Here is a 72089-nt window from a genome sequence, read left to right as displayed (position 1 = left end):
TGATCATACATATTTTAACTCTTCACAATGATGTGGTGGGTTGGTCCTTGAAAAGTCTCCCTAATAGGTTTTTTATTTTTAATAAATGAAGAGTTGGGCAAAATGCCTTGCTCATTTATTCAGATGTATTTTAATTGGATGCTGTTTGCCTTAAGTGAACCAGCTTACCCATGGAGCTGGAAATGAACTAGATGCAATTTCTAGAGTCAACTGTAAATCTGAAAATTCATTTAAGCATATAACCCATAGTGGAAAACCCACGGCAGCTGTGTCAAAGTTAATGGTCCTGTCTTCCATAGTCCACCTCAGCTCTGGGAGGAGCTCAGGAACGGAGGTGGCAGTGGCTTGTGCCACCAGGTAGCCGTGTGACCTCTGGGAAACTTAACCTGATGCCTGGCTTCTTCACTTGTACACTGAGGTGACGATGCATGGAGGAGGCCTTGGAGGAAAGACGGGATGGGGGCTTGATGATGTGTCATTGCTCTGGCCAGTTGTCGGGTGGAAGACATGGAGGGGCCAAGGACTCATTTCTGGATATTGTTTTATCTCGGAGTGGTTTCCTTTAAAATAACCCATGTCACTGCAGCGTGGCCATTTTGAACTGGTCCATCAATATTGTCTATCTGTGCCCGTCTCTCCACAAGAAGACGAATTCCTCAAGGGCAGAGGTGCATCACGGAGCCCGGCACACAATAAACCCTGTGTGAATGTTTGCTGAACTGAATGGAATTGCATATTTGATCTGGAAGGGGGCAGAGACATGATCTAGCCCTGAAGCCCTGATTTTACACTCAAAGAGGGAGAATAAGTGACTTCCTCAAGTTCCAGTGCAGGCTAGGGAGGCGCAGGGATTATTATTATTATTTTAGAGACAAGGTCTTGCTCTGTTGCCCAGGCTGCAGTGCAGTGGCACAGTCATAGCTCAAATTCTTGGGCTCAAGTGATCTTTCTGTCTCAGCCTCCCAAGTAGCTGGGATTACAGGTGCACGGCATCATACCCAGTTAATTTTCTTTATTTTTTTAATCTTTTGTAGAGATGGGGTCTTACTGTGTTGCCCAGGCTGGTCTCCAACACCTGGCCACAAGTGATCCTGCTGCCTTGGCCTCCCAAAGTTCTGGGATTACAGGCATGAGCCACCATGCCTGGCCCAGGATCAGGGATTATTATCTCCCAGTTCAGTTTTCTACCTCTTCCCTGCACTGCTTCTCCATAAACTTCCTTCCTATGCCTCAATGTTCTCATCTTAAAATTGGAACAAGAGCATATTATCTGTGTCTGTTTAGATATCTTTATTCATTATGATACTCCTCTCTGAATAGCTACCATAGCACATGAGTGAGGAACCTGGGATCTAGAGCCAGACTTCTGGGGTTCTAACCTTGGTGTACTCAATTACTATTATACCAAATACATTGGTATAATTTTTAAACCTTTCTGTGCTTCAGTTTTCTCACCTATAAAATGGGGATAATTATAGTAGCTATCTTATAAGATTGTTGTGGGGATTAAACGAATTAATTTATGGAAAGTGTTTAGCAGAACACTTCAGTAAGTACTATTTAGTGACCCATAGTGTGCACTATGTGTGCTAGCCATTATCTATCTATTATCTATTTAGTGAGATCAGCCATTCGATGTTTTTTTGAGTACCTACTATGTGCAAAGTACATCTAGACTTAAGCAGATGACAAAGTGACTGGAGTGTCCTAGACCTCGAGGTCATGGTGGGAGAGCACAGGAGGTCATTATATTTATGGGACAACCACAAAATGCCGCACATATCATGGGAACACTGAGGAGCAGCCTTCATTCTGTCTCGAGGATTTCATGGAGGAGGTCATACCAGAGCTAATTTTTAAACCAAGTAAAGAAGTTAAGCCAGACAAAGAATGGAGAAGATTGTTCCAGGCCAGGAGCAAGAACATGTCAGAGATAGGAAAGAGAGTGATGCAAGAGTGTGTGTTAAGGAAGCAGCCAGTTGTCTTGTGGTACCAGCCACCAAGGGTGAGGCAGGAGTGTGGGAGATGGGTCCAAAGAGGTAGACAGGAGAGAGGTTCTGTGTAGTGAGACCAAACAGCTTCGACTGCAGTGGCTACAGGTGGCTTTAGGTGCCACCGTCTGAAAAGAGATTATTGGAGGACAACATGGTCTCTGAGCTCATGATGTGGTGGATGATAACTAACAAAACAGTGGTGAAGAGTTATAATAAATATGAGTTATATATAACATTTTATACTGGGGGGATAACAGAACCCCAGTCTATGAGAAGGTAATAACATCAGGAGTAGTTAAGGTTGACCAAGAGCTTACTCTGTGTGAAGAGCTGTTGGAAATACTTTCTTTATACTAAATCATTGAATCTTTGCCATCTCTGAATGAGGGGGATCCTAGTGGCATCCCCATTTTGTAGATGAGATGGTTTAAGGAGGGCAAGATCACTTAACTAGCATGTGGGACTGAGACCCAAGCAGCCCAGACCTGGAGCTTGTAGGATTATGTCCATCTACTTGCAGGAAGGAGGGCAGAGATAGTTTCATAGAGTAGATGGCATTTGATCCAGGCCTTTCAGGAGGAGGAGAACTTTGCAAGCAGGGGAATCCTAAGTCAGAATGCAGGCTCTCACTGACTGAGGCTATTCTCCACCCAGGACAGATAGAGTAGTCTCTTTTATACCAGGTCTCCCAAGATTATTGGACCAGCTGAGTTTCTCATGCCTGTGTAGACTAGACCAGCTCCACAGCTCCCAATAGAGGCAGAAAATGGTAAAGGAGGTTGCTAGTGAGGCTGGCCTGGTGCCCAGCAGGTTGTGTCCAGGTCAGGTGTACTAGAAATGGTCAACCTGTAAAGGAGAGGGCCTGGCTGGAGGTCTACCCGTCCTAGATGTGTGAGCTCAGGCAAGTCCCTTACCTCTCTGAGCTATTTCCTCCTCTGCATGATGGGAAGGAGAATACTAACCTCCCAGGTACAAATTCAGTGAAATAATGTGTTTGAAAGCACTTTGCATACTCAGTGGTCCCCAACTTTTTTGGCACCAGAGACTGGTTTCATGGAAGACAGTTTTTCCACACACCGATGTAGGGGATGGTTTTGGGATGATTCAAATGCATTACATTTATTGTGCAGTCAAACCTCTCTGCTAATGATAATCTGTATTTGCAGCAACTCCCCAGCGCTAGCATCACCGCCTCAGCTCCCCCTCAGATCATCAGGCATTAGATTCGCATAAGGAGCTCACAACTTAGATCCCTCGCATGCACAGTTTACAGTAGGGTTCGAGCTCCTATGAGAATCTAATGCCGCTGCTGATCTGACGCGAGGCGGGCGGAGGTTATGCGGTGATGGGAGGATGGAGAGTGGCTGTAAATACAGATGAGGCTTCCCTCTCCCGCCACTCGCCTCTTGCTGTGCCGCCTGGTTCCTAACAGGCCACACACTGGTACCCATCCACAGCCTGGAGGTCGGGAACTGCAACGGGAAGGCATTCTATGAGTGTAAGGTTTTATTTTTATTAACTGAAAATAAAGCAGAATCATATTTTTGAAATAATACCAGATGTAAAAATAGATTCGTGTACTCTCTACCTTCTCTGCCAATTCCATTACTATTTCCCGTTTCAGTTTTCATATAAGAAGAAAAATAAGTAAGTTTGGTGGTGCTTCCTGCTCTCGGGAGAGGATTTGTTTCTTCCTGTTTGAAACGCTTTACACTGGGCATCAATGGATTTATATTTTGAATTTACTGTATGTCTAGAGAAATATGCTTCAAGTGAATAAACGGTGATGATGGGTCAAAATCAGCACCTGAGGATGTGGATCGACCTTTTCTAACTTTATGTCAAGAGTAGGATGGACCCACAAGACATAGATTGAATGGAGAAACTACAGGAGTTTAGATTCATCAGAAAACAAGTTATGCTTTTCCTCTATTGTTACATTTCTAGCACAACAGTATGTGCTGAGAAGACCCCTTTTTATTGCTGGTTGCAATTTTTTATTGTTGCTTTTTAAATGTGGGACGCATACATTCATTTATTCATTTATAGGATCATTTGTTTATTTATGGGATCAAAGAATGTGAAGTATTTGATGTATTATTTTAGATTTGAATATCATAGATTCATAAGCCTGGGAGAGACGTTAGGATTGTTTGTTTTCATCCTACATGCTCCTTACTCTGAGCAGAAGCAAGTCCAAAAGGCTGAAGATGGATAACCTAATATAGCCTTTCTCCATAACTCATTCCTAGGTCTAACAAACAATTTTTAGGCTAAGGAAATTCTTCTTTGTAGCGGATTTAAACTCTGCTCATTGCAGCTTAGGCACAGTTCTGCTCCTTCATCCTCCCTGGAGGTGGGGAAAAACAGCTCAGTCACTGTCCTCAGCAATCAGCCTTCCTGGCCTTGAAGTTCCTCATGAAACCAGCCTTCAGCTTTTGCTTCTCAAGGCTAAGCAACCTGAATCCTTAGGTATAATTCTTCATTTCCATCTTCTTGAGTTTCTCTGAACCTTCTCCAAATCTGCTCATTACTCTTAACTTCTATAGATTAGAACTTTTCAGGAGGATCTAGCCAGGGCTGACCCATACTGCTCATCTGCTCATTCATTAATCAGCTAATACACATTTATTGAGCTCCACATTTTACATACTAGACCTCTGAGCCAAGCCTTGAGGGTATGAAAATATGTCAAAGACAGCATAATGGAGAGGGGAAGAGCCTGGTTCACATGATACATCACTAATCACCAGCTGTATGACTGTGAGCATGTTACTTAAACTCTCTAAGTCTCAATTCCCTCACAGGCAAAATAGGATAATGATAGTTTCTCTCTCATAGGGTTATTGTAGGGAGTAAATGAATAAATACATGGAATGCACTTGGCACAGTGCTTGGCATATAGTTATGGCCATGGAACTGATTGTTAAATGGGGTAAAATGAAATAAGATGAAGACCCTGCCCTTGAGTTGTGCCCATTCTACTTGGAAGGATAAACTAGTAAGTGGCTAATAAATGACTAATGGCAATGCAGTATGTTAAGTGCTCTAGTAGCAGAAACATGTGGGATGGAAGTGCAAAGGGCCAAGAGAAATTATGCCTCGTGGTGTCAGGAATGGCTTCATGGTTCAAGGAAGGCAAACTCTCTGATGTATTTGCATATCATTGACTCATAAGGCTGGGAAAGGCTTTGGGACGACATATCATTGTGCATTTGCAGTCTGAGTTGGGCCTTAGGGGAAAGAGTAAGGGCTTTCTAGGTTGGTGAAGGCAGCAGAGGGCATTCTAGGCAGAGGGAGCCTTGTCAGCAGAAGACCTAAGAGAGCAAATGTGTGGCCTGTTTGAAGAATGAAGAATGGCCAGTTGGGTTGTGGGATGTGACCGGCAGTGGGGAGGGGTCCTTCCACCTAGTGGGCATCAGATCGTGAGGGGACATGGAGGCCTTGCTGAGGTGTTTGCCTTTGCTTCAACCTAACCCGTGCTTGTGGGCTTTATGTGAAGGGTTGTAGCTCAGTTAGGGATGCTTCCAAAGCATTTGATGTTTCTCTTCTAGTAGTTTTCTTACTCTGTCTGAAATTAGAGCTATGGGTCAATCCCTGGAGGCCAGAACCTGAATCTTATGCGTTCGCCTATTTCTCTCAGGGGCTAGCACAGTTCCAGGCACACAGCAGGCTTAATTTATGTGTGTTGTAATCAGGTTTGCCATATATAACCAGTGACCTCATCTGCCTGTTCTAGTACAACTAGTTGTGCTGATGCATGAATGAACAAATGCAAATAAACAAATCCAGTGATTTTACAGTTTTCAAATCTGACTCAATTTCAAGTACCTCTTGGGAAGGGAAGAGTTTCATGTAATACCAAAACAGCCCATGTAATAAATTAATTCTCCTTGTATCTTTGCATTTTATGATCAGCTTCCTGTACTCCTGTGTGCCATATTTATGGCTGATTGGTCTGACTGGGGCCCGGTGAACCTTGAGTGGGTTTACAAGACTTATCCTCTTCCCTTCTCCAGCTCTTCCTTAAGCATTGACTTACATAGGTCACAATTTATGCTGACGATGGCTAAGGAACATTCAAGAGGTGGAGGACAGATTTTAAAAGAAGGTTGAGGGCAGAAAGCAGCTCTTGAGTATCTAAAGAGACAAATATGTTTTACATCAAGTTCCCCCATTGAAAAAATGTCAAAAGAAGTGAGAAATACTCAAGTCGTAGCAGCTGGTTGAATGCAGCAATTCTCTCACTTAGGGCGCAAAAGCCGCAATTTTCTATCTAATTCACTACTCAATCATTCCATGGCCCCTGTCTCAAGCTCAATTTAAGCTCGGTCCCCAATACACAGAGCCACTGTGCAGTGTATAAAGAAATGACTGGCTGAAGGGACTGAGGGAAAGAAGGAGGCACGTGCTGACCCAAAGCTTGAGTTACCAAATCGTCCTAGGATCATGTGGCATCACTCTCCAAAGCCTGTCATAATGTCCATGTAAAGTAGGTCATTTCTCCTTTAGCCTTAAATTTTGATTATCACTCCCAGATAGGAGAATGTGATCTGTTTAAATGCTCACCACATATATGGGGGAAAGAGACAAATTTACTCGAGAGACTGGGGTGGTGGCGGCAGTGCCTGGATTGAAACTTTGCTGCCTCAAGGGCTTTGAGCTGAAATGGAAACGGGCCGGCTCTCCGCAGAGCTCCATTACTGCTGATGATGGTTTGTCTTTTTCAGAGGAGTTCGGGTGAGCAATAAATATGACTACTCTTTAGGGAGAGTGTCCTGGAAACCGTTGGATCTTTCCTTACACACGTCAAGTGTGTTTCAATTTTCAAAGGCACTTTTCCATTTATACCTCTTTTTCAGTGTCACAGAAGCCATGCAAAGGAAATGGCAGCAATGTTATTATTATTACCAATGGTCAAAGGTATAGACCCACTGCTGATAGGTTAAGAGCCTTGCCCAGAAGGGCCAGGACTAGAACCTGGGTCTGAAGTGCAATCCTGTGCTTGTTTGCTTAGATCAATCAAGGTGCCTCTCTGTTCCCTGGTAAAGAGAAAGTTTTCCTAAAGCTTATGAAGGATACTTGATTAGCCCCAATCAATTATCCCATCCTTAAGAGTGTGGCATTTAAATCTAAAAACTTTTATGTAATTATTTCTAAGGAAGAGCTTCTCCTACCAACTCCAACAATGAAATTGTCCGGTGAAAAAGTAAGATGTTCATGTTTCCCGTGCGGATCATAATGGGCTTCTCACAGTGGTGAGAAGCCAGCAGGGCTACTACATAGTCAGTAATCCTGGGATATGCCACAGAAATACGTAATTTTGCGTAACACTCCAAAAGACTTTATTTTCAGCATTGCTCAATTCCTTTTTTTCACGTTGGAAAAGGAGGTACACCATCTTCCCCAACTCAGCTTCTTGCTAATAAGATGTGACTTAAATAGCACAAATCACCTTAAGTCCACATTTTGCTTAACTATTCTATTCATTGAATTAAAGTTCCAAATTAATGAGACCAAACTGTTTCTTTGTGAAATTTTTGGAAACTGAAATGGTCAAGGGGTTACATGATATAGTCCTTATTTGTGTGGGAATAATATTAAAACTCTTAGAGGCATTATTTTTTGAGCCTTTGAAATATATTCTTTTCCTTAGCAATTGATCTTAGTCTTCACACATAACTTGAGGAACTATGACAAAGCATCGTCTGTTGCTTTTCTTTTGTCATTAATGCACTCTTCGTGTTTGTGTTCTGTCTGCCTAGAATCAACCTGCTCTCGTCTCTCCCACCTAAATGCTCAACTCAGATATTCAATCAAAGAACAAAAAACCAAAAGAAATAAGAAAAACACAAAAAAACCTCAAAGTCATTCTTAAAAACTCATATCAGCAACTCGCACTTATCTGAAATACTAAAATATAATATATTATTTGTAAGCATGAGCTCAGGAGTCAAACCAATGTGGTGTTGAATCCTGCTTTGCTTTTAACTAGTTGGACAACCTTGGATATATTTTTACTTTAAAGCCTCAGTTTCATTGCCTTTAAAATGGATTGCAGTAGTAACTTTCTCCTGGAATGATTGAGGATGAAAAGAAATAGTACTTCTAAATCCCTTGGCAAAGTGACTAGCATACAGAAAGTGCGGAATGAAAGTTAGTAATTATTATTGTTATTCTTGTGAAAGTGTTTCCATTAAAGGCAGGATCATGACAATGTCATCCGCAAGTCCACTCATGCCAGCCTACTAATACCTGGTGCAAAGTAAGATACACAAAAGAGGAGACAAAAATTATATTGTAAGATAAAATTATTATTTACATAGTAAAGCAAAAATACTTAGAAAAACTGAAAAATTATTAGAAATGATGAGTTGAGTTAGCTGATCCAATATAAAATAAATATACAAAAATTAATAACTTTCTGATATAGATGTGATAACCATTTAGAAAATATGAAGATAAAACTTACTTAAAATAGCACCAACATAAAATATCTAGGAATAAACTTATTAATTACATAGACTCTGTATGAAGAAAACAATAACATTTTAAGAGGAGATGGAAGATTTGGATACATGGATATAGGTGTCATCTTTCTGGAAAGGGGGAATGCACACTGTCAGCACTTTGATTCTTCTCAAATGTGTGTACATATTTAATGCAATTTTAATCAAAATCATGTTGCCTCTGTTGTTTTCTGGAAAATTGACCAAGTATTCTAAAGGTCATCTTGAATAATAAATAGAATGAGAGCACTAAGAAAAAAATTAGAAAAAGAAGAGCAGTAAAGCAGGCTTTTCTCTGGTAGAGATTGCAAAGTACTGTAAAGTTAATGGTAATTAAAACAGGCTGTTCTGGAGTAAGAATCAGAAGACAAATGGGGTTGAATGAGCTCAGAAACAGACCCTATTAAAAATAAGAGTTTAAAATGTGGTAAAAATTACATTACACATCAGCTGAGGAACTAACAATTATGTAATCAAAGGTGTTGAGTCACGTGGTTAACTGGGAGCAAATACTACACATTAAATTCTGAAGGAAAAGAGAAAAATGTAAAAAATTCAAAACATGTTTTAAAAAGGAGAAAATATAGGGTAACATTTTTCTGATTGTGGGATGAAAAGGCTTCTGAGCATAAAGAAAAAAAAGTGAAAATTTTGATTATGTAAACATGTAAAAATTCTCTATGCCAGAAATGCAATAAATAAAAAACTCAATAAATAATAAGATGGAAAAATATTTTTGACAAATCTAGCTGAAAAGGCTTGATATCTTTAACAAATGAAGAGCTCAAACAAATAAGAAACAACCTAACATTCCAGTAGGAAAAAAAATGAGTTTGGTCCATAAGCAATTAACAGAAGATGTATGTTACCAATAAATATATGAAAAAAGTTGTAGTCACATTTATCAGTAGAGAAATGCATATTAAAACAATAATGGGGCACAGCTGATAAAAATTTTGAGACACAATGATGTTGGTGGTGATGGGATCAATCCCACGTAGCTGTTGCCTCTCCTTGGAGGAAGAAGAGTGATTTATTACCCTTTCTGGAAAACAATTAGATAGCATGTATCAATAGCTCAAAAATTTTTTAAAAACTTGACTTGAAATTATTCTAGAAATAGATCTTAAGGAAATTATCAGAGATAAAAACTTCATGTAAAAAGATGATTATTTTCATGTTGTTTATAATAATAAAATTTGATTCATTCTAAATTTCCAGTCATAGGTTAATGGATAGATATACTGTGAGATAGCCATCAAAAATGATGTTTTCAATATTTAGCATAAGGGAGAATGTTTTTGATGTACTCTTAAGCGCAAAGAGTAGAAACTATACATGGCACCTGAAATCCTACAGAAAGACAGCAAAGACATAAAAGAGGTTTAAACCTCAAAGGGCAAAGAGAATGAAAGAGGAGATGACATCAGTGAAGAAGTGCCAACTACGTTTTGAAAGCTCAAAAGAGAATAAACAAATGGTAACTGACTTGGCACAGCATTAAAATAATAGTGAAATTTAAGCTTGCTGGGGACAGGATCAACAGAAAGCAGGCTGTTTTGCTCTGCCAAATTCTGGAAATGCTCAGGAATTGGAGGTAACAGGTATCTTAGAAGGTGAGGTGTGGGTCAGGGTGGAAAATGAGTGAACGAGTCTACAGAAGGAGCAAATAGATGCCTTCTCCCACTGGGCCAAGACATAAAACAATTTGTATTCTAATGAAGTAGAGCCAGAGATCGGGACTAGGGGACAGTGAGGCACAGTAGAAGGACAGGGAATATGGAATAATGAAAATGAGGTTTCAAGTGAAATTTTGCATACTGAACACTGAGAATCAGTTTTCTTTCTTCTCTTCCAAAGTGCTGGCAACTTGCCTTATACCTTGCCAGAGGGGAGAGCAAAGGATTCCTTCCTGGGGAAACTGAACAGTCTAAAAAAGGCCTCTGATGCAAAGGCCGACTGTATTCCATGGCACACTGCAGTAAAGCCCACCACTTGTAACCGCCTACCATGCCCCTACCATGCTCAGCCTTGGATGTTCTGCTTTTAAACAGAGCAAATGACCAGACATTCCTGGAAGGCCTCTAATGAGGAAGTGAGACACCAAAACAGAAACAAAAATAATTGGAGGAAACTGAGGCAATGCAGGGCAGGGGAAAACATAAAGGCATTTCTAATTTATTTTGAGAGGTAAGGCAGTATGTTGCATCTACGATGTAAGAACAAGCCCTCATGGAAAGTAATATTCAGAAAACCAGAATGAACTCTTAGAAATTAAAAAATATGAAAGCAGAAATTAAAATTAATGGAAGAGTTGAAAAAAAATTTAAGAAAAAAATCTCTGAGAAAAATAGGAATGACAAAAAGAAAACAAGAATATATGAGGATCAGCCTAGGAAGTTCAACTCCTAAATCATAGGAGTTTCTGAAAGAGATATGAGATAAAAAGGGGGAAAGAGAACCATTAAAGAAATAATACAAGAAAATTCCCTTGAACCAAGAGACATGGGTTTGCAAATTACTACATAAGGTATCTTAAAACGTGTTCTAAGGTACCATTCAATGTCAGCATAATGAATGCAACACACATACACATACACACATACACACACACACATACACACACATGCACACACACACACACATAGCCCTAGATACATCATTGAAAAATTTCAGAACATTTGGAACAGAGAGAACATACTAAAAGATTTCAAGAAGGAAAAAACCCTACCAGGTCCCATGCAAAAGATTGAGGATCACATTGGAAAACCTTTACTTGAAGCTAGATATCTCATCAAATTAAATAAGGTAATGAAGATAAAGTTGATCAAATTTTGGAATGGAATAAAGCATTTTCAGGTATGCAAGTTCTTTGCAAATTTCTCAGAAAGCTACTAAAGGGTGTATGCCTTAAAAACAAGACAGTAAATCAGGAAAGACGAAGATTTAGGGAGGTGGGAACTAAGTCCAAACTGAAGGAGAGGACACAGATATTCCTAGGATGATGGCAGAAGGGAGCTCTAGAATGTCAGCTGTGCAGAATGCCTGGAGAGAAGCCAGTTCTAGTTTAGAACCCGAGGATTAAGCATTCCTGGGGGAGATGTCTTCCAGGGGGAAAAAAATGGAACTGTTCGATTGTCTGATGTGCTTGCACATATTGAGAGAAACTTTTCAGTTCTTGCAAGGAGTTTTGCATTGAGTCAAAAGTAAATAAATAAAAGGAAATAAGAAATAAGACAATTATTAACTCCAGGGAAAACAAAAAAGTATGTTATAAAGAAAGTTTAATTATGACACACTATATAGTTCAGCAGTGAACAAAATTTAGTTATAATAACATAAATATTGAATATTTATTTAACAAAAAAATATGAAGTAACTATATTGGGAAGATAAGGAGAGAGGAAATACATGTGTGAGTGAGGGTAGGTAAGACTTAATCCTTGTCTTCTGTATTCAAAAGTCAATAGATAATGTTTGATGCAACAGCCTGGTGAGATGGGCTATTATAACTTGAAAACAAGGAAATGAGACCAGGGTTGGATCATTTTTTCAAAGTTTCATGGCAAGCCTCGATGGAAGAGCCAGAACTAGAACCTAGCTGTCTGGCTTCCCCAGGCTTGGTGCTGAGGTATGGCAGAGAGGTTGGTCCAAATAGATCCTCTGCCTTGCTCTAGCTCTTTGCAAACCTCCAAGTTAGAGGACTCCATGGAAGTTCTCCCTTCAATAAACTTGCATTTGGGTTAAAATAGGTACCCATTAATTTTTATTGTGTTTCATGTGACTTTCATTCTAAGAGGCAGAAAATATGCTGTTAAGGACATTTTTTAAGAATAGGCAGAATGTATATGCAAACTGTGATTGGAGTGGGCTAGCATTGCTGTTATTCTGAGTCTGGGTTTGAGGAGTGACTCCTCCGCGGGTTAGCTGTCTGATCTCTCCCAAGCTTTGGTTTTCTCATCTGTAAAATGGAACTAAAAATGGTAGGCAATCACAGGATTAAATAAGATAATGAATGTAAAGGGATGAACACAATGCCTGGCTCACAGAAGAGCTTAAGGCATGTTAATGATTGTGGTAGCACGAGAAGCATAGCTGGCAGGTAGGAGACAGAGAACAGTTGATCCCAGGAAACCACTACAAATACATGCCTTTGAACATGTTTGTAGTGTTAAAATTATGTGATATGCTGTTGGGAACTATGACATAAAACTATGAGAGGAACATGAAGATATGCAGAGCCACTGGTCATGGTGGTATGGAACTGTTTTCAGGTTCCATGCTGTCACCAGCCACTGGCATGGGTCAGAGCCCAGCCCTTGCTCTGGTGGTCGTATTTAACAGCTGGGATAGAACTAGCAGTAGCAACATATTACAAAGTTTGTTATTTCTTCCAGGTATCCACCGGATCCTTCCCCATGGGACACCTCTGAGTATCAAAATAGGTTGGAGAATTATTTGAAGCTTTCATGGGTGATAGTTATGAGACGTTGCTAAGCAAAATTGAGATGTGTGAGCTTGATCTTTTCCCTCTGTCGAGATGACCCTGGTGGGCGTCAGCACCACCTCTGTTTCCACAAGGAGGCAGGATGGACCATTGGATTGCTTAGTATACTGTGTAAAACCCACGTGGCGACTTCCTTGTTTTTAGCTCCACTTTTGATACAGGGTACTTTCAAAACATTCGTATTATTCAGTGATAAGCCCTGTTCTCTGATCCACGAGGTAGAGATGGGCTCATATAAACCTGAAGGTTTCTGCGGAATGGGGGAGAAGTTGTCTTGCCCTCTAGGGAAATGATGCGTTTCTCTCTGTCACTCAGTGCTGTTACTTGACTTCTGAGGCTTGAAGCAAAGGAAGGAGATGCTTGGGGCTCGCCTAGGTATCTGCAGAGCAAAAAGCTGGAATCTGTGAGGGACAACAGGGGATCTTCTTTCTGCTGCCAGGCAAAGCATCCTCTGGCACTTAGGGTAGGTGGGAACATCTGTTTACTATACTCTGTTCATGCTGTGGTTCCCGAAATCCAAACTCCTCTCTCTGTGCAGCATTAGGTATGTAGGAAACACTTGGCCAGGTAGACAGTTTAGGGCCAAAACACCCAATTGTCTGCATCCCACTGCACAGAGCAAACGTTTTCAGTCAGGGGAGTCATCGAGGGGGGAACCTACTATCTACAATTTCAGAGAATTCCATGAGGGAATGAAAGGGCAAGGCTGATTTTGCTCTAGAAAGACCAGGGGAAGGAAGGGAAGGAAAAGGACTGTGTCAAGCAAATGACTTCCATGAAGAAAATTGATATAAATAAGGAAATAATATGTTCTGCTTATCAAATCATCACATTGGGCCCCTTAAATTACACAATTTCATTTGTCAATTATAGTTTAATAAAACTGGGGTTAAAAAAAAGAGTTAAACCTAAACAAAAAGCAATGTTGTGAACCAGGGGCAAGGCAACGTAGGTCATGGAGTGCTGATGTGTGTGTGGCGGTTTACATTTAATTCTCATGGCAAAATTGTAGGTATAATGATGTAATTATTCCCACTCACAGATGAGGAAACGGGGAAATCGGTTCCTGGAGGGTGTCCAAGCTCACACAGGTAGTGGGAGGTGGCATCTTCTCAGGTCTTTCTGGCCCAAAGCCCATCATGTCCATTCCTTCCTGTGAGAAAGGAGTTAATTTCTTTCTTTCCAGGCATTTTCTAATGCCTGGAAATCCTCTCCGCTGCGATCCTCCCTTACCGGTGTTTGCTGGGCCAATCTGCTTTTCCTCCCGGTGACTGTTTGCTTTTATTGAACCCTGTATGCAGGAGAGCGAGTGGACGCTGGGCGCCCAGACTAGCTGGTGCTTCCCTGTCCCTCAACCAGGGGTGGGGAACCTGCAGCCTTCTGATTTCAAGAGTGTTTCTTTTTAAGCACCAAAGGAGGCAAGAAAAGCTTCATCTTTCTCGGCTGCACTCTTTTTGGTAAAAAGATTTGTTCTGTAAAAGTTGGATTCAGTCAAAAGGCCACACTCAAGGATCCAGAAGACCAACAGGTAGCCACACAGCTAGACGTCCACCAGGGGCCGTCTGGTCCAGAGACATCGTAGTTCTCCCCCTGCTTTCATCCCTGCACCCCAACATGCTCACATTCCACACACCGAGACACACAGCTGGTTGACAGTTCCCCCGAACACCTGCAACGAGGAGAGGCCTGGTTTAATGCTAGTCGGTAGCACTAAATGGTCCAAATCCTGGTTCTACCACCTAGCAGCTGCGAGAACATGATAATTTACTTAACTTCTTATGTTAACTTCTGTGTTCTCCCCTCTGTAATAGTAACTGTAGCTGCCTCATAGGGCTGCCAAAAAGATTAAATAGGAAAATCACATCATAATCATAGTCGTCATCATCATCTCACCATCACTCCAAAGAGCCTGCACAGAGTTGGTGCTTATTATTGTTGGTCTTTTTCACCTGAATTTGGTTTTGGCTATTGGAAGTTTAGATTCACAGGAGTAGGTGCAAGGTAAGGGGTCAGAATTCAAGAGAAGGAAAAGCAGAAATAAGAAATATGCTTGTGCACACAAAGTTGCCTGGAAACGTTTGTATGTGTGTTTCAAGAAGGATGGTTCAGAAATCTTTGATCATTGGATGCACAGGGCCTGAAGGGATGGCAAAGTATTGGGGAAATGGCTAAGTCATTAAGAATCAAGTTTCTTTTTTTGTGTGTGTTGGAATTCCTAATTTTCAGATTTATAAGAGCAAGTAATTATATCACCAACTAAATGAGAGAAAAAAATCTATAAAACTAAAGAAACACTATTCTTGCTGAATAATATATGTACATAAAATTAGAGCAATTCACAAATGCAGAATTCTAATGTTATATTAGTTGGTTGCAACTGCAAAGCCTGCATTCGCATTTCCATTACAGCTCTGTTTCCCTTCAGTTTGAGGAAATGTTTCCCTTAACAAAAAACTCTAATACTTTATTTTAGCCTAAAAGGATAAATCTCTTGCAAGATCTGTTTTAAATGATTTTTGAGATTTTGAAGAAATAAAATGTTTTTATTTTAATCTCAGTTTTTTTTTTTTTTTTGGTTGTTGCTGTTCTTGGAGGACTCAAACATAAATGAACTTTAAAAGTTGAAACTTTCCAACTGCCTAGTTCTCAGTGAGGAGAGACTGCTCATGAACTGAAAATTGTTAAGAGAGCAAAATGAAAAAAAAAAATCAAGAGGAGGCAGAATTATAGAATCTGACATCAGAGGGACCTTAGGGTCATGTAGTTTCACTTGCTCACCTCAGTAACCCTGGGAAATCTGTGTAAAATCAATATGCATGTGTAAAATTCAATAGTATATCTAGCCTCATCAATCAAGATATGACTTGGAAGTAATCTGAAGTCTCTTAGCTTTAATTTAAAACAATTAAATAAGAATGTATGCTTATGATATATATATATATATATAATTTTAAATCAAGTTGTTCAAAAGGACTTGTAATGAAAAACAATAGTTCCCTGGCCTACCTGTGTCAACTTTAGCTCTATTTCTTAGAAGCAAATAGCATTACTCCTTCTTACTCTTCAGGCCATAATAAAACTAACCTTCAAATCTAATTCAAAGTGCTGTATAGTATTTTAAATTTTTATAAGATCCTAAATAACTAATTAGAATTGACGGGTAAGTTATTTTCCTAGAATTAGGGAATGTAAGAAGGGGAAAACTCCTTATGACCTAAACTCATGTTATATCATAAATGAAGAAACCGAAGTCCAGACAGGTGCTGGGTTGTCCAAAGTCAAACAGTTAGTTTGTGACACTATGGGGTAAAACTTGGATCTGATGCCCTTTCTCTTCTACCAAACGGCTTCTCAGCAGTCAGATCATTGTTCTGATACAATTCTGGCACAGTCTCAACAATGCTTTGATAAGCTAGGCCTCTTCTCTAGAAAGTTAGACTACTGAAAATGCTAGTTAATGTGAATGCAACAGGAGCAATGTGTTTTGCAGTGCAAAGTATGATGTACCTATGAAAATTATAATGCACCTATAAAATTGGCCCAATTTAGCAGGAAAAAAGAAACATACAATTTGGAATAGGAAAAATAAAGCATTATTGATAAAGGGAATCCTGTAATATTAGAAAGTATCATTGGTAGGCACTTTCCAGTGTTAATATTAAGTTCCAGTAAGTATGTTTCCATACGTGACAGCTCCTTTAGTTTGTCATTAGATGAGGAAATAGAGTGTTGATGGTTCAGAGGTTATGGAATAAATCTGAGAATTTGGGGTGTGTTTGAGTGTGCATGTGTGCGTGTGTATGAGTGTGTTATGTATATGGAAACAGTGACAGTAAATTAGAGGCAAGAGTCGGGAGAATGTCCTGGCATTCCAGGAACCATCTTTAACAGAGGTTGATACATTTGAAATCTAGTCTTAAGGTCAGAAAAAGTTTGATCGGTAGCGGCTGGGTCATGTTAGGTCGGTTTCACAAAGTGAAAGAAAACATAATTGGCCTAGACAAGGCATTGGCAAAATTATTCTGTAAAGGGCCAGGTAGTAAATATTTTCACCTTGCCAGCCATAAGGTCTCTGCTGCAATTACTCAGCTGTGCCACTGTAGCACAAAAGCAGCCACGGACAACACGTAAACCTGTGAACCTGGCTGTGGCTCAATACAACTTTATTCGTGGTCACAGAAATTTGAACTTCATATAATTTTCATCTGTCACTAAATATTATCCCTCTTTTAATGTCATCCCCCTTTTATATTTTTAAATTTTATAATTTTAAATGGTTCGAACCATTTAAAAATATACAAACCATTCTTAGTTCATGGACTGCAAAAGCAGATGGTCTGCTGAATTTGACCCATGGGTCATAGTTTGCCGACCATTGGCCTCCATTAATAAATGGTTAAGATCTATCATTTAAGAAATGATTCTTCTATCCAAGAAAACATATAGAGATGAGCTGCCACTTTCCTTTCTCTCTAATTTTGTGGTTTCTGGAAAGTACTTTCTGTTTTTGCTTTGTTCTTGATAGACTAGAGGTCTTGACAGAAGACAGAGCAAGGTCTGTGTGTGATCTTTTCACTTTAATACCCCATTTCCTGATCTACCAAGCACTCCAGTGGATAAAACAAAGAGTGTTCTTTACTGTATTGTACTGACCAGTTGCTGAATGTATTTGCCATCATGACTAAGATGTAGGCACTTCTAAAGATTTTTGTTGTGCTTAAGTGCATTCTGCATTCTGATGCAGTTTTTGTAGGGTGTACAATGGTGAGAAAACCTTTCCACGTGTCTTATGGGTTCTAACTTCCTCTTATATGTCAAAGGGACTCTACTTTGCTAGTAAACCCCAGAAATGCACTCAGTGAAAAGTGTATAGCTTCATTCCTCAAGGGTCACTGACACCCCTTGTTTGCATTTATAATAATTTTTATTTCTAATCCTTATACTTTTGATTGGTCTTGGCCCTTATTTTGATGTAATACCATATACTAATGACATGCTTTCAAGGTAGAAAGTATCTTCCATATAAAAACTCTGATGTAGATGGCAAAAGGACACTCAGGGAAGTCACACAGGTAGAAAGTGGTGGAAGTATAGCTTAAAGCCAAATTGGACTCCAGCTGCATTGCTCTTTCTGCTCAGCCATGCAGCTTGCCTCTAGTTTAGAATTTATAGGGCTTGGAATCTAAAGCCACTTGTAAACTTTGATGTGATAAGGTCAATTATTTTTAAAATTTATTGTCAGTAGAGAGTATTTATGCATTTTATTAATGTTTGCTTTCTCCTAAGCTAGAGTCATTGACTTGAGTGTAGGAGGGCATATCATGCCTTAGAGAATGAAAAATGAATACCCACTTTCAAATTTGTTGAGCAATTAGCTCCTCTTTCCCCCTGTTGACCTGGAGATTTTTGACTTTGGACTTTAAAAGAAAATAGGTACTTAAGCAAAAAAAAGAATTTAACTAGAAGTTTAGAACATAACTTGAAAATTAACTTCCTTAGAATCTTCAAAATGGGTGGAAACACATACAAATTCCCCCTCTCTCAACTAATTTACAAACTACTTGATTTTCTTTCCAACATATATTTATTCAACATATGGATGCCTATAATATTTACTCATTCTTTATTCTTCCAACCTGTTTTGAAAACCTATGCGCTTAATAGTGGCTCCTGGGGAAGGTACCAGGGGAAGATAAGACCTGATTAGTGGCCCAAGGAACACACAAGTTGTTGGAAAAACCACGACAGCTTGAAATAGTTCAAGAACAATGTGGAACAGTATGGCCAGTGCCACTATTAATGTTATGCTAAGCTGGAGGGGACTTCAATGAAAAAACCTGGCAATGTAGGCTCAATGTCTGGAAAAGTCTTCATGAAATAGCATAGATTTGACCTAGGCTCTAGAAGTGGGTAGGATTGGAAGAGACAGAGGAAATCAATATTTCTTGAATGCAAACTGTGCTAGGCATTAAAGTTACTCATTTAATTCTTACCAAATATCATTATTACTATATCCACTTTGAATTTGAAGAACAAGACACCCAAGAGAGATAGGATAGCTCAGTGGCTAAGAACATGCACTCTGGAGCCCAATGTCATGGGCACTACCTTTTTGTTAGCCATGTGACCATTGCAAGACCCTGAACTTATCTTTGCTTTGGTTTCTTTCTTTGTAAAATGGAGATCCTGATGATACCTACCTCATAGCTTTCTTGTGAAGTTTGAATGCGTTAATGCACATAAAGTGATTGGAACATATTAAATGCCCAATAAATCACATGTATGATTACTGCTGTCAATACCAAGCACCTTGTCCAGGAACAGGGCTGAGATTGGAATGTGAGGCTGACTGTAATTCCATGCTCATTTTACTACAGCCCAGTTGCAGAAGGTGGTACCAGTGGATCCAGGTCCAGCGCAAGGCTGGGGTGCAGAATGAGGTACCACTGTGGTACTTTGAGGGTCCATGGTGAGAGTGGCACAATGAAGTAGAGGATTTGGGATGGTGAGTGACATGAGAGAAAGCTGGATATGTAGGGGGAGGTACCAGCGTCAGGCTGATCTATGACTAGGTAAACATCATTACATACCTTTTTCCTTGACTTCAATCCAGGCCAGGTCTGTGCGAGTCCTGTTCTGATATCACACAACTTCCACAATATGCACACCTTTGCACACGTGCACACACACAAACCCTAAATGTGGCCTGGGCTAAGCCATGCATACTTCCTCAGCCTTGGCTCTTATCCCTTGTCCCCCACTGGGCTCCAGTCCTACAGAATGAATTTGCAATTCCCTGAAGTTCATTAGAATGTCCGTCATGCTCCTACTGTAACCCTATCACCTAGGGTCGCACCTAGTACACACTAGATGCTCAGTTGCCAATTGATGAAAGAGTGAGCCGATGAGTAAATGAGGTCTGGTCTTTTTCATATACTGTTCCCGCTGGCTGGAAGATTGTTCTCACCTTCTGGTTATCTTGTCAGTTACCTCCTCCTGAGGCATGCTCTGCCTCTTTCCTCCCCTTTCTTAAAACCATAGTTACGTGTACATAGAAGCCACAGTTATTCCTTCTTTGGCATCGACCATATTGCGTTGCAGTTCCCTCTTTATTTGTCTGGCCACCTCACTAAACGGTGACTTCCTGGCAGGTAAGACGGAAGGGTTCTTATTCAGTACCACGTGCCCTGTGCCTAGCAGAGTGTCAGCCTCCTAGGAAGACCCAGGCCCTGTCTGTGGACACGCGTGCGTGTGGATGCCCTGCCCACACACAGGCACGGACACATATGCATACATACGTATTTTTCTAGGAGCTGTTCTGTCCTGGCCCCTCTGGGGGAGTGAGTCACCAAGGTGAGTAACAGGTGATTCAGGACAGTGGCAGATGTCTCTCTCCTCCTTTTCTGGCAGGGGGAAGCAAGGCTCGGCCTCCACAGTTACTTTGGCAGTTGGAATTCAGAGAAATCAGCAGCTGACAGCAGAAGTGAAGTGCCTGAGACGGGAAGTCCGTAATCAGCCTTGGGACTTTTAATGAGTGTTCTCCAGAGCAGAGTCGCTAACAAACCATCCTGGACTCCCTTGATCAGTTTAATTGGAGGACAGACGGTCTTAAACATTTAAAAAAGCTGACAGAAGGATCTAATTCCCAAGGCTTCCCCTCTAGCTAAACCTGTGCCTCCGAAGCTCACTTTCTTGGCCACATGCAATGCTTGCATTTTGACCTTTAGCACATTCCAGATCGCTGTGTTCTGGCTCTGTTTCTGAGCATGATCTTAATTTTGTCCTTTTGAGCACACACAAAATGATACCAAACTCTCCATTAATTCTGATGTCTTGCTACTGGAAATATATTTGAGAGAGGGGTCCCTTTGGGGACATTTCACTGCCTGTATATGCCATGGATTTTGTTTATCTCTTTTTATAAAGCATATTTAAAGCTAACTCTGTCTGTTTACTCCTGGACTATTTAGGAATCACTATAGAATTTCCTACTAATTGAGATGTTTCTTTGCATTAAATGTGTTCTGTTTTTCTTAGCAAATTAAAATACTTGGAAAATTGAATTTTTGTATTAATAATATGTATCATAGAAGCTGATAAATGTGAGATTAATGGCCAAAAATAGACATTTCGGATGGATAATTTAGATTTTTATCATTTATTAATCATGGAAAGTAAACCTGCTGTATAAGTAATTTTAGTTTTATCAAGAAGATAAATTGTTCTGGCTAATGAACGTATAGATATTCTATGCCAAAGGCATTTGGAGTAATCTGTTAATCATTTAACTGTGTCAGGGCATATGCTATGTCTTCATAAAGCAATTAAAACACATAACTTTCTCCACTGAAATGTGTGTTGGCCTTCACCGCCTAAAGCAAATTAAAATGGCATTTGTCTTAGACAAGGTTTCAGTGGCATGATATCTAAAGGCAGAAAACATGGAAGGCTATAGATGTCACAGCAAAGAAAGACTAGTTCACTCTCTCATACCTGGGGAGAGGTTACAAAGCACTCCCAGAGTGGAACTGTACTAATGAGTAAGGACTCTCTGGCTCCCAAGTACCTGTCGCAGTGGATGGGTTCTTGGAGGAAAACCCCAGGGGACCTTTTCCCCTTCCAGCGCCTGGGGATTTACATCTGTAGCTCCCATTAGCACTAATGGGTGCTCCCCGCATACAGACTGTCCTCACACTGATGGAGGAACAAGACCTCTAACTAATATTCTTGCTACATTTATCTGGTGTTTGGAGCTGGACAGAGGGCTGCATTAACCGGGCTTTGATAGCGTTATTGTGCCATTATGCTAATAGAGATTTGTGTCAGCTCTTTTTTTAGAGGGTCATAATTCTACTTTTAAAATTCCCTTTTAGCTGGAACCAAGTTTTCAATATTAATATTACTTTTTGTTGTTGTTTGCAAAGGAACAATAACCACCATCACAAAAAAATAAATGACTATTTTACTCACCTGGCAATATAGTTTCGGAAGGAGATTTGCACGCCACTTGTGTTTTAGACATTCTTCTACCTGATTTGCTCCAAGCTCAGGGCTCGGCTTCAATCATCCTCCCTTGTGTGGCTCCATTGGTAATGAGACTTAGAGGACCCCTGGGAGGGAGGTGCTCGGTCAAAGCTTCATTGCCACCCGAGGAGACTGGGAAGGGAAAGGGGAGTAGTAGCTTGAGATTCCGTGGAAACTGCAGGCTGAAGCCCACCTGAATTAGAAATCAGATTCCTGATTCCTAAGGTTAGTGGGAACCCAGCAGTCCACAGGCAAGTTCGCCCAGAGCATCCGAGAAGGAAGTGTAGGCCTTGGCCACATTTCTCTGTAGGCTCCCATGGCCTTCACACAGCACACAGTGGTTCCTCAGTGCACGTGTGATGAATGAGCAGATGTGAGGATGGACAGATAGGACTGACCTTTGCTTTTGTCTGTTCCTCTTATCAGCTTCCTAACCTCTCCGAGCCTTCCCTTCCTCCCCTGTAACCTAGGGAGAGCAATTTGCTCAGTCCTCATAGAGCCTTCCTGAGGAGTCAAGGAGGGAAAGCACACAAAGGCTTTAGCTCAGCGCCTAACCAAGGGTAAGCACTCAGTAGGTGCTTCTTGTTGAGGGTAGTTTTCTCTTTCTGATACAGCTTCTGCAGACCACGGGCCATTCTCAGCAGGGACAAACTGCAGCACTCAGTTGGCCTCCCAGCAGCCCAGCAGAAGCACATAATGGATTCCATTCAAAATGGTTTCTATAAAAGCACCTTCTTTCTTAGCCACATTGAGGACATAGCCAAACACAGAGCAAGTTGGGCTTGTTAGGGCTTTTGGAGGTCACTTTCCCCGAGTTAGGTGGGCACAGGAGGCAATCCGCCAAAGACAGGAATGTCAGCGCCCCTGTTAATAAGAGCTTGAGTGAAGGATGGGGCATAGCTCTGTGGCGAGGGGGCTTGCTAAGGCCCCTGCACCGGAATTAAACCAACTCACCTGGACACTGGCAGAGCAGACCTCCTGTGTGGGGGAGCAGATACAGGCAGGCAGGTCCTAAAGAGGGGACCCTGGTGAGACTGTGTTACCCAGGTTGGGTTCCTCGTTGGAGACTTGTCAGGCAAGCAGGTCGCTCCCCTAGCCCAGAAGAAGGGAGGCATCAGGTGGAGGAAGGCCAACAGTGTCACTCCAAATGGTGCCTTCCCCATGGAAACAAAAGGAGTAAGGAATAAATATTCCCCCCAAATGTTCCCCTAAATGCTTTTCTAAATGTCGCAGGTTGCAAGGTGTCATTGAACCCATTCTCAAAAGGGCTTTATGCACAACTTTCATAATGATGTGTTAGGACAAAGTAAGTCCCTGATGCCTTTTTGTTCTAGAGTGAATATTTTTATTTTTTCTTATGTTTTGAACCCCAGCATTCATTAACCTGGATTCTATGTGAGGTCCATGAGGGGCAATGATCAGAAAGGAAAAAGGCAGAAAGCACAACTATGTGACCGGTAGTCAGTTAGCAAGATGAACACACTGACGGTTAAAAAAAATACCCAGAAAGGACGGTGTCTTTATGTAGATGAAAAATATGAATAAAAGGAAGATGCAGAGGGTATTTTGACGGTGAAGAGTTGTGACAAAAGGACAAGAGGCTGCTGGAGGGCAGTGCTTTGTGTGTCTGTATATGAGCAGCTTGACTGGGCCTTTGGTCTCATTCTCTGGCCGAGACTAGCTCCGCAGCACCTTCTCCCAACCGGACTACTGCCCACTGCTCCCTGGTAACTCTAACCAGAACCGATTGTCCCGGTTTTCCAGTACATGGGACAGCTCGGATTCCTCTGCCCACGACAGGGGAATGAGGGGAAGAGCAACCCTTTCCCTCCTGGTCTCTGGTCCACGTCCCAGGCAATTGAAATATTGCAATTGACAGGGGGGATTCATTGCCTCCTGAACCCAACACTGTAACCGGCCTCACTGGTCCCCTCCCCTCAACCAAGTCTCCAAAGACCTTCAGGACATGTCAGGAGTGACTGACCACTGACTTGTCATAGAGCCAGGGTATCACATCGTCACCACCCCCTTCGCTCTTCCTTATTACCATTGACTTATCTTCCCAATTGTTTTTTTTTTTTTCCTTATTGGATTCTTCTTCTAAATTTTTATCCCCAGATAAAACCAGCTTCTTTTCTGGTCACAGAGGCCTGTGCATGGCAGTCTGCTCTCCTTTTTTTGTGCCTGGGGGCCTGAAAAGTCTCCTCTGGGAGGGAAAGTGGGGTGGGGGGGAAGGTGCTGCTTGGGCAGTTTGGATGTGGGCGTCTGGCCAGCTCCGGAAGGCTGGCCCACTCCGGAGTCTCGAACACAGAGTCCCTGCTGAGTAGCATGTTGAAGCCAGCAGACTGCCAGGCGGGCCCCCTGATGTTTGTAATACACAGATCTATATCAGCGTTATGAAGTTCCATATTAATATGATGCTAAATAGGGGTTCCAACTCTCGGAAGAGGGGGATGGGGAAACATTGAACGAGGTCACCAGTAAAAATGAAAGCCCCAGGACTGGAATAGCAGCAGACTTGCAGGTGACTGTCGAGATGCATTAGCAGTAGGGGGAAGCTTGAACAGCATCTGCCTGCATTATTCTTGGTTCCAGCCCAGTGCCCCTCTCTCCTCTTTCTCATTGAATTTGATGCTTTATGGAAGCTGCAACGTCATAAAAATAACACTCTGCTGCATCCTTCACCCCGGGATCTCAAAGCCCTCTACGGACATTAATATTTATCGCTAGGAACCTGGGATGTCGGTTGAGAAATATTATCCCAATTTTACAGATGAAGAACTTGAGATTAGGTGGTTAAGTGACTTGGCAGAAGTCACTCCCTACCTACTGAGTGGTGGGGCCATGCCCTGGGACGGATCTCAGAAAAGTGTGCAGAGCCCTTGGCAGAATGGGAGGATGCCCTTTGTTTAAGTGGAAGAAAACAGAGTGTGCCCTGAACAAGCTGGAGAAAGGCAAGACAAGCAAGCAGTCCCCTCCCTCTGACTTTAGTCCCCTCTTGTCAGGCTTGAGGGGGTTGACTCTTGCGGCCTTCACTTCTCTTCCAACCTTGCCAAATAAATCTGCCAGCTCAGAACCTTTGCTGGAGTGTATTGGACAGTTTCCATTATAGAACTTTCTGGAAGTATGAAAGGGCCCGCTTGGGACAGGGATGTGTATAGTGGTCAAGAAGAAGGTGACCTGCCACAGAAAGACAACAAAAAGGCTCTGTCTAGAAAGATGGAGGCTGAGAAGAGAAGGTCATCCAAATCGAAGGAGTTTTGACTATTTTACAGAGGATGAATCATTTAGATCCAGGATTCTAGAACTGTGGGCATATTTTCTTCTTTAACTTGAAATTATTCAGGAAGAATAAAGGGTAGTTCTACATTTTTTTGTGTGTTAACCTGAGATTTTTCTATGCCTGGGAAAATACAAGAATTTTAAAAAATGATTTAGTAACATTCATAGGTGAAGCCTTCATTTTGAAGGCACATATCTGACCATTTGGCTTGGTAATAGGAAGCCTGCAATCTTAGTTTGTAGCACTTGGTGTTCTGGTTAAGGAAGGAAACCGGACAAGTGGTGTGCTGGTGCTTTGCCCAGCGATCCCTCATTTGCTAACCATTTGTGAAGCTCCGGTGATAGGCCGTAGACTGTGTGGCACCGGGGATTCAGGGCTGCATAGAAGGGAGTTTCTGCCCTGCCGATGGGGCCCCCCGGGCTAGCTGCAGGAGCAGACATGCAAATGAATAATTACGGAGCTGTGAGATGAGCTGCCGCAAAGATCGGTACATTGTGCTGCGGGAGCACAGTGGAAGAGAGAGGTGATTCATGTTGGGGAAATTCTACTTGCCGATTACATTCTTCCTGGACTGGCCTTGATGAGGTTGGCACATTTTACCTATTAAGAATTAGATGGTGACCACCTGGTTCATTTTATGGGTAAACAAAAGCTGTTCTAAAACATTTGACCCAGTTGAATATAGTTCAACATCCTATGGCATTTTAGGAGGCACCAAGAGTCGAGATTCTCATGTCTAATCCTGCAGTATTACAATGGTGTCATTGTCACCCATAGTGCATCCTGAGTTCCATCAGGGAGGGACATCAAAGTTGCTCTCTTATGGCCAAGTCATGCCATTTCTTTGTTTCTCAGGTTTTTATCAGTGATATCGGAATAACATCCTAGGATTGAGTTTGCAAAAAGATTTGTTTATTGCTAGGAGTACAAATAGACAGTAGGATCAGTTTTGGTTTGGTTCCAGGTTCTGTGTGCAAAAGCCTTGACCAGGTGTACTGTAGCCATCTTTACTTCTTCCCTTGAAGTTCCTGAAGAAAATTATACAGATGGCAAGGTAAAGGAAACCACATTAAATTAATAATTGAGGCTGCAGCCATTGGACCAAGAGATGGTAGTTGAGGACTTCTTTACCACACTGGATAGAAAAAAATGGTCTCTATTCTCCTGGTTTCTGTTTCAGTTCCAGGCTTATCCTAAAGTATCAACTGTATGCGAGCATCAGTTTAGAACAACAGTTCAAATAGAAAGGCTGCAGAGGCCGGGATACCCAAGAACCTGGATCCAAAGGGACCACAACAAGCTGACTCAACAGCTTGAAATCTCTTCCTTCTTGAAACCCAAAGCACCCCCCCAAAGTACTATGGCTCAATATATATATGATCCTTTTCCTAATCCTGACTCTTTTTTGAGGGAGAAGTGAGTGAGTCTGTCCACAAATATTTACTGTGTTGAGAATAGTTCTTGGCACTTGGAGGGATAAAAGATCTTTATCTTCCTCCGGTGGTTGGTGTGAACCCTAAGGAGATAGAAACAGATTGGTTAGTGGCATACATTTTACACAGTTCCTAAGACACTTGCCCAGCATTCTCTTTGGCCAAACCTGCCTAGTTCAACGTGCATCGTGAAGCCTCTCCAGCCTTGCACAAATGAATGGAATCAAGTCATCAGGCCACACCTGGCTCCCAGCCGAGGTGGCTGTTCTTCAGCACCGTGGATCCAACCCACAGTCACCCATTTAAGACTGGAACAGTGGGAACTGGGTCAGTTTGCAGAGAAATCTTATCAGCTCTGCCTTAGCGTGGTAGTTAAAGAGTGTGGATTCTAAGAGAGGGCTCTACGTTGATCCCTGTGGGATGTTTGACACATCCTATAAATCTTTGGTCCTCTTTTTCTTCATTTTTTTAGAACAAATACAGATGTTTATGGCATGAGGATAATAACAAGAGCTGCAAAGATTAAAGTAATAATGTATGTAAATGTTTAGCACAGTGCTTGGTTTGTGGTAGGTGTCTTTATGTTCTTATCTGTAAAATGGGGTTAAATATTATATAGATCTCACAGGGGTTTTGTTAGGATTAAGTGGTTAATTGATGTAAAACTCTGACATGTAGGGCCTGGCACGTAATGAGCACTCATTAAATGTTATTTTTACTAATACATACTCATTGCTATTATTTTATAAATTAATATAAAGATTTCCAAGGAGGACCTCACGAAGCACTGCTTGTTCTCCTTCACCTAGCACAGAGACAGATTTCATTTGAAAAGTCCAAGTGGCCAGGGCATTGTGAGAAACTGTCAGTTTGAATGTGTATAAAAGCACTTCCTTCAAATCTCTCCTTTTTTTTTTAAGTAACATCTTTCTCCAACCTTAAAAGGGCTTAAATATTAAAATGCACTGCTTGGACACTTTTGTTTTTATGGTGATATTTTTTGTTGTTGTTATTCCACAAAATTACCTTTAAAAATACCACAGCCCAGTATTAGACAAATGTTTATCCGATTATATAGGCACATCAACCAAGAGAACATAATAAGGTACAGTTACTAGAAATTCTAAACATGAAAAACAGGCATATTAAAATGAATGAAAAATTATAGGTATTACTGCAGTAAGCTGCTTGTAATATTCTTTAACGGTGTATATTTCCTGAAATTGTTCTCCTAGTGGCTTGCTTGCAAAATGAAAGAAAGCTGGTTTCTGGGGTCTGCTTGTATCGCAGCACACATCACCGGCACACACTTGCAACTTTTGTGTTTGCTTATTGTGTCTTTTGGTTTTGTTTTTTAACTTTCTGGGCTCTAGTCTGATGAAGTTCAGTCTTTCTGTGTTTGCATCATCAGAGCTTAAAGCCATGTGCTGCAGGTAAGCTCGTGAGTCTGGAAAAAATCGCTTTGTGATGAGCCTTTCTGGAAAGGGAGATGCCGAGTGCTGTCCAGTGGCTGGTGCCTGCTGCAGGGGCCCAGGTGTGCTGTGCATGTCAGCGGTGGGGACGTAGAGCCGCGACTCTGAAACTTATTCCTTCTAGAGCAGGGATGGGACAGACAGAGACCCAGGTGGCTCTGGATTGCTGTGGCTTTTAAGGAAATGATAATTTTAGGCCACACTGCCCTAGATTTTGGTGGCTGTGGGAATAACATGGAGAAAAGGGATCCTTGTTATAGAGGTTGAAAAAAGCTGGGGACCCCACAGGGGAGGGTGGGAGGAAAAGTCTCCCTTAGGCTGCCGAATCCAGAAGTATGAGTGCAGTTGGGAAACTGATGACATCTCTCTGCTTTTCTGCCTTGGGGATTATCTTGAAGATACTGGGATGCTGTTCAGGGAAGTGACCCTTGTCAAGCGTGTGTGACAGCTACAGCCATGCTCAGAAGTGGGACTGGGCAGTGATGGGCACGGATATAGAGTTGAACACGGTGGCTGTTCTTCCCTTTCTCTCTCCCACACCCAAGAGCACCTCACAAGAGATGCAGGGTGCTTGTCAGTAAGAGGAATTGTTAAGTATGAAGTTTGGAAATTGCTCGCTTGCTTAGAGTAAGGTTCGAAAACCGCTCGCTCGGGCTTGTCACGGGGACCATGCGTTCTGCGGTACACTTGGGTGAGCCTTAAGCCTCCAACGCTGTAATTCCCACCCAAATAAATGATACTTTGGGTGGATTTGCATCGATACGTTGGATAAATTCTGAGAAAAGTCCTGTAATCCATGAGTCTGGTGAGGCCAGCTGCTGCTCTCCTTGCAAAGGTCAGGGTAGCATTACATTAAAAAGCACAATTTTCTGTTTTGCTCCTGGTAACTCATTATGCATTATATTTAAATTTTTCCCCTTTGGAGAGCACTATTGGCGTGTTCTCTTTGGTTAAAGTTATGGAGCTTGATTGAAATAAACGTAGGAATGAGCTTAAGAGATCTTTGGATGAGTTGCATTGGTAAAGCACAATAAAACACCAGCCCCTAATTCTTGCCCCCATGACACACACACACACACACACACACACACACACACACACACACACACACACACAGAGTCATTTTTTCTTCGTTTCTCTGGTCAGCTACATCCTAGGGACTCACGATCCTGAGCATGCGGTCTCATCCTTAGTTGTATCTTTGTTGCTCAGCTGCATTTTTCATTAGTTGACCTGAACTCGTCCCTTTTGTTTCCTTTTCCAAATTTACTGTTTATCTCATAAACAAGAGGAGGGGACTGCAAATCAATGGCTGCCTGGGTGTGTGGTGGGAAGAGGGGCCTTAATTCGGGCTTGTTTGTGAGTGTGTAGGCAGCAGAAGTAAATTAGCTTGCAGATTTCAGGAGAGGCTGTTATCAGCGTCCTCTGCCAAGGATCATGCAGAGTGCCAAATTACAATTGATTTCTCAATAAAATTGAGTTCAACCTTCCCCAACATAATCCAAGGCAGAAATGACAGAGAACTGTCTCACTTTGAAAATTTTATTCTTTTCAGTCAATTTTGTTCTTGGAAGTTTATTATTGTGATTAGCCTTGGACCATGAGGTACTCACCTGGGCTGCCTCCCTAGTCTTCACACAGCAGGCGGAGTCAGTGTGGAAGTGTAGGAGTGATGGGCCGGCCCCCCAGGCCACCCCGCTGGGGCAGGGCTCCTCACCGGGTGCCATGTGAACACACCATTGGCCTTTAAGATCCAACAGTACAAGAGTTCATCATGTTTCAAATGAGTCCTATGCTCAGAGCATAAAGGGCTGTTTATAGCAGGTCGCATCCTCCTCTCCAATCAATCACTCTCTCCTTTCTCTCTCTCTCCTACGCACAGGCACGCTGAGACGCATACACGCACACCCCCTGCTTTCTGCTCAGAGCCCATCGCTTTGGGAACCACCAACCAACCAACCTAATTAAAACACATTTTTCCAATTGCTAGAGCAATTCCCCTAATGCTGGGCCTTGCCGCCACCATCCTGGGCCTGCTTAGTTCACTACCTGTATTCAGCTCCCAAAGAGGCTCATCTTGCTGCAAGAGAAGTGCATCCATTTAATGTTGCTTCGCATTTTGAAATTTAAGGCATGCGTCTTTCTCACAGAAGGCCGACCTCTTCTAAGGAGGACGGGGTGTGCATGCTGTGTGAATACGCATCATACCATCACCGCTTCTACCAACAGCTTTCTTGCCATCTTTAGCAACAATGTGACATTCACTAACCAATTACAGTGGGCCAGCACTATGCTAAATACTTAATTTTTTCATTTCAGACATTGTGACTTATGTCATTTCTCCTCCCTCTAGCTGACTATCCTATGGCTTTTTTTTCTTTTTCTTTCTTTCTTTTTTTTTTTTTTTGCCCTCTTAACCATTTTTAAGTGTACAATTCAGTGGTATTCAGTACAACCACACTGTTGTGCAACCGTCACCACCCATCCATCTCCAGAACTCTTTTCATCTTAAAAAACTGAAACTCTGTACATATTAAGCAATAATTCCTTATTTCCACCCGCCACCCAGTCCCTGGCAACCACTGTTATACTTTCTGTCTCTTCAAATTGACTACTGTAGGTATTTCATATCAGTGGAATCATCCAGTATTTGTATTTTTGAGACTGTCTTATTTCACTTAGCCTAACGTCTTCAAGTTTTACCTACACTGTGGCATGTGTCAGACTTTCCTTCCTTTTTAAGGCTGAATAATATTTCATTATATGTATATACCACATTTTGCTTTTCCATTTGTCCATTTATGGACACTTAAGCTACTTCCACCTTTTGGATCTTGTGAATAATGTTGCTATTAATAAGAGTGTACAAATACTTCTTCAAGACCCTCATTTCAATTCCATGAAGGTGTATAGTTAGAGCTGGAATTGTTGGATCATATGGTAATTCTATTTTTATTGCTTTGAGAAACTACCATGCTGTTTTCCATAGTGGCTGCACCAGTTAACATTCCTACCAACAGTGCACAAGGGGTCCAGTTTTGTAACATCCTCATCAACATTTGTCACTTTCAGTTTCTTATTTTTAATTAGTAGCCACCCTAATGGGTGCAAGGTGGTACGATAAGTACTTTATTTGCCTCACAACAGCTCTATACAGTAGATAGTATTATATTCCTCATTTTATAGAGCAGGAAATTAAGGCTTAGAAATGTCAAATTGTTCAAGGGCACACAGCTGGTTTCATTCAAGTCTAGCTGGTTCTAGAACCATTCTAGGAAAAATAAGGTCCTTCTTCTATGTGCTGGTCATATTGACAACATATCAACAAAGAATCAGGAGTTTTTCTTTTTACTTTTAATGGCCCCATGCCTTCTCAGGGAAACAGCACTCGCTCTGCTCATCGCATAGGAGCACAGGGAAGACATTCTTCCTTTATTATTCTAAGCAAAGCTAAATAGCAATGTGACAATTTATTCTCCATGACATAATAACTTTCCTAATTGGGCGGGTAAGAACCGACCTAGTGACTCCTCCTAGGGTCAGGAGCAGAATGACTATTTTAGTCTAAGCAAAACATGCCTTTAGAAAAGAAGAATCAGTAGCTCAGAGAGTATTATCTTAGATCCAAGGTCAAAGGCATAGACATATGAACATATGCATTTGATTGCCACCTGTGAAACTTTTGTTTAGTAATTCTATATTTGAGCCCTAAATCATCCACTTTTGCTTAGCAGTTTGAGGCAAATTTACTGTCCTCTTTGAACCTCAGTTTTCTCATCTATAAAATGGGAATAAAAATGTCGAGTTCATAACAGGTCTCCTCTTCTTCTCAAAGAAAGAATGAGAACAAACAAAACGAACTTCGGTACTCACCACTGCTCCCTTTGGTTTAATTTTACAAAGGGTTTCCCTGATTCAGACTGACTCAATCACTAAAAAATCCTGGGAGCAGAACGTCTTAGCTGAGACGTGAGCTGGTGCCAGGCTATAGCAGGGAAACAGGAGGGCACAGCAGGGCCACCCTCTCTGGAGTAGGATGAGAACATGCAGACTGGAGCAGAGAGAAATCCAGGGGACAGGTCTGGTCTCGGATCTAACCAACTTAATGTGTGACTTAGGGCACAAAGCTCCCTCAACTGAAGTTCCTGTTCATTTCTATAAAACGAATAGCTTGCTCTTCCCAATAAGTCAATCTAGTTTTCTTAATCTTTCTCTAGAGGCAATATCATTCTGTGTTTTATCCCTTTTGTGGCTCTTTTTCTGATCTTTGTGTTCCCATAAAATGACTTCTTATATATAAATGCTTAACACTTTTCTTGACACATATAGTTGTTCAATAAACATCTTATCTTTTCTTTCTCTTCTCCCTCCTTCTTTCCTTCTCTCCCTCCCACTGGCACTCTGGAAATGAGTAAGGTTCTTAACTAAGGCTGATGGAACCATTTCCTGCTGCATGCTTATTTCACATTTCATCATATCCAACCTAATTGGCAGCTACTTTTTGAATGAAGATGGCTGGTCATATACAGTACTCAGAGCTGATGAAATAAGTCCCTTAGGACAACATTTGCTGAAAGGACACAGGAGCCTTTGGAACAGAACTGTGGTTTTGCAATCAGGCAATGCATTCTAGAATCACACAGACATGGGCTGGAATCTGAGTTCTTCCTCCTTGTAGTCACGTAAGTGAGGCATATTCTAGAGCACTGTTAAAAATCTCAGGTTCTCAAGTCTTTATTAAATTCCAGCTCTGCTCCCTGACAGCTGCAAGACCTAGGGCAATACTTAACCTCTTTTTTATGCCTTGCCTTACTCATGTGTAAAAAGGGAGAGTAAATAGAACTTAATTCATAAGGTTGTTGTGAGGATTGAATGTAATAACACAAAGCATTTGGAACAACACAGTGTAATTTAGTAATATTGTGACTATTACCGCTACTATGATTAATATTATTACTTCTATAGTTATTACTACTGCTATGATGGACTCCTCTGACTGCTTAGAAGTGTTACTCATTTCATGAATGTTCCTTGGATTCAGATATATCCTGTGAAATATACCTTAAAGCAAAATTGCTAGTTGTTATGTACTGACATCATGTTCTAAAGGTATTACATTTCTTTATTTAAATAGGACTTCTCATATTATTAATAAAGCATGTTAATACTAACTCGTTTGCCAGCTGACCGAGATGGTGTTTTTACCCTGAGAGTTAAATATGTATGTAAAATGTAAATTATGTAAAATTTTTACTCAGTTGAAAAGATATCTTTAAACACCTACCACAGTACAGCATAACTTATTCCAGAGTACAAATAAGATTAGTGACAGAGAGAAGAAAATAGTATTTAAAAAACCTAAATAGACATGCACACACATAAAGTTGAAAAATTCAACTGGAATAAACGTTTTGAAAATACTCTCCGTTTTTAGAAAGACATCAACGATGGGCTACTTCCTCTAACAAACGTGTTTGAAGTGCCCATATACCGTCGTGTGTTTTTTAACAAGGAAGATACTAAGTGGGATGTGTTTCACCCCCTCTCAGACACCACTTCTCCTTAGTAGCAAATTATAAGGCACGTATAAAAATGAGCATTTCTTTTCCCCTTAGGATACCTCTTCCTAAAATCACACTCAGATTCTTATAATTCCAGTGCCCCAAACAGCTGGTTCTGTCCTCTAATCCTTTTTCCATTAGAGATTTCAACACTACTTTGAGCAACACTGGTTAGCTGATGACCCAAATCTCCTTAATCCAGAGCCACCGTAATGTTAGATCAGTAGCTAGTGTATATTTTTCCAATTTACTTCACAAATTTTCTTGTTCCCTTCGTAACTTCATGGCATTTTGATTATTCAAGCAGCATTAGTTACACCCAGAGACTTGGTTGGCTGAGGCTGGTGGGGAGTGGGGGTTGAAGGAGGACGCCTCAGATAGCTTTTGATTTGCTTCAGTACCTAGCACAGTGGAATACTTTTTAAATAATAACCGTGGTTTATTGAGCAATTTACTGTGCTCCAGTCAGATGCTAAGAGCTTAAGCACATTATGTCATTTAATCTGCACAACTACCCTGAGGCTTTATCTCTGTATTACAAATGAGGAAACTGAGGCACAGAGAAGTGAAGTATCTTGCATCTCGTCCCTCAGTGAATGGCGAAAGTGGCTGAGATCCAAACCTTGACCTGCCTGATTTTGTTATTCACTTCATTCTTATTCACTATACATGCAGTGTTTGGGTAGATGGAGGGATCTATCTAAAATTCCATTTTTATAGGTGATAGAAGAGGCTTGAGAAAAAAAAAAAGTAAAATTCCATTTTTAATGATCACAAAGATTTATCATGGATGAACCCTGTCTACTTTATTTTTTCTTGTTGCACCTCATTTTTTTTTTCTTTTTTCTTTAGAATACTCTTAAGGCCCAAGGAAACAAAACAAAACAAAAAATAAGGCTGGTGGTCACCAAAGCTGATGCCTAGCCTTTTATGTATATAACTTTTCACGCATATTATCCCATTTCCTCCACTATTTTGTCCTTTTCACAGAGTAATTCCATAGAATGTTTGGGTAACCCTTTGGATTCTCTGATTTATATTCTGGATGAGAATTTAAAGACCCTAAATTAACTACATGGAGGTGTTGGTTAGGCCTTCTTATTACCAGAGAAGTTGGAGAATGAGAAATCCTCCTGGACTTAAAACATAACCTGACTGCACTACGGGAGAGTTTCTTTGGAGTCACTTTTATAAATCAGAATGTTTATTTGCCACATTTTCTAAAGTAACTCAGAGGAAGAGTTTTAACGAAGATATGGAGAAAAGGAGGCAGAATTGGTATGTTTGGCCACACAGGGGCAAATAAAAATATTAAATAAAATTAAACAGCACATGAAATGTAGATTGTTTCCAGGGACAATTCTGTGGGGCCCAACTCTACTTGAGAGGCTGTGCCATCACCCTCAAACTCAGCCTTTCTAAAATACCTCGTTCACTCATTCATTCATTCATTCATTCCTCCATTCATTCATATGCTCATTCATTGTAAGAACATCTGAGTGTCTACTATATGCCAACTATTTTGTCAAGCTCAAACTGACAGCTTTTCCTAACATGATTTTCCATAAGCAAAATTGTCCTCAGCCTCAGAACCTCAGAATCACTGTTTATACCCTTCAACGAAGTCCAGTATTCAAATCTCGCCCCTTGTTTCTTTTTTGTGTGTATGTAATGACCCTGTACCCATTCTCTTCATTCAATTCATTATTATCCCAACCCCAGAGTAGTTATTTTCTTCTAATTGATTTTGAGGCCTCTACTTTCTAGTTTTTTGTGCACATCACTGCTGCAAATAACTGTCCCAAGTCGACAGACACAGTCACCAAATATCTTCCCGGCTCAAACGGCTTCAGTGCCTGCTCCACTTCCTGCAGATTTCATGCTCACTCCATAACCAGGACTCCCAGCAACGCCCTTGGGATGCCTGTCAAGTTTTAGCTTTCATTGCTCCTCAACTCAAACTTGTTTAAGCTACACTACTTTCTTCCCAGCCCCTCTTCCTACCAACAGTTATGTAAGGACTAATGTGTATTTACAACATGCCAGACACTCTCATGCCAATTCTTCTACATTTTTAGGGAAGGGCTTAAAAGTGCAGGCAGTGTGGATGTGAATCCCTGCTCTGCCCCTTGTAAGCTGTACGATTTGGGGTTAGTGCCTTAATCTCTTTAAGCTTCCATTCTGTTATCTGTAAAATGGGGATAAATGGTACTTAACTCTTAGGGATGTTGTGAGCATTAAAAGAGTGAACATAAAGGCCTTAGCATAGGGAGAGCTCACATAGAGTAAGTGCACAATAAATAGCTGTCATTATTATTGATATCACTTATGATAGAATATAGTTTTTTTTAAATGTGTTCCATTTCTTTCAAATATAAAGATATTTCCTTTGAAACTCCTTTTTCCAGAAGGCAGGAACCATGTCTTTTATCATGTTCCTGTTCCTCAGGAGAGTAACTGGCATTCTATAAAATATTTGAATGAATGGGTAGAGTTCTATTAATAGACTAGCTTCTAAATAAAATGTTGATTGGATTAGGTAGCAAAGCTGATAAAATTGCTTTTGAAATAAGCTAGCTGTCAATGAGTATTTAAGGATCAGACTTGCCTTGGACAATCTGCATTTAGTAGAAATAGATTCCACAATGCCAAAGAACAACCACAAGTAAAATATTTTTTTGAAGCAATAGAATTAGAAAGTTAAGGAGAATGAGGGGCCAGATAAGCCACTTCATGTGAACAGGGAAGCCAGACTAGAGAACTCTGGTGTGAGGGAATTAATTCACAATTACTTGGTCTACCCCTTTAACAAAATTATAGAGAGGAGAAGGTTAGAGAAGCCAGAGTTGAGAAGGTTTTTGGCTGGAGAGTTAGAAAGTTATATAAGAGGCTAAACAAAAGACTACTCTAGCTGCTAAACTCTAGCCATATAAATCAGCAAGATCATATTGTCTATAAGGATTCTTAAAAAGCTAACAATTTAAATTGATTCACAGATAATTTCCATTAATGTTAACTTATAAAATCTGAATAAAGCATTATGGACTTAAAAAAAAAAGCTAACAAGGGAAGTAATTCATGAAAAATCTTCAGAAAAATCACAAAATGAACATTAGAAACCATGGAAATATGTAATTCTTTACACAATTCTTGATTAAGCAAACTAATGGAGAAGAATACGAGTAAATCAAATTTGTGGATAATCCTCGACCTATTGCTTTTTTTTTTTTTTAGTGCTTTTGTGGTTGTCTCCTCACAGCAAGAAAATATACCTTCCATCTGTATTTGTTGGTTCTAGAATCCCTAGGTGGCACCAACCAGGGTTGGAGGGCAGTGTCTCAAGAGGGCATGCAGAGGTGGAAGTGGGCTGTTTTGGATTTGGGGAGGTGGAACCCATCGTGGCTGTGAAGGGAAAAGCAAATATACTACATACAAACTTCAGAAAGCCAAAAATCCTGATGGACCAGTCCTGGCAAGGATCAGAGTCAAAGAAAAATAGTCATTAACATTAATTGTTTTTCATTGTTCTCTTTTCAACAAATACCCAGGACATAGAGCATGCATAATACAACTTCTTTCCTCTGTTCCTATTTTTTCAGGTAGATAATACCCACACCCTTCAAAACTCACTTTACTTTCCTTTCTACCTCTCCAAGTTTCCCCAAAATGCACTTCAGGAATCTACTGATTTATCCCTTCATTCTGTTCCTGAACTTATTTTTTTTTTTTTTACCTTTCTCAGAATAAATCACCTGACTTTGAGCCTTCTCAGGTTCTATCCTTCCCTGATTATCCTAATGGACAGAGTTCTATGAATTAGACCAGGTATGTGTGTGTGTGTGTGTGTATATATATATATATATATGTATGTGTGTATATATATATATATATATATATATATATGTATATGTATATATATGAAATGACCCAAGAGCTCAGAGAATAGGAGGAGAATATACCAATACCAGAATTCTTCTTGGGGGTGGAGGAGTTAAGGGAAGAGGCTATAAAAAATGAATGTGTTGTCTTTGTAACGAGAGTGTGGATAATTCAGAGTTCCCTATGTAAAGACATACATTAAGCAGAGTATCATCTCTGTTTTACAAATAAAGAAACAGGGGTCCAGAGATTCATATGTTGACTAAAGACAGGAAGATATTTCCTTAATTTCCATTAGTTGGGATTGGTTTATCTAATTAATTGACTGATAGTTGGGAAGAGGCTGGTGTCTAAGCTTGAAGTGTGAGTGCTGGAAGATTGGGGAAAATAAAGTCTATGGACAGCTTGGGGAAATTATAAAAAGGCATGAAGATAGCAATGAAAAATTTCCCCTTCCTCATATCCTCCACAGGCTCAGGCTGGGTAGAGACTACGTTCTCGCAGGCACCATTTGGGGTAAGATGCATTTCATCAGCTTTGGAAGGACTAGCTCGAATCCTGTTGAAGCCTGATGTCACAGGATGCTACAAGCGTTCATTTATAGTTGCTTACATTCACAATTCTTTGGAATTCCTGAGTTTTAAGAAATTGGGACATAAACTGTGTTTATTGAAGAAATGGCCTTATGTATATCAGAGCAGATCAAAAAACTAGTTGTGACCATTGAATAAAATTGAGCAAAACTAGGGCCGGGCGCGGTGGCTCACGCCTGTAATCCTAGCACTCTGGGAGGCCGAGGCGGGTGGATCGCTCAAGGTCAGGAGTTCAAGACCAGCCTGAGCAAGAGTGAGACCCTGTCTCTACTAAAAAATAAAAAGAAATTATCTGGCCAACTAAAATATATATAGAAAAAAAATTAGCCGGGCATGGTGGCGCATGCCTGCAGTCCCAGCTACTCGGGAGGCTGAGGCAGGAGGATCGCTTAAGCCCAGGAGTTTGAGGTTGCTGTGAGCTAGGCTGACACCATGGCACTCACTCTAGCCTGGGCAACAGAGCGAGACTCTGTCTCAAAAAAAAAAAAAAAAAAAAAAAAAAAATTGAGCAAAAATGAGAAAGAGAAGTAAAATATTGACCAAAGAGTGGATCTGGGGAGGAGAGAAGCCAAAATATTATGTCAGATGTTTTGGGGAGAGGATGCTGGTAGAAGCAGTGGTCCTGGAATGCCTGAGATGGTGGATTGTGTGTCTGTGTATCTGTGCATTTGTTAGAGCACTATCTTGCTTTTAAAAAAAGATAAAAAGGAAAGACTGCAAGCAAGGGTGACGAGAAAGATAAATGGATTAGAGGGCATGACTTACTGTACAGAGAAAGATTGAAGTAATATAGCATAGATAGCCTAGAGAAAAAAATAGCAAAGGAAAAGGAAAATTGCTAATACTTCTAAGCACCTGAGAGGTTGTAACATGAGTGACATTCATTTTGGAACTTGGGCACATCAAAAGACATGCTTAGTATGGTTTGGAGATATATATTTGACCATTTACCCACTGAGTTCAATGGCGCTGAACCAGAAAAGGCAGGAAGTGAAGTGTAAAGAGTTGGAAAGGAAACATTTTAAGTGTTTATGTTACCTTCAAGGAATGATATTAATAACTTTCTGCTCTATAAGATTAAGAGTGACATTAAGCACGGACAATTCTATAGCTTCTCTGTGTATGTTCATGAATAGAATTTCTGGGTGGTGCCTCAGTCTTCAAAGTGGCCTGGGATAGGCCTGGTTTACTTCTTTGGTGATTGCCAGGCCCTGGGTACTTTTCTGCTGTTGGCCCAGAAGGACTCTTTACAAAGCTTTTACTGCTTCCCGAAGAAGTGCGTAAGTGTAAGGGGTCTGTCTGCCTGGATTCAAATCCTGACTCAGTTACACACTAGCTGTACAATCTGGCAAGGAACTTAACCTCTCTAAGCCTTAGTTCCCTTCTATGTAAAACGAGGATAAAGAATCGCATAGGGGTCATGTGAGGATTAAAACAGATGTACATAAAGCACCGAGCACAATGCCAGGCACTTTGAGTTTGAAATTATTAGTTATGATTTATTCAAAAACCATGCAAAGGCTACTTTAGACCAGGTTAATCAAGATGCTACAGATACAATAGTGAAGTGATGGAAGGTCCTATCTAAGAAGTTTAATTTCTAGTGAGAATGAGACAATAAACAAATAAATGCATAATATGTCAAGTAGTATTAAGTACAAGGAAGAAAAATAAATCAGGCCGATAGATAGGAGAGTAAACTATTCTATTAATAAGTAGAGAGAGCATCACTTTAAAGGGGCCAAAGTCAAATAAAGAGTTTGGGAAATTGTAGTAGTTGTGTAGATCTGTGGTTCCCAACTCCTGGGCCACAGACCAGTACTGGTCCTTGGCCTGCTAGGAACTGGGCCACACAGCAGGAGGTGAGCCACGGGCAAGTGAGCAAAGCTTCATCTGTATTTACAGCTGCTCCCCTTCGCTCACACCACTGCCTGAGCACTGCCTCTCCCCTAGCCACTGACCCTATCTGTGGAAACTGTCCCTGGTGCTAAAAAGTTGGGGACTGCTGGTGTAGATCACTGAGGTGAAAAGATGGTATAACATGGAGAGGAGTAATGAACGAATGATGGGGTGGGAGAGGTAGGTAGGGGCCAGAAAATTCAGAGCCACCAATGGTGTATCAAAGCAGGCTCGGTGCTGTGCTAAACAACCACCGTAACTCAGCATCTTAACACAATAGAAATGAACTCACTCATGCAGCAGGTAGCCCTAAATATTAATTCAGGATCCCCGGTTCTCTCTGTCCTGTGACTCTACCATTTCCCAGGGCCCCAGAGCCCTATGGTGGACCTTCTGCATCTAGGGGCAGACTGGGAGCAAGACAGAGCATGAGAGATGGCATGGGAGATTTTTATGAACCAGGTTGGAAAAAGCATATGTCACTTTCATTCACATTCCATTTCATTAACTCACTCACATGGTCACACCTAACTGCAATGAAGACTAGGCAGTGAACTCCGGCTGTGTGCCCAGGAGAAGAGGAAATGAGTTCTGACGAACACATAGCCAGCAGTGTCTGCCACATATGACATGCTAAGGATCTTGGATTTTTATCCTGAGGGCAAAGGTCACTGAAGACATTTAAGCTAGTGAATGAGCAAGTTTGCATTTTAGAAAAATCAGTCTGGTAGAAGGATTGGAGGGGCCCAAACTTCAAGTTAACAAAGTGAATAGTGTAAGGCACAAAGCGGGCCTCAACTAAAGGAGTGGGGGTGGGCTGGGGAAGGGGGGTGCTTGGAGAGATGTGGAAGAGTTTGGAGAAGTTTGCACATTAGCGGATGGGAGTGGAGAGGACAGAGTTGGTTGAGAAAGATCATGAACTACCAGCTGTCATTTACCAGGAGAGGAAACATAAGAACAGCAGAAATTCGTGAGGGAGAAATGATGAGTTTGAAGAACAAAACAGCTCTGTTGCCTTTCTTTTCTAACTCCTGTCTTTTAGTGAGCCTGTTCCACACCAGTATTGGAACATATGTTCTGACATGCATAAATGCAGTTGTGGGGTCAGCATATTTATAATCAGCATTATTTTGGAATATCCAGGGTGCACTGTTACCCTCTACTGTACTCCATAGTCCATGTTCATTCATTCACAGTGTTTGTTCATTTGACATTTATTGAAGTCTTAACATGTGCTAAGAATTGTGCTTGGCTCCTGCAACTAAATCATGACCCCTATCACCAGAAACAAGTAATTGCACTGCTTGGTGATTGATGCTAAAGAATGGAGGCCTTTTGGTTGATTGAGCTATGTGCTCTAGCCCAGTGTTGGTAGTTATATTTGTTTTAGACTGTGAGGTCAGGGGATTCCTATTGTGGTTGTTATGGGTTGAATTATGTTCTCCAAAAAGATATGGAGAAGTTTCAACTCCCAGACCCTGTAAATCTGACCTTATTTGGAAATGGAGTCTTTGCATAGTTAATCAAGTTAAAGTAAGGTTGTACTGGACAGTGTGGACTCTCATCTAATTACTGGTGTCTTTATAAAAAGAGAGAAGTTTGGACACAGACACACAGGGGAGAAGGCCACATGAAGAAAGAGGCAGAAATTGGAGTGATGCCTCTACAAGCCAAGTAACACCAAGGATTACTGGAAACTAGAAGAGGCAAGGAATGATCTCTCCTCTGGAGCCTTAGGAGAGAGCATGGCCCTACTGACACCTCAATTTTGGACTTCTAGGCTCGATAAACTATGAGAGAATAAATGTCTGTTGCTTTAAGTCACTCGGTTTGTGGTACTTAGTTATAGCAGCCCAAAGGGGGCTAACATAGTGTTGTATCTAACAATACCGAACAAAAGGAGGTGTTTCGGCAGAGAGGGGTGGTATATATTTGCTCAGCATTTAAACTAATCATAAATTTAAAAATATTTTTATATTACAAAATTGTAAATCTATTTTTGTATCTATTCTCGTTCTTATGTTAGTTTATTTTCACTGTAGAGAAGAAGAAACAAAGGTTTGGTGAGTTAAGGAACTTGCCCTAGTTCACATAGCTGGTGAGTGGTATTGAGGGCTTCTGGCTCCAATGTGCATTCCTGGAACTAGGGTGGTCCCTTCTGTGCAAGAATTAGGATGTAGGCTCTTGCTGAGTCATCAGGTACCACCCAGGGAAATTAGGAAGCAGTGACCCTGCAGGCTGTGGGTAGTTCCCCGAAGAACTTCTGTGCTCAGTAGGGCTTAAAATACTTGCCTGGGCAGAAAGGCTTACCTTTCCCCTTCTCTGAGCACTGCCGGGGAAGTGCAAAAGACAAGTGCAAATAAGAAGTGTCCTTGGCTGTCATGTGAGCTGTGTGCAAGGAGGTTTAAGGACTCTTGCCCATTTAAAATGTTTCTTTGGGTATTACCCAAGTGGCCTCCCAGCTGCTAGAGACCGGAGTGTGCTGTCCAGTGACCATCCTTGCCAATTAACTGGGTGTCCTGTGCTCTGGTAGAACTCTGTGTCACTGCATGTCATTTTGATATGCACCCAGTGCTCTTACGGCTCAGAGGTTCTGCAAGCTGAATGTATACGATGTCTAAAATATCTCAGAGCACTTGAATATGCCTCCGCTCACATTTTTCATGCCAAACTCGGGATTAAAGACGCCATCTTTTGACAGAATGAAACCTGTTATCGCTGGGTGGGCAGTTAGCAGTCATGCATTCTTTCCTAGACCACAGCCAAAATGGCCACTCTGACCCTCCGTGAGGCTTCTGGGAGGCCGCCATGATTCTGACTAATGATGCTGTATTTCCTAATACTTTTGCTGTGCTCGCAGGCATCAGAATGGTTCTTTTAAAAGACTCATCATGGTACAACTGAGATTAGAATCTGGCCCTCAAGGTCTTTTAAAAGACGAAGGATTTGTGAGAAACTGTGACCAAGATGACAAAGTGGCATCTCATTTGCTTTCTATGTAAGTGAGGGCTCAGAAAAGCTGAAAAGGAGGAAAATGGAAAAGCTAGGCACAGTTCTTTTGGTAAAGGCAGCAGGGGTCCTTGTTTCACCCAACTGCCATCTTGTTTAAAAGATCTTCAGCCTAGGTGGTATGGTTGGCACTCCTAGAATGCAATTAGTGGTAGTGTAGTGACCCAATTTAGCACTCTTTGTTAAATGAAAGCCAATGTACACGTATGGCATTTCCAGGCCAAATCAATCTACATAGATGATATACTCAGAATCTGAAACTGCTGGCTCTTTCTTAGCCCCAGCATTGAGGACATGCGGTTTCTTTCATGTGTCCTTCCTCTATTCCTTCCTAAGTTGCTCACACTGTGGTAGGTAGGGGCAGTAGAAGATACAAAAATAAAAAAAATGCTAGTAACTTTTCAAGTTCCTTACTATATATTAACTGTTTTAAGGTAAAAGCAACCACCACAGAAACCATAGCTGTGTTTTAAGTATATCCCATGTTTAATTCTCATAGTTAGCTGTCATTATTAACCCTATTTTACAAACAGGTAAACTGAGTCTAGTAGTTTACAATAGGTAAGGATTTACTACCAGATAAGTCACTAGAGTTGGGCTGGAGAGTAGTGGGTTGGAAGGCATAGAAAAGATGTCATAACATGTCATCGATGGAGTAGCATTTGAACTGCCTTGGGAAAGGCATTCTGCATTGGTAGAGGAGAAAGATGAGCAAAGGCCTATTTATAATGGATATGGTATCTTCAGGGAATGGTGATGTAATTCATCTGGAACCCACAGTAACACAGAGTAGAAGAGTGGAAGTTAGAGCAAAGCCAGCACCAGATTATTAAGGGCTTTGAGTCCCAGGCTATAGAGTTCAAACAATTTCTTCTTTCAGTAGGGCATGAAGAGCATTTGAAGGGTTTGAACAAGATGGGTTGGAGGGGGGACGTTCAGGGCTGTGCTTTTAGGAAGATTAATTTGGCAGCAGTATATTGGATGGCGTCAGGTGTAGGATACATAGGTGAGCTGGAGACAATAAAGAGAGAACTCTCTTTTGGACTTCTGAATTCAGTTGCATGTTTTCTCTTTTAAGATTAAACAGAAGTCATATCCTGATCTGGTAGGAGAGTAAAGGATGAAGAGAAGGCATCACAGTTTGCTGACCCCAGATAGCTGCCTACAAAGATCCGTAGCTTCATGGCAGATTAGGCAATCATGAGAGACAAAAACACAGTTTTGGGCAGAACATTTTCTTGGTACTGCTGATTACGGTGGTACTGACACTCACCAGAATAATCAAGAAGCTCTTTGTTACCAAAGAAAATAATGTAGGATAATAAAGACAGGTGCCCCATTACTAATAAACTATGTGAACATTGGAGTTTATATATCCCTGCATTCTTTAAAATTAAGAACATCAAAGGTATCTTTTACACTAATTTATGTTTTTTCCTAAAAAAAAAAAGAATAACCTATATATCTATAGGATACATACATCTGTGGTCCCCAACCCCTGGGCTGTGGACTGGTGCCAGTCTGTGTCCTATTAGGAACCTGTCTAGACAGCAGGAGGTGAGCAGTGGCCAAGGAGCGAAGCTTCATCTGTATTTACAGCCTCTCCCCATCGCTTGCATCACCACATAAGCTCCGGCTCCTGTCAGATCAGGGGCAGCATTAGATTCTCATAGGAGTGTGAACCCTCCTGTAAACTGCGCATGTGAGGGATCCAGGTTGTATGCTCCTTATGAGAATCTAATGCCTGATGATCTGAGGTGGAGCTGAGTCGGTGATGCTAGTGCTGGGGAGTGGCTGCAAACACAGATTATCATTAGCAGAGAGGTTTCACTGCACAGTAAATGTAATGTGCTTGAATCATCCCCAAACCATCCCCCAACTACTCCCAGTCTGTGGAAAAATTGTCCTCCATGAAACTGGTCCCTCGTGCCAAAAAGGTTGGGGACCACTGACATACATGCTTATGTACACTGTATCATGATATTTAAACAAGTTTATATATTTGAAAAAGGTGACTTTTGAATACAAGGTCATTAAGATGACTGACATTAGAAGGAAGACATCAACTAAGGTTTTTATTCACATGGTCTTCAGTTGACATTTATGTGGTCCGGTGTCTATTGCATTGGTTCTTTTGTTCCCCTCTGAACCACACAGAATAGCTTAAGATGCCAATAGCTTAAGGAATATAAGTAGCATGGGTTTTCAGGAGTCAAAGATTATGCAGTGCACTTTAAATTTTAATAGCCACTGATAGAGACCTCAAGAGATTCAAGCCCACTGGAGTGTTGGACTTCAGCTTTCATTTTTTTTTTCTCTATAGAAAGATGCTCCTTGCATGCCATGGGGAAGGCATTTAAGCAGAGAGGGTGACTATTTGAAGTGGAATTTATTTTTCATCACAATCCATGGATGTTTTCTATTGGGGTAACTTGGTGTATACATTTTTAATATTATGAAGCCACCAGTATTAATAAAAAACAGCTGAATACATATCGGGATCCTTGGAGATCGGGCTTTGGAATGCTGAGTGGGGCTGGTAGATGGTAAAACTTTAAGAAATCTCTTTCAGAGATTTTTAAAGACATTTACTTATCAGTAGTCCAGATGGCACTTGAAATGATGAATAATAAAATTTACAAGAAGGTAAAACCATAGCTGATGGAAAAACATTCTGAGTGTATATGTGATAAATATTTAAATGTGACATGAGAAATTAGGAAAGAAGTAAAATTAAAGAGTAATTTTATATTGATTCTTTATTCAGAGATTTTTTTGATGGGTTGCCTTATAATAACTTCATATCCTACAATCTGATACCCCAAAGTAGGACTTTTTTTTTTTGAGACAGAGTCTCACTCTGTTGCCTGGGCTAGAATGCTGTGGCATCAGCCTAGCTCACAGCAACCTCAAACTCCTGGGCTCGAGCAATCCTCCTGCCTCAGCCTCCCGAGTAGCTGGGATTACAGGCATGCACCATCATGCCTGGCTAATTTTTTCTATATATATATATGATTTTAGCTGTCTGTATAATTTCTTTTCTATTTTTAGTAGAGACGGGGTCTCGCTCTTGCTCTGGCTGGTCTCGAACTCCTGAGCTCAAACAATCTGCCCACCTCGGCCTCCCAGAGTGCTAAGATTACAGGCATGAGCCACCATGCCCAGCCCCAAAGTAGGACTCTTTAAAAAACAACATGTTACCCATACAATTCACTTCTGAAAATAAAAACTGTTTTCTTAAAAATCACCTTGCCATAGTAGGGGATCATACTTTGGGGTCCATGTGTGTGCTTCAAGGTGTCTGTCAATTCTTTGACACTGTATGAGAAATTCACATGTATGTGACTATGTGCATTTTCACAGAGAATGGTCTTTATAATTTTTTTTTTTTCATTTAGGCTCTCAAAAGTGTTTATAACCCTCAACAGGCAGAGAACCACTGGGTTAATGGAAAGTAGACATAATCCGTTAGGATTCTGGCAGGTAACAGATGGCACACTCAAATGGGGTTAGAGTTGAATGAAGAGACTATTTTCAAAGATGTGGGAAGGGTTAAAGAAATCAACAAGTGAGGGATCCCCTAGGGCTAGCGACAGTGGGAGGCCAGGACCACCCTTAGACCTGAAGATGCCAGGGGCGGAAGCTGGTTCGGAAACAAAGAACTGTAGCTATAACTGTTAGGGAGGGGATATTTTAGGAGTGCAGCCTTTGGTGGAAGAATGCAGTCCCTTCCAGACTGTGTGCATCGGGAGGGAGTTGGGAGGAAAACATCCCACCTCATTTTCCTCCTGACCTTGGATGTATTGTTAATGCCTTCCAATATCTCCACCTAATCAGCAGTGGAAGGAAAGGAAGCCCATGACACAGTTTTTAAAGGCCAGTCTCTGGGGGCACAGGCAGTAGAGAAGGGTAAAGCACAGATTTGGAGGAGCAAATAGAGAATTCCCAGCACAGGGAAACCTAGCTAGCACGTAGCACGTTTCCTTATAATCCCAATGTCGGTTCTCTTACTGCCAACATGAACTGTAGCCAAGTTTTGCTATAATAACTTTCTCAGTTTAAAAATATTTACAACCTAGACCAATACAGCTTTATTTCTATTCATATTTTTTCCATCTTCTACTTCTTAGGGATGGTTTCTAATTGAGCCGCGTGAACATAGGAGAATCAGCAGCTTAAAATTAATTTCAGGTTAAGATAATTAATATGGATGTTGGAAAAACTTTTAAGGCAGGTAGATACCATATGAGCATATTTGGCTGGAATGTTAGAGAAGCAAAGAGGAGAAATAGTCATTTATTCATTCTAGTGAAACAAACCATGGCTGCACTATATTCAAGAGAACTTGTACTTTGTTTTTACTTCAGTGAGAGGCTCAGATCTGTAAGCTCCTGTATTGCATTAACTCATTGTATAGAGTTCATTATTGTAATTAGACTGCTTTTTAAGTTTATTAGTGGACTCACTAATGTACTCTTAAAAAGCTTTATTTGGAAGGAAGTCAATATCCGAAGCCAATAGAACCGAAGAGCTTGTGCCACACACTCTCTTGCTGAAAATCATGTTATCAATTTTCATGTGACTGTTAATAAATTAGAGTGACAGAGAGATGATTTGAAGTCAATTTCCTGTTTATTGCTAAATTAGCATTTGATCACATGTGCTTATTTTGGGTTTCAATGAGGCCATGGGTTCTTTTGTCAAGAGACAGAATGGAGGTCAGTGATGAGAATAATCATTTATGCTTTTAAAAATATTTGCATATTAAAATGCAAAGTGCACAACTTGCAGGGCTAAGATGGCAGATCTGTGTATACATGTGGGTGAGCTGGGACAGGTAGCATAGGAAAACTGATCCAATGGTGTTGTACATAGTTCAAACGTGCTAGTCAGTGTGTAGCCCAGGAAATTAATAAAGTATTAAATGTTTAGTGGTTGGTTAGCACGTTGTCCTCAAAATGAACAAGAATACAGTTATTCGCACTGGAGAAGTGTACTGTAATGTATACTGTCTTCAGGATAGAATGGCTATTGTAGAACTGTAACTATGCCATATTGAGGCCGAATTGTTGGTTAGATATTGAGAGCGTCAATAGAATTTAAATAAAAGACTATAAAATGATACAGTAAAGCAGCACTAGACATGATAATGGTGGTGATGATGATGATGGTGATGATGATGATGGTGGGGGGGTGGCAGCAGTGGTGGCCTTTTTATTAAATACTTATGTATGCATACTATTAAGTGTTTCAGGTGGGAGCAACTCTAAAAATTGTTCTCTATTTGTTGCTATTTGCTTTAGAAGTTATCATTTCTCTTCACACTTGATCTTAGCCAAAAGGCTGAGCAGTGATACAAGTTAGCATTTCTCTTAAAGACAAGAAGAAACAAGGCATCTATATTTAATTAGATAGCAGCCTATCTAGTTGCTCTAGGAATTACCATCTCTCTTTAACAGAGGAAGGAACAACGACATAGAAAGATAAGTGGCTTGTGCATCATTGAGGTTCAGTTTTGTGCAACTCCGGAGACCGTGGATTTGACCATGATCCTAAAATTTCTGACTTGGAGTCAGAGGCCTCTTTTTGAGACCTCCTTTTGCATTTTATCAGCTGCCTGATCTTTGGGCTCCATTTCCTCATACATAAAGCAAGGGATTAAGCAAGATAAACTCTAAGGGTCTGTGTAGCCTTAAATATTCAGATTCTAGAACTATCCAGAAGGGAGCAATTCCTCTCAAATGTAGAATATTATGCCAATATTCCAATTATAAATCAAATACTAGGGAATCTGGAATGCAGACATTATATTTCTCATAAGAACCTCAACTCCTGTAATTGCGTATTTTCAATTACTCAGTGGTGTAATTGAATCACTAAAGTATGGCTCCTTAATTTATGTTGTATAGCAGGTGGACAAGTTTACTATCAGAAGTGTTGCACATTCTGACTTTTCTCCCTTTAAGATATGCTTCCAATTGGAAAGCAGAATAAATTACTGTGGATTTGTCAATGATTCACAGTTATGGAGGGAACATTAAAGCTTCGGGATGACAGAATGTATTTTGTCCATATATTTGGACAAGTGAAGTTGAGTTTAAATTACTTATGATAATATTTAATGGAGGGCCAGTAAATGCACTGTTGTCTGTTTCGTGGGTATAATTAAATTGTGTAAGACAAGACCTCACTGTGGCTCTTAGCTATTAAATCTCTGTGGTGACGTGAGGTGAGGCTGCCAGTGTTCTGTGGGGAAATACCAAGCCTGAGGAGTTGAGAGGGAGGGTTTGCTAGCTTCTGCCATATATCACCTGTTCTATTTGAATTCTGAGTGCCCATCTCAGTGTAGTGTCTGGGGTGAGCTTACGAAGTTTAAATAGAAATTAAACTGGAGATGGGTCCATTACTGAATATAGCCATTTGCTTTCATAAACCCAACTGGAGGGGGGAAAAAGGGAGGAAAAAGAACTGAAGGAAAAACCCAAGCCGGCAACCCATATAGAAAGAGTCTTCCCCAACCTCAGGGATCCCAGAGGGAATACCACCCTCAGGAGAGCACTAGGAGTGGGGTCAGGGCCTGGATGGAGAATATTCTTGCTCTAGACTCAGATGGGAGTGCGAGTTAGAATTGCAGGCTGGATTCAAATAACCTCGGAGGGTCAGAGTCACAAGAGGCGATTACTCTAGGACCTGGCCTCTGAATTATAAATATCATTTATAGACTTTGAATCCAATGTTGAGTTAATTGCATTGGCTCAGGGGATACCAAGGTAATGGAGAATGGGTGCTACTGATTCTGCCCATTAAAGGAAGGTTTAGGTAACCTCTACTGCACCCAGAGCAATCTCCCTATTAGATGGGTCCCCTTTGAGTTATAGTAATCTCATCTAAAGGTGACAATGACATTCAGATTTGGTTTTGCAGATGGGGCTGCAAGTAGTCCTGAGCAAGAGAGTTATGCAGAGTGAAGCCACAGACACTTTATTTTATTTTGCTCTACAAGGTCATAACATACCCTTGGCCATCCACTTATGTTTGGGCAGGTTGTTTTATGGCACAGGGGGACTTGGATTGAGAGGGCAAGTGGGGGGCTGAGAGCTTGCTAAACTGTGTGCCCTGGTGTGGAGCCGGTTGTGCTGGAGAAAAGGGATGTCTTCTTTGATTTTTAAAAAGTTGCCATTTAGACGAGTAGCAGCCTGGATCATTCTAGACATTTAGGTCAACACAAAATTGTTGAGAACTACTTTGTACCAGGCACCACGCTAAGCTCCAGTGGGAATGGGATGAGAGAGCTGTGGCTTCTGCCTTTTAGGATTTAGGATCCAGTGGGGAGGTCAGCCAGGTAAGTGGATGAAGGAGCTATGGTGTGATAGGCGCGGTGATACAAGTCCATACACACGGCATGTCATGATACAGAGAGGTGTGGCAAGGTCAGGGAGGCACACGTGCGAGTGCGGGTATAATACACACTCACATGTGCAGTTGCCTATGCTGATTTTTTCTTTTATGTTATTGGAAAATCTGTCAGTAATCAAGAGCTGAATATAAATGTACAGCAAGGGATGCCCTGCTTTCTCTGCTGGTAACAGAGATAATACTTAAAAATAAAATCATAATGGACTGCAATATTGACAGGTTTTCACAAGCGTGGCTGTAAATCAATTGGAGTTGATACTCCTGTGTGATCTGGAAAGATCTTGTAGCCTTTCTTAGGTGATGTCTACATAAACATTCTGAAATGGGTCAAATGAAGGTGAACCTGGGAGCATGGCTAACTCAATTGCAATTAATGACTCTAAAATTTCCAGCTTTAGCCTTGATCATTTATTTCTCTGAAAGTTAAAGATTAAATCAATCTAATAATAGTGATAGTAGCAAACTTTTTATAAGCATCTTGAAATGACCTTATGAAGCAGGTTCTATTATCAGCTATGTATTAAAGATAAAGAAACTGAGATTCTGGATGTTAGAGAACCTTGCCAAGGCTAGAGCAAAGATGGCAGAGCAAAGAATTCAAGGCAGTTTCTTCTGTCTTGCAAGCCTGCTTGTTTCATTTCTATGCCATGATGCTTCTGGAGTGGTGACTGGAACTGGTTAGCAGAACTCCTCAAATAACTTGTCTACTCTTTAGGATGGGGACTGTATTTGATAATGTTTGTATCATCATAACACATTTGGCTCTCACGAAATGCTTTTAGACTCTTTGAAGTGTGCAGATAAGGGTAAATAATAACAGTAAACAGTTTCATAGTGTTTACTATATACCTGACAGTGTTCTAAGTACTGTCCATCAAAATTTACTTCTGATACCTATAAAAATATAGTAAAGTGTATAAAGTACATTAATCTTAAGTATACAGTTCAATGAGTATTTATACATATATCCAATATTTCCAACATTCCAGAAGGTTCCCTTGTCAATACCCTGTACAAGTGGTAATCACTTCCCTAGCTTACTTCTATCATTATCAATTCATTTTGTCTGTTCTTATACTTCATATAAATGGAATCATACAGCATTTTACTCTTTTTTCTGTCTTCTTTTACTTAATGAAAGTCTGTAATATTTTTCCACATTCTTGGATGTATTTGTGATTTTTATTTGTATTGCTGGGCAGTATTTTATCAAATTAATTTACTACAATTTATTTTGTCCTTCTCCTCTTGATGGACACTTTGCTTTCAGTTTGGGTCTAATATAATTAAAGCTGCTAGAAATATTTTAGTACATGAGCTTTGGTGGTCGACATCTCTTGGATATAAACCCAGCAGTGGACTTTCGGATTATAGGGTAGGCATGTGTTTAGTTTTAGTAGATACTGTGAAGTGGTTTTGCATAGTGGTTGAATCAATGTACACTCTCAGCAGCAATATATGAGAGTTCTAGTTTCTCCACATTTGTATCATTGTCATTGTCAGCCTTTTAAATTTTAGCAATTCTGGTGGATATATGGTAGCATTTCTTTTTTCTATTTCATCTAACTGCTTTACGTTTAATCCTCACAGTAACTCCGTGAGATGGGCACCATTATTGTCCCTATTTCACAGATGAGTTATTTGAGGAAGAGAGATGTTAAGTAACTTGCCCAAGGTTACATAGATAGTTAGTAGCAAAGAGAGGATTGGAACCCACGTAGTCTGAATTCAGAGTCCACATTCTCAAACACTTTGGTATCCAATGGGGGCACTTATGAGAAGTAAACATGTAGCTCTTCTCTGGGATAATGTCATTTAAGCCCATGTTCTTCAAGCCTATGAATAATAACCTGTAGCATTTTTGCCATAGCTCTTTACCAACAGTACTAATATTTACTTAATAAGGTAAAATATAAATCATTGTAGTCTCTTCTTGAACTATTACATCTCTATATATGCCAATTACTTTTGTCTTAATAAATATTAAAAATAAATGTATAACTTCCAAAGAAAAGTTGTTTGTGGACCATACAAAATTGCCTTGTGTACTGTTGTGCTACTCATAATTTGGGAAACATTGATTTAAGTTATGTGAAGATCCACCTGCAAAAATTACTCATATCCCCAAATATTTTTTTTGATTTGTTGCTATAATAGTGATAAAAAATTAACATTAAATTCCATTTGTAAGCTGGTGCTCGTGCCGGTAGTCTCAGCTACCCAGGAGGCTGAGGTTGGGAGGATTGCTTGAGGCCAGGAGTTCAAGACCAACCTGGGTGATATAGTGAGGCTCCATCTCTAAAAAAAAAAAAAGAAAGAAAGAAAGAAAGAAGAAAATTCAATTTATTGGTCCTATAGAGCCACACACACATTGTCTCATTAGTTTCAACAAGTATTTCCCACACGCTTACTTTCTCCCAGATATTATGTGTGGCTTTCCTGAAGAAGAACAATGAGTAAAACCCAGTGTTAGTGGTCTATCTCATGGAGATTCCAATCTGATGGAGGAGGAGGAAAAATTAGCTGTAGCCACAAGTTTTTGTACCATAAGGCAGAATCTGCCATGTGCTACAGAGCTGTTCAGCTCTGCCATATCATCCCAACAGACTGCTTCCCCGCAGACTGTTGAGACCAGCCCTTTATGACTGTATTTGCCCGTGTTTTTTGTTTTGTTTTGTTTTTTGTTTGTGCCACTTTTTGATCAGAGGGAAAAAAAGCCTTCCCGTCTCTATTCTCAATCACTTTCTTTAAAAATCTTTTCCATCTTGCTCTTTAAAAATTAATCAGTCTATTCCACTTTCATCATCAAGGATATATGTATAAAAAAGAGACCTAATAGTATACTAGTATAATGAATCATCATATACCTGTTTCCCAGCTTCAACAATTAACAATTCGTGGCCAATCTTTTTTCTATAATACCACAATCCACGTCCTTCCTCCATATTACTTTGAAACAAATCCAAGATATTATTCCTCCTGTAAATATTTAATTGAGTATGTTTAATGAATAACAATCCCATTATGATTATCACATTGAAAAACTGAATGATAATTCTTATTATCATCAAATATCCAGTCAGTGTAAAAATTTCCAATTATTTTATAAATGTCATTTGTTTTAACAATTTGTCCAAATAAGGGTCTAAATAAGGTTCTCGTGTTGATACTGGTTGATATTTCTTTTAAGTTTCATTTAATCTATAGATCTCACTATCTTTTTGTTTTCCTTTGTAATTTATTTATTAAAAACCAATCATTTCCAATTTCTGAGTTTACAGTAATAAAATAGAATGTGGATATAGGAGAGTTTCTTTTCTCTCCATCTTAAGTGTCTTGAAAGAAGAAAACCTGGGGACTGACTTCTGAGCTAGTCCTTGGGAGAAATAATGAGGCTCCATTGTTTAGGAATATATTTTTTGCATGTCCAGCAGATACCTACATAATTATTTATTTATGGCGCTACGGCACCACTGACCTATCCAAGACTCTGCTCACCCACGTGTTTTGGAAGATGAAGGCAAAACGGATCACTCAGCATCCTGGGGCTTCTGAGCCAGAACTTTGCCATTTTGATATGAATGGTATTTTTGAAGGAAAACTGGCTCAAAAGCAAATTAAATGTAGCAGTAAATGAATATGAGTTGGAATTAAGCATCCCGTCAACCGGCTCCATGCAGCCCCCATCTCTTCCAGCCATTGGAAGCCATTTCTGCAGAACTTCACCTAGTTGGTTTCACACAGGGTAGCAGCATGAGGCAGAGATAACTGCTTTTGTAGCCTGTACGTGTGCCTTTCTCCCCTCTATCATTCACTCGAAGGCATTTTGGAATTGTGTTTTCTTTTCTTTTCTTTTTTTTTTTTTTAAACAGCATATAAAGCTAAATTGAATTCAATGCTAGTAAAAAGCGTAGCTTATGTCAGAGACAAGGATGTGTTCTTTCAATTCTAAATGGAATAGCAAAAACCTGAATGCAAGGTGTTATTTCCTGTGGGGCAGGAAAAGATTATTTTCCCCCGTGACACCACTCCTCTGTGCCACTCTTGATTCCCTCTTGTCCTCTTCTCTATTCTTTAATTGGTGTGTGTACGTGTGTGTATGTGTCTACAGCTATGTATGTGTTTATTACTTCTCTCTCCTTTATTATGAAAATAGTAAGTGCTAAATAATTAGTATTAGCTATTGTACATCAGTCAATGTTTAAAACACTTTGTGTAGATCAACTCATTTAATTCTCACAACTCTTCGAGGTAGATACTGTTTTAATGATCTCCATTATACAGAAGAGGAAACTGAGGCAGAGAGAAGTAACTGGTCCTAGATCACACAGATAGCAAGTGGTAGATGAGGGTTGTAAGCCCAGGAAGTCTGGGTCCTGAGCCTCTGCTTTTAGGTACTCTGTTCAGCCTCTTTGGAATCACATATATACATTCACTTTGGACCACACACTCCTTATGAACTGTTGCTGGGACCTTCTACATACAAGTTGTGTGATGTTTGAACAAATCCCTTAAAAGCCTCTGCTCCTAGGTTTTTATCCTTAAAATGGAGATACACCTCATGTAAGGATTTTTGAGATCAAATAAGATAATATTAAGTATCTACAAGGGCATGACCTAGCTCAGATGTTCCACAAAGTCAGTTTGATTTCACAAGGATGAGTTGAGCATGTGGTCTGTGCTAGGCTCAGAGGATATAAGAATGACCAGGACAGATATGGTCCATGCCCTCTGAGCTTCCTGTCTAGTGGGAAGGCAGACAAAATCGACAATGACAAATCTTGACAAGTGCTATAAAAGAAACCAACTCCTTGTATCTTTCCTAGACATGCTGAGCGTAGGGCTTGGCCCCGTAGGAGAAGCTCAGCACATACTTGTTGGATTAGATGGAGTCCATCAGCAGCGAAAGACTAGCACCAAGCGTGGCTTAAAAATGCAAATGTCAGATGGAAGCGTGTCTGAGAGGGCGGAAGGCAGCACAGGCCTGACTCAGCTGGAACTACAGCCAAGACAAGTCAGGAGGAGCAGTAGGGCAGTGGTCATTGGGGAGCTGGCTCCCTGGGAGAAACGTGAGCCCTGTGGACACCATGACGGCATGAGAAGACAAGAGATGTCATCAGCCGGGAGCCCCCATGTGAGCCCTGCCTCTGCTGTTGGCCTGCCCTGGGACTTTGAATAAGGTTCATGCCCTTGGCGAGCTTCTGCCCCTCATTTACAAAAATAGAAGTAGTAATATGTACCTAGCAGGATTTCTGTGAATTTTTTCATGTCAAAAGGTTATGAGAAAATGCAAAAAGGTTCTTAGAAAAGTGCCTGGTGCATTGCAATTATTTAGTGAATGTTAGTTTTTATTATTATTGTTATTCATCATTATTATGATAACTTTATTATTGTAAGAAAGCATCTACATTACTGCTCCATCAATGTTAGTTTCCTTTCTGTTTAGAAACCTCAAAAAAAAAAAAAAAAAGAGTGTCATATAGGATTATGGTGTGGTGGGTGCTGCTAGTCTGAGAGGCAAGAGGCCTGGGGTTTATTCTGCTACCATGGGCAGGGTGACCTTAGGATAGTCAGTTCCCCTCTCTGGGATTCAGTTTCCCACAGACAAAATCCGAGTGGGGCAGTGGGGCTGGATGACCTTCAAAGTCATTTCTAATACTGGCATTCTGTAATTGCCTTCTGTGAGTGCACATCTGACTTTTGGAGGCTCTCACAGGGGAGGCTTACCAAGGGACCTATCATCTACTGTTAATTACAGCTTAATGCGGTGGTTCTCAGTTGGACTGATTCTGAATGCTCCCCACCCAAGGACATTTGGCAACATCCAGATACATTTTGGTTGTTACAACTGGGGGGCAGGTGCTACTGGCATCCAGTGGATAGAAGCCAGGGGTGTTGCTGAGCATCTAACAATGCGTAGGACAGACCTCTATGACAATGAATGACTGGGCCAGAAAGATAATAGTGCTGAGGTTGAGCAACCCTTACTTAATGCTTACCTTGTGTTTTCAGCTGGGCTGCAATTGCTTATGTATTGGTGTCCCCGTCCACAGTTATTTTATTAGCCATCTTGATCATCTGAATCGACCGCATAAAGGGGAAAGAAAGGGAACAGAAGTGGGTCCATCTATCTTGCTAAGGGACTGATGGGCAATGAGTGCTTAGATTCTTATGGGAATCCTTTTGTGCCGTTGATTCATTCACCCACTATTTATGGAATAACTGTTGTATGCTAGGCTCTGTGCTATCGCTGGTGACATAGCAAAGAGCAAAACGGAGCAAGTTTCTGTTCTTTAATATGAGGTTTCCTATGCCCATCCCCTTTTCGCCCCCCAGGCAAGACCCCCCAATCCTTCCAGATCCAGCTCAGAGATGCCCCCTTTTCTGCCTCTTGTTCTCCAGTCATCTGCTTTTCTGCTTCCTTGCAGAGACCAGGTCTTACTGCTTCTTGTATCGGGAGCATCTTGCCTAGTACCTGCACTCACAATATGTTCGTTGAAAGAATGGGTGAATGATTGACTGAGGCAGCACTTCAAAGGCCAGTGTTCATGCAGTTTTTAAGACTTCTTCTCCCTTCCACCTTCCATTCCAGTCTATTCCGTGTATCTCAGCTGGGAAAAAGAGATGAGAGAGGTGAGGAAGCCAGTTTTCCAGCCAAGGTCTTATAAGGGTATATGGAGGTGACAGTCACTTGGAGAAAGGGAGGCTCATGGGCTCTGAGGGCATTTTAACACAAGTAGGAATTGTGGTTGAGCTGGAGCTGTGGGTCAGGAGCTTGAAGGTGATCAAGGGAAATAATGGGACCACTAACTGCTCTATTATGGAGAAATATTAATGATCTCCATAAAGATGGTATATAGCTCAAAAGGTATTATTTTTAGTAGGTATCTTTGAGTTGTATGAATTAATAAGGAACAGCTTGGGTAGTGGAACTCATTAATTTCTCAAATCTAACTTATTTACACTGAATGTAAACCTTTCTCAGACTGTTGGCACCAGCCATTATAAATGGTGCTCCCAACGTGAACTGTATTTTCTGGTAGCAACCGTATTTTGTCTTAGGGGATGGGAGTAGGGAGGGAGTTTTTGGATGCATTAGATACCTTTTTATAGATGGCTTTATCTTCTGTCACCTGCAACTCTAACTGAAACCAAAATTTCTGACCCACTGCAAAAACATTTGCAACCAATTGCATGCTGGCTGTGATTGATAAACCTATTGTGTAGCAGTTAATTCAGTTCTTTTAGAATCACTCAAGCTGGTCAATGGTCTGTTGTCCTCGTCAACAGGTTATTAGTGTTAATTTACAGTATAGTCTCTCCATTTCACTTCCCCAGTGAAGGCACTCTGCCTGCACAGGGGCTGGTAGTTGAATGGGGAGCCCCTTCCCAATACAGGTTCCCTCTTTTGAACCTCTTTACAGGCCAGTGTGCTTCATTTGTACAGAGGGGCCTTGGCAGCCTATGCCATGCCCAGCAATTATTTAATATAGAGTATTTTTCCAGATTTTCAGTTGAATATTGTTCCCTGAGACATTTTTTTTTCTGGCAATAATACAAAAGTGCTATCTTTCATATTATGATTGTTCTTCTGGTGGTCTAACAGACATTTTGGAGTCTTCACTTTAAATAAATATTAAGAGTTGAAGGAACTCTGTTCTCAGACTTCATCAGTTGCTCTTCCTCACCTACCTCTACGAATGACTTAATCACCTTGCAAAGGAGAGTGGAGAAGGGGAGTGGGGTCTGTGGGGCATTTTTACGTGGTATCACATTTTGCCCTTGCTCTAAAGTAGGCATATCTTACCAATTATTCAGATGGTGAAATCAAGGCTCCAAGATGATTTGTAACACCCCAAATCACAGAACTGGTTAAATGGAGAACTGAGATTTTCAATGCAGATTGTTGTTTGCTCCAACCTCCTGATAAATCCATGAGATACCACCTCTAAAGGGAAGGGAAGGGCCAAGGAAAGGTTAAGACCAGGCAAGAGAAGAGATTTATAACTACAAAAACAGGCGGATATTGAACATCTATAGAGGGAAAAAATTGAGGGATTGAATTATTTTCCACCATTTCTACTAATGAGCTTCATGGAAGCCCACCGGTCTGGTCCAGCAAGACCTTCAGAACTTTCTCATAGTTTCTCCCCACAGATCATGAACCAGAGCTTGGGGAGAGTCAAGCTCTGGTGAGTAAATTACCGGCATCCTATGTCCCTGAATTTGTCATCTTGATGCTGCTTGCATTTTTGGCTCCCTTTGTAGGACATGGAAGAACAGGGTAGCACATAATTACATTAATGACTAACTTTTATTGAGAATTTATGCATGACAGGTAAGCATTGAAACTAGTGCTTCTCTAAGTACTTGTGGGAAAGGATCCCGTTCTTTCCTTTTTTTTCTCTTAAAAATTTCAGCCTGTCATGGACTGTTGCCTTATTAAAATATGATAAAATTAATTAATAGAAAAATGAAATAAAAAATGGCATAGAAAATACAAGCCCCATTGTTTTATTATTATTTTGAGAACCAATGGGCACAAAAATCACCTTATCAAATATCTATTTCAGTACTTATCTGATCATGAGCTGGGGACACACAACATTCAGACTAGCACACACTTTGAGTGGTCCTTCTCTAAGAAACTTACATGAAGTCACCCTTGCAAGGCCTATTTTCCCATGTTGTAGGAGAGGAGACAGGGGCATGAGAAGTAACTTCCTACAACTACAGAGCTAGTGAGATGAGGAGCTGGCATTGGGAGTCAGGCAACTTACTGGTTCCAGAACCTTCCCTGTTAACCTCTCCACATTTTGCCTTGACTCATCAAGCACAGAGTTTGGGCTGCGAATGGGATGGACTCTGAGCAAGTCCTGACTCTGTCGTTTAGTACTTGTATGGCATTAGGATTAAATGACATCTTAAAGGATCATAGATGGTCCCTGGCATGGCATAGGTGCTCAACGAATAGAAGCACCTATTTTGTTCTGACAAGAACAAAATTCCATGTGGCACTTTGATAATGATTTCGGGTAGATTATTTGATTTGATTCAGTTAATATTCCACATGCCAATGCTTCTCAACTATCATGTGTGTCAGAGAATTGTTTGTCAGGTTTTTTTTAATTCTATGAAAGAAATTAAGTTTTACCTTAACATTTTAATTCTCTGCCCATTTATTTCTAAACCCTGGCAGAAATGGCCAGCTATAAACCTTACTATGAGAATGAATTTTGCTTTCTTGGGGAACCTTGGGCCCCAAGGCCTGGTTTTAAATTCCAGCTCTTTAAATTTTAGCTGTATGCCCTTGACTGAGTTACCTTATTTTTCCAAGCCTCAGTCTCATCATCTATAAAATGGGAATGATAACAATATGACCTATTTCTGAGTGTTGCTGTGACAATTCAATCAATCAATACATGCAATGCACTTAGCACACTTAACACATTGTCTCTTAGATAATAGACCGTTAGCAAATATTCGTCATTATTATCGGTGCTGATTGGTATACTGGAGGATGGGGAAAGGGTGGTATTACAAGACATTACCTACTTGCTGTATAAGGAGACCCACAGGCTTCAACCAAAATCAATTTGTTCAAATTAATGATAATATTAATGGATAATTATTCCAACAATTTTTCTTTAGCATCTACTACATGTTGGATATGGTGCTGACAAATTCCGTACACATTATTCATTAAATTCTCTCGGCATTTTACTGACCAGTAATTAAATCTCAGGGTGGTCACTTAGTTGATGTCCCATAGTGAGTAAAAAGAGGCCCCCAAGTTGAACCTACAGGAAACCTGGCTATATCCCACACTGTTTTCAGTTAATTTTAATCAGAAGTAAGACTGATAATAATGAACCAGTTAACATTTACTTAGTTCTTAACTATGTGTTCAGCCCTGTTCTAAGTAGTTTACATTAATTATCTCATTTTATCCTCACACAATCCTATGAGATAAGGACTACCATTATCTCCATTTTTATAGAGGAAGAAACGAAGTCAAGAGAAATTTGGACACTGGAGTAGTATGAATGAAACCAAGCTCTGAATGCAGAAAGTCTGGTGCTATAGCCCACGCTTTGCTATCAATTGGGAGGGGTATGCAAAACATGCGTATATTAATACACACATCAGCCTGGGGACAGGTGTGCACGATCCTGTTTCCTGGGTTGAATGTTTCCCCTGCTCCGGCTCTTGATATCCTTCTCCGTAAAATAAGGGGACATTCGGGCCTCTTGAAAGTCCTTTCTGCCACTGAAAGCCTGTTACTGTAAGTAGGAGGACAAAATGCAGCTTTCCTTGTATGTCTCCACCACATTACTGACCCGTTAGAAAATAGTCATCATGTGAATGGCTTAATTTATACTTAGGCCCTATTTATAAAATTTAGGGGAAAGAAGGAAGGATGGGAGGCCCAACAGAGCAATTTAAGGCAGGTTATCAGCTTCTTACTGGGGATTTAGTCCTGGGGCGCTGGTTCTCCTCCGAAACACATGCAACTGCATTGTCGATGGAGAGGTTTCTCAGGCTGCGTTTCTTATCCCACGGCTTTCCTATACACCTCGCTCCTTAGACAAACTGCAGATGATTGCCTATTGTGCAAAGTGGACACTCCATGGTTCAGAGTGGTGGATGGACAATTACTTAGTAGAAGCGTGTGTCTAAAAACTTGCCAATTTTCCCCTATGGAGTCTTTGAATGTCTATGCTGTTGGTGGTGGTTCATTTGTTGGTCTACAGAATAAAAATTTTTTTTCTTTGATACACTGAGCTTTCTACACTTCAATATTCATTTAAAAAGAAGTTTTGTCTTCTCCCTTAAATGCAAAAGGAGAAAGGGACCTAGATGATTATGTACCTCTTTCTTCTACAGACAAGAAGCCAAAAATCAGAGAGGTGACTTGGCCAAGCTCATGAAGCTCTGAATAATGGGCAATCTATACCAAGGGTTCCTTCCATCCATTGCTGAACCTTTACTCTGAATTTTGTATGGATAAACATTTGTCTAGAGAAAGGTCTGTGGCAGGGATCAAAAACTCATGGGCCCACAGATCATGCAAATGAGTGACAGAGTCAGGTAGAGGGCAGTTGGGACTGGTGGAGAGTGTGGCCAAATGGACACCACATATTCCATTGGAAGGAAAAGTTGCTACTCAGCATCAGGCAATTGTTACTGCAAGGTAGTGCTAACCCAGGACTGCCAGACCTTTAAACTTTCAGGAGAAGCAAGTTTTCTGGATTTATGTAAAATATTTTAATTTTAAATGTTGATGACTCATTCAAAGATTTTTAAGATATAATACAGGCCAAACATAGAGTTACTTTGAATTGGATACAAATCACGGACCACACATTTGCAAATACAGATTTATAACTCTCATAAGATTCTCTAAAGGAGCCATGGTCCAGAAAATACAGGGAAATAACAATTTAGAGAATGATACAGCTCCAGGACACAAGTTTTCTCCTCTTTCTTTTTCCATTGAATTAGATGATAATTTAAAAAATTCACCTACACCTGGAGTTATATTTAGGTCAGTTGAGAGCAACTCCTCCTTCACTGAACGTTACATGTATTTATGACAATGTCTCTCATTCTGACTCCCTGGATCTGTTGCACTTGAGGCCTTGCTGGCTTCTGTGTCACCTGTATTAATATCCAGACCTTCTTTCCTGCTGACAATGTGTAGCAGCAAATACCCATCTGTGAGGGGGTGAGGCATTGGACAGAGGTAACAGGCAGCTCTATATAAGTATTAGAGAAATGTCAAACTCAGTTAAATAAGAGATTAGTAGGGGGAGGAGGGCAGAGGGAACAGATCTGTGATTCTTGGGGAGGGAGGAGAGAGCACTCCTTCAAGAAAGATGGGGGAAATGAATGTGAATTGAGAGAAACTGGAGATTTTATCACTGCGGATAAATCTCTACTGTACTCTGCAAATCCAGGGCCTTAGCTATGACATAAAGATGATGGTGTGTAGTCAAGTGTATTGAGACTCCCACCAGTGTTTATTTGAAGTTCTGTGTTAATAAAATACACAGATGCATCTCTGTATTTCTCTCGCCTCATGCTCCCACTCTCTTTTTGTTAATTTGTCCCATTGAGCACCGGAAGAGTTCTCCTTTTCAGAAAAGGCATTGCATAACTCGTTGCTCTAGGTGTACCATATTTAAGAAAGTCCAGAATGATCAGTTTTAAGGGACTGGGAATAATTTTCACCTTTAGGAAAGGAAATTCGGAGTTTAGGAACAGGGACATTTTATATTGCAACTCTGTAACATGGTGCGTTTATAGCTCACTTGTCAGAAAAACTTTATCAGTATTGAAAGTACTAAGTAACATGTTGTTACTTCTAAAACAGTGGGAGATAATTAAATCCTACATACTTTAAGGAATCAAGCCAGGGTCAGAGCTGTTTTGCATACAGCATGCACAGATTAGGTGAAAGTAGCCTGTTTCAACTGTCACTTGATATTATATTAGCTATTAGATAAATATTACAGAACTGCAGAGCACAGCAGCTATTTGTCAATGCTTCCCCGCCCTTGCATTGTGCTGCGGTGAGATCTAGCACTCACTTACGTGGGGATAACTTGATAAACTTAGGCAATGGGACAGCTTGACCACTGCCTGGCCCGTTTTAATGGCCATTAGACACTATGGTGCTTGGTGCTTTGCACTTCCAGAGAACCCTTAAGGTCTATCTTTGAGAAGGATGAGGACTGGATGAAGTAGAGCTAAGTCACTGCCCATCAGAATTTAGGGACTGTCGCATTGGATGTGGGCAGCAATGTGACAAGGCTATTAAGAAAAGGCAAAACCAGGAATTGAGTCAAGTAGGACAATGCAAGCAGACAGCGAAAGAGGAGCTAGGCGCTGCTTCATGTGAACTAAGCCTGGCAAGAGCTGGCTGCTGATGTCATGGAAAGAATGTAGCCTACGGTATCAGACATATATGCATTTGAAATCTGGTTTCATCACTCACCCACTGTGTGATTTGACATAACCTCTCAGCCTCAGTTTCTTTGTCTGTAAAGTGGACTCATGGGGAAGATGTTGTGAGATAATTCATGCAAGGTGTCTGGGTCAGGGCTTGGCACACAGAGTGTGCTTTGTGCGTGCTGGTCCTGGCAGGATCAGAAGCCTGACCCTGAACTTAGGAAGGTGTCCATTAGTGAGTCACATTGGAACACAGAGCGGCTGTTTGCCATCTCTTATTCTAGTCTGCTTGGTAGGTGTGAGTTGCCTGGGCTCCCAGCTATTGATTACACCCAGAAGGAAGGCAGAGACAAGTGAATCATGGCCCTGTTTGCAGCATGGACACCCCAGGATAGCATTTCAGCTATAATCTGCTGCTTCAGTTGGCTACACTTTGGAATGCACTCCTAAGAGAAGCTCAGATCCCATCTGCTTTGAAGGTTTGTTAACAAAACAATCTCAGCTATCAACTGTCAGGGATGCCACCTGCTCCGTTCACCTCTCATGCTTTATTTTTTGCTTTTCTCATGCCACTTAGTATTTCTATCTTGTATTCCAGTGTTTGGGGGTTTTTAATCTCTGCTGGACCAAATCTTTGTGTGATCCAGCTTTGATGCAGCCAGCACATCCAGTATAATCTCCAGCTATCACAGGAGTTCAACAATGTTTGCTTAAAGGTAGTGGGATGATTTTATTGACGTGTTTTAGTTTCTCTTGGCCAGTGATGATATCATCTGTAATTTAAGTGCCCCAGAGAAATAAAACTTAAGTCTATGGCTCCAAGAGTATGTTTCCTGCAATGTCAACTCCCATATCCTTGAGGCATCATAGCAGCAAATTCTGGAGTCCCTAGACAAGAGTGCCCTGAACATTACAGTGGGAAACCCCATGCACAGAACCAAGGGTCTCCATTTTTCTCTACTTATTGGCGAGGGTCCCAGTTGGCCCTTATCTGTTCTTTTCTAAACGTGTCTATTCTCTGTTAACTTAGGCTTTAACTCCCATATGTGTGAAATATTAAACGTTCTTATAACTTAAGCCTGAATTGAGTTTTTCCTGTAACTTACTGCCAAAAGAATCTAAAAGAATCAAAATTAATTTAATCATGCACATTCATTATAACAGTGATGACTAATGCAAACCTATAGGGAGTGATTGTCAATACTCTTAAATAAGAAAGTAAAATCTTTCAGAGTATATTCAATACAATAACTATATAAAAATTATGAATATATATATACACATACATATGTCATAAAATAGCATTAACTAATAATACTTATTTCCGAGTTGGAGAAATTAAGAGCAAAATAGAAAATATTTTAAAGTTTTTAATTAATGTTTTGTATTGTCTTCTAATTTTTCATCCCATGATTTCTCAAAATGGTGAGCGCCTACAGGTTAAGGCACACATCTTATTCATCCCAGTTTTAAACACAGTTGCTGGAATATTTTTATATAAGTCAGGATAGATTAGGTTCTGTTGCAGTAACAACCCCCCTGATCTCAATGCCTTAAAACAGCAAAGGTTTAAGCTTCATGTCCATTTGGGGTTGAAAGGGACACTCGGCCTGAGCCTCAGCAGAACTGAGGATTCAGGTGAGCTGTGACCCAACCCCTACCCCATTGCCTCAAGGACTCTAGCTGCTTCCCCATCAGAGGCTGCTGGTGATGTTAACTTTGAATTAGGTGTTTGATTCCTGCAGAGGGAGGCATCCCATGCTCGTGTCTCATCTTCAGCTCCATCACAGCAAATGCTGGATTCACTATGGAGTGTCTCTGATACGCCAAGTGCTTTGTTAGGGGTTTCGAATCTGTCAGGGGGCAGACAGGCAGAAAATCTCACGCCTGTGGCACTTACACCCCAATGGGCAGGGAAGGGGGACCAACAAGAAGTGACAAACACAATAAATACCTGTTGGGAGGCAGTCAGTGCTATGGGAAAAGAGAGCAGGTTGAGGGGAGCACAAACGGAGGGAAAGGCAGAGCTAGAGACAGAGGAGAGGAGAGATACACATGCCCGGTGACAGAGATGGGCAACCAGAGACCAGGGAGAAAGAGCAATGACAAAGACTCTGAAGGACAGTGAGGAGATGGGCAGAAAGAGTGAACACACAGAGAGCCAGGCAGAAAGACAAGAGCCAGGAGAGAGTCAGCTGTGGCCCAGGCAGCCTGTCCTCTGCTCCAGGCATTTCTGATACCTCTGTGATCACCACCTTTGAGCCGTCCACAGCCCCTCATTTCACCATCACACTCCTGCTTGGAAGCCTTCTAGTCCCTTCCTGCGGCCCTCAGGGTAAGGTGCAAGCCCTAACTAACACAAGCCACTCCCTGCCTCTCTGGTCTCAGCTCTTGCCGTCACCCCCGTGCTGGCCCCATTGCCCTAAGCAGGCAGAACGTTAGAGACATAACCCTCACATCATCCTTGCAAAAGCTGCCCACTCCAGTCTGTGGTGGGGCCCCACTTTAACGGGCTCCCACTTACTCATCTCAGTCCTTGATGAACTGAGACAGGGATGCTGAGGCTAAGGCCTGCTATTAATAACACATAAGATGCTTGCTAAGGGCCAGGCACTGTGCTGAGCACTTCTAATGTATTACTTTATTTAATCTTCCTATCAATCCTTTAAGGTAGATAGCTATTGTTGGCTTCATTTTAGAGGTGAGGAAGCTGTGGCACAGAGAGGTTTAGGGACTTGCCCCAAATAACCCAGCTTGTAAATAGCAGAACAGCTTGTTCTTCTAATATGTGCATGTTGCACTTAATCCTAAAGCTAAATATCACAATTTTTGTGATATTTCCACACCTTCCTTTCTCTCCTCAATCTCCCAACCCCCATATGATACACACTGGAGCTACTTGAGGACTGGACAAGGATCTTTGGTACACAGCTTGGCACCTGGCAGAGAGCCAGCTCTAAGTACATCACTGAGGACGGAATGAATGTGTCACTGTTAGAAGAGTGGTGCCGTGAGAGGGCTAGCAAGTGGCCTGTGTGCTTCTTAGTCATAGCTTGGGAAGACCCAGGTGACCATCATCCAATATAAGCCTGTCTGGGAGGGCACAGGGTGCCAGGAGAGGGTGCTCCTGCCTGAGGGGGCTCTTGGCAATGGGTGGATTATTCCCCCTGTAGGCAGATGCCCAGTCAGGAGAACTCTGCAATTTCTCACGTGCCTGTAAAGGGGGTGACGCCAGTTGAGTGGAACCCTCAGGCTGACACCTTCAGGTGGCTTCAAAGGCTATGAGGGGCTTTGATGCCCAGAGGACCACAGGTTGTTACAAAGAAGCCTGGGGAATTGGCTGGAGTCTTTTTTTGTTTTTGTAGCCTCGGAAGGCAGAAACTATGACCCAGGCCACTCTGGCTTGAGCAGGGGCATAGAGAAGGGTCTTAACGCCTATCAGCATCTTTGGTGATGTTCTCGTAGGGATTCTGGAAAGAATAAAGAGAGGTCTTCACAAAATAAAACTACACCCCAAATATTGATGTTCATTGTGGAGGGAAAAATTCATGTCCAGGTGTACTTGTGCTCCAGGGAGGTTCCAGAGAGACAAGAGGGTGGGAAATTGATCTCTGGAATGAAGACCGAGAAGGGGGCTGATACACCTCTTCTGGCCCCCTTCCCTTTCCCAGCTCTGCACTCAGCATCTCAGCACTCTCCAATCCCCAAGACAGAGGACCTGTGAAATCACAGCGGATGCCTCTGGATAGATAAGGAGAGCCCATCTCCTTACAAGCATCAAGTGACTTCCTCTAGTAGCAGATTGCCTTAAACCTGTGAAGCATTGTCTTGTGGGAGCAGAGAACATTGAATGCAGGAGAAAAACATAAAATAAATAAGAGCTTCTAAGACAATCCGTATTGATATTATACTTATAAAACCTAAAAGCCCTTGCTGACTGTGGAAAATTAATGATAGGTACAGTCAATACTAATTGTCCCTCCAAAAAAACAGGGGGAAATCCTCCAAAATGAGGATCAATGTAATCCCCTTGCCAGTACTGTATTGAGCCTTCCTTCCAAAAATAAATATATATATTTTAACCATTGACAGGATTATTTAGGAAAGTGTTTACTTAGTTCCTGCTAATGGAAAACCATGGTAATGATCTTTGAACAATAGGTTTTAGAAACATCAGCTCTTGGGTGGTAGACTGGCTTCTCAGTCAATATTGCAGTTTTTCTTTGAAAGGCAAACAGGCAGGATGAAGGAGTGGATGGAGTTTGGATACCTGATCTCTCCTGCAGAGATTTTTTTGCATCTCCCATAAATTATTAAATATGAATCCAGCCATGCAAGGGAGAAAAGAGCGGATGATTTCCCTGTGAGTGTGCTGATTAGCCAATTGCTCAGTTCAGGGAGGATTCCATGTGTTTCTAGTTTCTATATATGCCCATAGAAATGGAGCGTGATCCTTACTGCATCTCAGGTGAATGATTTTTCAATTAGCCTGCAGTTCCTTTGCAGTATTCCCTTTGTAGTCCTCTGTAGGTGATGTAGAGCAAAGGTTTAAGAGGTTTTGGACAATTTATGTGGTTTGGAGAGGCTGTTTGTCAAGAAACAATATCTTTAACAACTTTTATGTTCAATTTGAGTCCCAGGTCTTTTGCTTATTTTTATAGCATCGTTTTCTGAGGTGTTAAAAGCTACCTTAAAGCCAGTGTTAAACGGTGTTGGTGGTGTTGGTAAGATGTTTCTGGAGAGTGCTGGGAAAACCTAACCTTTAAATACATAGAGATAGTGAGAATTGGTCTAACTGGAGTGTCTTTTGGAGCGTCTCATCAAAATACTTTGAAACATGAATATTGTTTGAGCTAAAACTTCACCTCCAGGGTGGTCGAAAATTGACATGCCTTTTGCTAGATTAATGAGAAGCAGAAAAGAAAAAGACTCTAACAAGCTCAATCAGGAATGAAAAAGGAGAAATTACAACTGATACCATGGAAATACAAAACATCATCTATGAATACTACAAAAACCTCTATGCACATAAACTTGAAAACGTGGAGGAAATGGACAAATTCTTAGAAACACACAGCTTCCCTAGGCTCAATCAGAAGAAATAAAATTCCTGAACAGACCATTATAAAGTACTGAAATCAAAGCAGCAATAAAAAAACCTTCCTAAAAAGAAAAGTCCTAGACCAGATGGTTTCACACCCAAATTTTACCAGACCTACTAAGAAGAACTGGTGCCTATTCTGCAGAAATTATTCCACAACATCGAGAAGGAAGGAATCCTCCCCAACACGTTTTATGAAGCCAACATCACCCTGATTCCCAAACCAGGAAAGGACATAACAAAAAAAGAAACTACGGACCAATATCACTTATGAATATAAGTACAAAAATTCTCAAGAAGTTCCTTGCAAACCGAATTTAGGTGCTTATCAAAAAATAATCCATCACAACCAAATGGGCTTCATCCCAGAGATGCAGGGATGGTTCAACATGCACAAATCTATAAATGTAATTCAATGCATAAATAGAAGTAAAAATAAATACCATATGATGCTCTCAAGGGACGCAGAAAAAGCATTCAACTAAATTCAGCACCCTTTTATGATAAGAACACTTAACAAAGTGGGAGTAGAAGGCATTTACCTAAAAATGACAGAGGCCATATATGACCAACCCACAGCCAACATCAAACTAGACAGGGAAAAACTGAAAGCATTCTGGCTTAGAACTAGTACCAGACAAGGTTGACCACTGTCGCCACTTCTATTCAACATAGTGCTGGAAGTCGTAGCTGGAGCAATCAGACAAGAGAAGGAAATCAAGGGCATCCAAATGCGGGCAGAAGAGGTCAAAGTATCACTCTTTGCTGATGATATGATCTTATGTCTAGAAAACCCCAGAGATTCTGCCATGAGACTACTGGAATTGATAAACAAATTCAGCAAAGTCTCAGGTTACAAAATCAATGTACAGAAATCAGTAGCATTCCTATACACCAACAACAGTCAAATTGAGAACCAAATAAGACTCAATAACCTTCACAATAGCAACAAAGAAAATAAAATGCCTAGGAATATATTTAGCTAAGGAAATGAAAGACCTCTACAGGAAGAACTACAAAGCACTGAGAAAAGAAATAGCAGGGGACATAAATATGTGGAAAACCATGCCATGCTCATGGGTTGGCAGAATCAACATTAAAATGTCTATACTACCCAAAGTGATCCACAGATTCAATGCAATCCCTATTAAAATACCATTTTTTTTTGGAGATCTAGTAAAAATAATTCTACGCTTTATATGGAACCAGAGAAGACCCTGTATAGCACAAGCAATCTTAAACAAAAAGAACAAATTGGGAGCATCAATCTACCAGACTTCAAGCTATACCACAAGGCTATAGAAACTAAAACAGCATGATACTAGCACAGGAACAGAGACACAGACCAATGGAGCAGAACACAGAACCCAGTTATAAAAGCTTCCTCATATAACCATCTAATCTTTCACAAAGCAGACAAAAACATACACAGGGAAAAATAATACTTATTCAATTAATGGTGCTGGGAAAATTGGATAAGCACAGTAGAAGGCTGAAACAGGATCTTCACCTCTCACCTCTCACAAAAATCAATTCATGATGGATAACAGATTTAAACCTAAGGCATGAAACTATATGAATTTTAGAGGAAAATATTGGAAAAACTATTATACACATTGGCCTAGGCGAAGAATTTATGAATAAGACCCCAAGAGCAATCACAGTAACAACAAAAATAAACAAATGGGACCTGATCCAATTAAAAAGCTTCTGCACAGCCAAGGGAATTATCTCAAGAGCAAACAGACAACCTACAGAATGGGAGAAAATATTTGCATGTTACACATCCAATAAAGGGCTAATAGCTAGAATCTATATAGAACTCAGGAATATCAGCAAGAAAAAATCAACAACCCCATTAAAAATTGGGCAAAGGACATGAACAGAAACTTTTGAAAAGAAGACAGATTAATGGCCAATAAACACAAGAAAAATTGCTCAACATTTCTAATCATTAGGGAAATGTGAATCAAAACCACAATGAAAGATATCACTTAATGCCAGCGAGAATGGCTTTTATCAAAAAGTCCCAAAATAAAAAATACTGGCGTGGATACAGAGAGATAGGAACACTCATACACTGCTAGTGGGACTGCAAACTAGTACAACCTCTATGGAAAGCAATATGGAGATACCTAAAAGAGCTACAAGTAGAACTACAATTTGATACAGCAATCCCATTACTGGGCATCTACCCAGAGGAAAAAAGATATTCCATAAAAAAGACATCTGCACTAGAGTGTTTATAGCAGCACAATTCACAATTGAAAAGATATTAAAACAACCCAAGTGTCCATCAATACATGAGTGGATTAATAAAATGTGATATATGTATACCTTGGAGTTCTACTCTGCCACAAAAAAACAATGGTGATCTACCACCTCTTGTATTGTCCTGAATAGAGCTGGAGCCCATTCTACTAAGTGAAGTTTCATAAGAATGGAAAAACAAGCACCAAATGTACTCACCATCAAATTGGTATTAACTGATCAACACTTATGTGCACATTTAGTAGCAACATTCGTCGGGGGTCAGGCAGGTGGTGGGGTGGGGGGTATATTCACACTTAATGGGTGTGGTGCCCACAGTCTGGGAGATGGCCACACTGGAAGCTCTGACTCAGGTGGGGCAAAGGCAATATATGTAACCTAAATATTTGTACCCTTGTAACATGCTGAAATAAAAATAAACAAATAAATAAATAATAATAAAAGAATTGGTGTTTAGAAAAATGAGTTTTGGATTCAACCAGATCTGCAAAATCTGAAAATATTACTTTCTAAGACAAATTACTTATCCCCATCATATCTCAGTTTTCTGACCTGTGCAACTGGGATTGGTACAAAGATTAAATAAGCTGATGCATGAAAAGTGTTTAGTTAGACCTGATACAAGATTATTATTTCTATTATTATTGCTGTTGCTGTTGTTAGGAATCTAGCCAGATGTAGGGATATGTCCAAAGATTTAGTTGGAAAGATGTTCATCACAGCATTTTTTATAATACTCAAAAATTGGATTGACTAAATATAACATGGCATATACATATACAATGGCTATTGTGTTGTTTAGCTATTAAGAATCATGGAGTTGTCATTTATTGGTAGAACAGTATTCACAATAATTTAAGCAAAACGTTAGGTTGAAAAATAATATCATTCCATTGTTCAAATAGTATAAGCATAAATACATACTCACACATAGAAAAACAATACCTAGATATATCCCTGGGTAATGAGAATACAACTTCTTAATGTTTTAATTAAAATTTTGCTTATCTACAGTTTTTTACAATGCTGCACTTGATTGAAATCTATTTTTGATTGTAAAAAAGGAAACTTTAAAATGGGGTGAGGCTCCCAGTTGGGAGAGATCCCCTTTAATGGTAAAAAAAAAAAAAAAAAAAAAAAAGGTCAGAGTGTCAGTAAGGCTCTACCAGAGATTTTCAGTATGT

The sequence above is a fragment of the Lemur catta genome, chromosome 4, assembly GCF_020740605.2.
Source record: "Lemur catta isolate mLemCat1 chromosome 4, mLemCat1.pri, whole genome shotgun sequence".
NCBI lineage: Eukaryota > Metazoa > Chordata > Mammalia > Primates > Lemuridae > Lemur > Lemur catta.
This window is presented reverse-complemented; position numbering follows the sequence as displayed.